We start from the raw sequence: 72,089 nt of genomic DNA, 5'->3' as shown, positions 1-72,089 counted from the left end.
GGGTGCATTTTGGGGCTGTTATCGTGGTGGGAGAGGACGGTGATATTAGCCAAGGGGAAGCCGATGACAATGCAGATAGCAGGGAGCCATAGCACTGATCTCCATTAAAGTAACTGTATCATACAAAATGATGGGAACTTACAATATTTCCAGGGGATGTGAAATTTGCTATTAGCACTTTCTCTATCTTTTCTTGATATTGTGCTTGAAAATGTGTGTTTTGTCTTTATCGTATGGTGCAACTTTGAGGCCTTCCGGAACCATGTGATAAATAAATGACCTAACAAGAATGTGTACGGCAGTATCATTGGGATGAAAAGTTGTCTCCCATGTCGCAAAAGTCAGCAAAAGGGGGAGATGTTTTGGAGGAATTCTCCTATTTTCCAACTTGTGGTGATGATGAAGAGACTATAGATCGGAGGGGTGATGTATGTAAAAAGGGGGAGCTAGAGATATAGGTCATTCCATGTAATGCTTTTAACCATTTAGATGAAATCCAAACTTCAGAAAGGGAAAAAACATTTGATTTTCATTGTACAATGGTTAGTGCTATTTTTGTTTCGTTTGTTTACACCATGCATGCAAGAAGTAGAGGAACGTTGCAGGCATCAGATGGTATGAATTAACTCTCCAATTTTATGCATGAGTTTGTATCGTACTATTATTTAAACAAAGTTGTGATAAGAAATCTTGGAATCTCTTCGTGAAAACACAAAGTTGTATCAATGGGACAATGATCGATCTCATTTGATTTATGCTGCAGTAATTTATGCAAGGGGCTGAGCATACTTTTGGTTTAGGCTGCACTAGCCAACTCCTGCCCACCCAAGGCCAAGGCTGGCCAGTCTCTGACTGTGGCACATAACCAAAAGATGGCCAGGGCCATAGACCACCTCCAGGCGGTCCCTATGGGGGACGAAGTCTCAACCCATCCTCAGTAATAAGAGCCATAGTCTAATGGCCAAGCCCAAACCAAATATTTCCACTACTCATAGGAGATCAGTTAGAATCCTGTCATGATTGGGAATGGACACGTAAATTTTCCCCACAATAAAATAGAGACAGATTAATCTCCCTATTGTATTGTATAAAACTCTTCTTGTTTTAGACAAAGCACATTCGTTCTACAAGATAACGTACTACAAATCTACAGATTTGGATATTAGGGAAAGTTTATTAATGTTCAACAAAGAATAGAAAATAATAACATTTTCTAAGTTATTTTCTAGTGGATACACTCGTATTTCATGCATGTTATTAAATCAATGATATTTTGGACAGTATGATATACTAAAAACTGTTGAAAATAATAATCTGACTTCAAAGTTAGATTGTAAGAATTTTAAAATTTTGAGAAGTGTAAGAAATTGTTATATATTCATATTTATTGTGTTATTTAGGAATCATAATTTAATTATGAATTAAATTTATCATAGTACAATTACAACTAATTTATTATAAACGTAGGCTTGTTATTATGTCAATTAATTGTTTATTCATAAAAATTAGTGAAATTATTGTCAATACCCAAAATTTGTGCTTCTAACACTGGTGCATAATAAAAAAATTCATGAAAAGTGTAAAATTTATAGATCAGGGCTAGGATACCAAGGAAATTTGTAAAATCTCAAGAAAGTTGCATTTTTTTTGTAGGGGAGGCCATGATGGCAAATAATTCAATCCAATCACAAATTCTAGAATTCATTGGTAAGAATTTTGACAATTGGTGCATGCAGTTGGGTGCATTGTTTAGATCTCAAGGTTAATGGGATCTAGTGAATAGCTGATGAGTACAATGAAGTGACTAATATTCAAATAGATTTCAAGGCACAATTAAAGGAATAAAAAAAATTATTGAAAGATTCTAGAAAAAAAAAAAAAAAAAGATAACAAAGCACTTTGTGCAATATTTCAAACAGTAATTAGTAAATCCACCTTTGAAAAATTTAGAGAAGTAGAAATATCAAAGGCATGAAATACTCTACAAAAATCATACGAAGTTGATGATCATTTCAAGCAAAAGAAGTTCAAGATACTAAGAAACGAATTTGAGTTTCTATGCATGAATGACTTTAAATCAATCTTAGATTATTTTAATTATGTATAAACCTTTCTGAATCAGTTACAAGTTAATAATGAGAAGCTTGATGATGAGAAAAAAAAATAGTAAGGAAAATCATGTGATAAACCTTTTCTAAATACAAAATTTGAATGTGTTGTTACAATTATTGAAGAAGAAAATTTTAGACCAAGGGTCGGTCCAATTTAGTTTTGGTTATTATAGAATAAGGTTTGGATCCTTGCATTGGTTATTTTAAAATTTGTAAAAGTTATTGATTTCTTTAGGTTTTGATGGATTGGTGGGTTTATTATGTTCACATGAAAAAAATGATAAATAAAAAAGTTAAAACTACTAATTTAAAGTAGGCTTTGCAAAATAGAGCATTTATAAGAAGTAGTGGTAGCAAAAATAAGTTGCAAAGGTCATGGTTGTAGCCAAGGTTGAGAAAGAGATAAGAACTCCATCAATAGAGATTGAGATGGAGATAAAACTTCTTCTAGAAGAAGGAGAAACACTCCTAAAACTTAAACTCTAAAAAATAAACAAAGCAAAAAAAAAAAAAAAAAAGAACAGAAGTCTCATATATAATGTCTTGGATGTAAGAGGTGTGGACATTATGAGTCTAAATGTCAAATGAAATGTCATAATCACCAAGTAGAGTAGGAAAATACCTTTAAAGTGGATCAAATTTTGTTATTAATTTTCCTATAATCCTACCAAGGATAAAATAATTATTTTCATAATTGGGTGAAAATTTTAGAAGAGACTTTAATTTGGGACTAAATCTAAAGTTTTGATTATAAGAGAAGATAAAACTAAAATTCATACTAAAGATGATAGTAATGTTACTATAGGAGACTTAATGGCCAAACATTAAAAGGAAAAAAATTGTCAATATATAAACAAGAGTCAATGTCCTAACAATCTCCTCCTTTGTCAATTTTGTGATATAACATCGTTACATAAACCCACCTGAACTCAGAGTTTACATAACACACATTAACGCTCAATTGAAAATCAACTAAGAGAATGCTTTGCATCATCTTGTAATACTTATATTCCAACCCTATAACTTGCACACATACAAAAAATTATACCAAAGGTAAAGCAATGTGTAGGATAAGATATGATCAACATAGCAAAATAGGATAGTTAGAGATTTTGCTTTACACATTGTGAAAGCATATAAGAGGAACATATCCCTATAGTGACACCAAGGTACATAACTAAGCTCGAGAGGAATATATATTTATGTAATTCAACTAAATATAATAAAAACTTGATAAGACACAATAGATCAACAACAATGCCTTGAGGTCTATCTCCAACCAGAAAATAGGCAGTGAAAATCATGTGAAGAAGCTTCTATGATTCAAAATAGTTATAGAGATGGACAATTCAAACAGAAATATCTTGCAGGAAACATATGTATTAGGTATCTCTCCTAAACTTCTAAGTTATACTTTCTTTAGTTGATTTAATTTTCTCTAATGTCTTAGTTTTAATTTCCTCTAATATTTCAATTAATTTGCCCTAAGAATTAAATGAATAAAAGAATGAATTAAATAAATAATTCAAAAATTATTAACTTTCCTTATTTGTGTAAGAGTTTTTTTATATTTTCTCTATTATCTTAATGTCTATGCTCCTCCCTATTTAGGTGAATCAAATGTTAATATGTTTAATGATCTCCCCTTTTTTGTCATAAAAATGGAAAAGTATATGAATTATAAACATTGAAAAGCACACAAGAGATAAAGAGAAATAAGATCATATATATATATATATAACAAAATGTAATTTTGGATACAAAGATATGCAATACAGAATGCATTCAAATCAAATATACAAAATAAATATATAAGATGAACAACTAGGCATTAGGTGGAAGTGGAGAGGCAGAGCTCGAGGCACCCTAAGAGTGGATCCAGGAAATAATGTAATCAAGTTATCCCCGGATCTCACGAAGCTAAAGATCCCATGAGTCTATTCTCTTATGGAGACGAGCCAGGGAATTCTGTTTCTTGGGCAGTCGGGTTAGCAAAAGAAGATGCCTCGTAAGTAGCTTGAGAAGAACTTGCACGACCTCGACTAAAACGAGCCCTCGCAACAGGCTTGGAATACTTTGCCTTGGGAACTATGCCTTACTCCATAGCTTGGAGCTCATCCTCCTCAGTTCTTACCTCTTGATTAGCCTGCTAGGCTGCATCCTATGGACATGGTGTGTTGGAGGAGTCACTAGTGCATACACATGGCTATAGTGCTTAGCTTAGGAGCTCCCATCTGAAAGGGCATGGGTAGGTTGGACCCCTAGAGTCGAGTTAATCTCAAAGCCTACTTCCTCCAAGATACGAGAGATTGGGAAGGTGAAAGGAAGAGTGTCTCCTCGGAAAGATGGATCATGAAGAGGAGTCATTGTATCCAAAATCAAGTAGCCAATGTCGAATTGTTGGCCGGAGAGTATGACATGAATGAATCGAGCAGATGATTGACTGATCTGGGTCCGATGAGCAGACGAGTAGAAGGAGTAGGTAAAAAAAAGTAGCAAGCAACCATGTTGGCTTGGAGAAGTCAACAATCAGAATATAAGATGGAATAAGGTGAGGAATCAATGAAAGCATTTGAAAGAAAGAGTTCCTATGTCGAAAAGACCCTAAAACATAATGCCTTGGATGGGCTTAGTTGACATAGGAGGAGTCACTTCTCTCTACCATCTACGACTAACCATAAATAAAGTGAAGTATGAAAGGACATTGAAAAGCAATAAAATTGATAACAATCCGAAGGAAAACTAAATTGCTAGGAATATTAAAAATGATGCCCAAAACAATACTATGCAAACAGAAATGAGAAATATAAAATGAACTAACCTCAAAAGGTAAAGAAGCAAAAATATAGAGCACTTGAAACAACTTGGAAAGAGTGAAATGAACAAATGGCACATTGGATGGCTTTAAATAGGCTATAGGAGTGCTCGATGCAAATTAGCACTCTAGTGTCGTGAACACTAGAAGTAGCGCTAGATATGACTTATAGAGCTCAAGCAGTTTAACCCCTCAAAGAGGCATTGGAAACAACTTATAGTGTTTGATTGTTAAGCATTAGATAGAGCACATGAGCATTGGTAACAATGCTCGAGCACTTGAAGCCACAAAACAGTTCAAAGCAAGCCAAGGAAACTAAGAAACCGAACAAAGTTAATTAGAAACTATGAAATAGTGAAGATAACACAAGAAATATAAAAGCAAACAACTTAGGTAGATCATCATGTTCAAGAACTCACAAGATTAGTTTAATCATTAATAAATCGAGTTACTTTAGATATTACACATCAATCCATCAAGAATGAGGTTTCAAGTTCAAAGGTCAAAGTTAATCATAATCTTCGTTTCAAAACTCAATGCATAACCATCAATGTATAAAAGGGTCAACATAGAAACATAAATATTGATGTTCAAGGAAATACGACTTACTATCTAGTTTTATATTTCGAGACTAATCACATAGAAAAGATCCAATCATCCTTTAGGTCAAATTAAAGTACACATCTAGTCATTTTGATTTAAGATTGCCAAATTTCTATTTAATACAACCTTGTTGATTTGCATATATCACAACTTGACTCCCTCTTAATTTAACACCATTTTTTCTTTTTATTTTGAAAGTGGAGGTATTATACACCATGATCAATATTGATTTTTCATTTTTTTTTTTCATTCATGGTTGCCTTTGTATCCATTTTGGGATTGTTTCTAAATGTTGCAAGTGAGCAGCAACTTACAATTAAGAACATGAATGTTGGAAAGAGTATGAGATTTAAGCTTTACACATGATTCAATATTTTGAACTAACTCACTTCGGGAAATAATTATAATGATCTTAGTCAAACAAAGCCTACAGATAATAAGATTTGAGCATGACAAAGGATTCTTCTGAAGTGAACAAGGTCTACTTTATGAGTTAAACTTAAGAAGTCTCTCTCTAGATCAAGCACAAAATGTAAGTAAGATTGCAATTCCACCATACAAAGACTTTTAATTATCAGGAATCAAGTACGTCAATAGTGATTAACAAATTTCAATGAATTAATCCACATCAAGTCTTATAGATCTAGTATATTTCTCTAGTTCACAAACTCAAGATATTATAGATCATGCTAATATATCAAGTAATTAAACAAAAATCATATGCCCTAGCTAAACTAAAAGAAATCTAAAAGAAACAAACAGAAAATAGACAATAAGCTCAAAACCTTTGAAGCCTATAACTTTTGAAGATCAGTCAATTAGTCATATGCCCAGGAATTTCCTAAGGAACTTAAACTGAAGAGAATCCAAGGGTTTGGTAAGAATATCTAACAATTGATGTTCAATGGGGACAAACTCTAGAGAGACAACATTTTCTTCAACTAGATCCCTAATGAAATGATGAAAAATTCCAATATGTTTAGTATGGGAATGAAGAACAAGATTCTTTGAGATATTTATAGCACTAGAGTTGTCACAATGTATGTTCATGGTCTCTTGCTCAATTTCATAGTCTTTAAGCATTTGCTTCATCCATAAGAGTTGTGTACAAAAACTTTCAGCAAGAATATATTTAGCTTTGGTAGTAGATAAAGATATAGAATTTTGTTTCTTACTAAGCCAAGCCAAAAGAAAATCACCAATAAAAAAAACAAGCACCATATGTGTTTTTTCTATCCTCGTCATTTTTTACCAAGTCATCATCGAAATAACTAGCAATCACAAGAGAAGAATCATTGGGATACCATAAACCATAATCAAGAGTCCCATTTAGATAACGAATAATTCTTTTAATAGTTATGAAGTGTAACTCTTTGGGATTTGTTTGGTACCTAGCACAAGTTGCAACACTAAAGGATATGTTAAGATGACCTTTTATGAGGTAAAGAAGCTTCCTATCATACTTCTATAGAGGCTTTTACTCAACATCTATTCCAGATGCATCCTTGCTAAGCTTAGCGGTAGTGTTCATAGGTGTCTTAGAGTGCTTGGTGGATTCTAGATTGAATTTCTTAACTAACTCCCTAGCATACTTGGATTGAGAAAAAAATATCCTATGTTTTAGTTGTCTAATTTGCAATCATAGGAAGAAGGTTACTTCACCTACCATACTCATTTCGAATTCAGTTTTCATTTCCTCATAAATATTAAGGGCAAGATCACTAAAGGTGGCTCCAAAAACTATATCATCTACATAAATTTGTGCCACTAACAACTCATCGTTGGACCTATGTATAAACAAGGTTTTGTCAACTTCCCCACCGTCAAAAATTTTCTCCAAAAGATAAGTTGTGAGCCTCTTATACCAAGCTCTAAGAGCTTGCTTTAATCCATAAGGGGCTTTCTTTAACCTATAGGCATGACTAGGGAATTTTGGATCCTCGAAACCCTTAGGTTGCTCAACATAAACTTCTTCATTCAAAATCTCATTCAAAAAAACACTCTTGACATCCTTTTGGTAAAGCTTTATCCTCAAGGAGCATGCTATTACCAAAAGCATCCTAATTGATTCTAATTTGTTTATAGGTGCAAATGTCTCTTCATAACCAATCTCTTCTATTTATGAGTATCCTGACTATAGAAGTCCTTTTAGATAGTGACTTGCTCTCCATTGAAATCAAGGGTTGTTGTTCTTCCAAACGAGAAGTCATTGTACATATAAAAAGGTTTGGCTTATGTCATATAAGGCTTCTTTAAGGTATAAAAAAGTTCGTTATCATTTTTGGACTTAAAATGTTTTTTAAAACAATTTTTCAAAAGTAAGGGATGCTCAAGCAATCAATCTCGCTCAAGCGGTTAGCCTTCTCAACATGGAACACTCAAGCAGAGCACTCAAGCGATTCAAGTCTACTCAAGCGGTCATGACAGTCCTATTGAGTTTAGAAACATATTTTGAATGAATTTCACTCAAACTCAAATTTGGAAACTTAAGATACCTAAATCCTTATGAATTTTGCCCATAAATACCTTTCTTATAACCCTTTGAAGGTTGGAGATTCAAGCTTAGAGATTGTGAAGTTTTTGAGAGATTGAAAATATGAGAGACCTCTCATTCTTTAAAGAGGGGTTCCTTTAGAGAAACCCTAATTTCCATACCATTCTCATTCTCTTATTCAAGGATTTGGATCTTTGAATTTTTAGTTGAAAACCTAAATCCCTTCGGAGAAACCAAAGGATCTACTAAGGGGCAACAAGGAGTTGTTGTGTCACGAACGTGGATCAAGTTGTAGGTACTGAAGAGTAAGTCTTTAGGGTAAAGTGGCCAAGTAAATCTATGTAACTTGATTTTGAATAGTGGATTAAGATTGGTGGGTCTTAGACCTCGTGGTTTTTTATTTCCACAAGTTTGTGGGGTTTTCCACGTAAAAAATATTGTACCTCATTGTCTATTTCTTTATATTTGTTATTATGTTTAAAGTGTCTAGATTAGGTTAATTTGATTAATCCTAATATATTTTAGGGTTTTCCTAAAAATTGCATAGCTATTTATTCCTACTTATTTTCTAGTTGCTGACTTTGAATAGCTGGGTTTGACTGGTTAATTGGTTATTGAGTTAGTTGATTTGTTATCTTGGTGGTTGTGGTGGTTATACCCATAACAAATTATTGATTAATTTGTTAAAATTATTGTTAAGTTTGTTAAGTTAGTTATTTTGGTGGTTATTATTATTATCCCTAACATATCTCAACATATATTGTTAATCTTTGGATATCAATTAACCATAAAACTCACTTTTTTATTTGAGACGAAATCTTGAGATAAAGTTTAGACATATTTTATAAATAATTTATTTAAATTTTTTTAAATCACCAACTCACCCTCCCTCTGGGTGTTCCCTATTGGACTTTCAATTATCATTCAAGTGGTATTTAAGCAATACCCATTTTTCACTTGGGCAACCAACCTTGCTTTGTTTCTCACAATGACCTCATTTTCATATTGTTTGTTCTTAAAGATCCATTTTGTTACTATGACATGTTTATCTTTAGGCCTAAGGACTAAATACCACACATCATTCCTAATGAAATGATTTAACTCTTCCTAGAGTGTGATAGTCCAAGACCCCTCACCTAAAGCTTCCTCCACATTCTTTGGCTCTAATTAGGAGGTATAGCATACAAGACCCATCTCATTTATTCTTGATTGTCTATTAGAAACCTACACGTTCATTTACATTACTTATAACATTTGAGATTAGGTGGTTATTGGGTATTCTGGATCTATGCTTATTCCTCGTTTCGTCAAAAGTGCCATTTAAAGGCACAATTTCATCCTTATTGGAATCAACGCCTCTTTTAGGGATATCGTTGGGGTTATCTTTCATGATCTCCACATCTTTAGGGTTATCCCCAATTGATTCTTAGGTTAAAATTTGTCTCTCAATTATATCCTAGTCATACCCAGTATCATTTATAACCACATTAGAGGAATCTCGAATAATATGTGAATTTTGATTATAAACCCTATAGGCTTTACTAGAAGTAGAATAGCCTAGGAAGATACCTACATTAGATTGAGCATCAAACTTCCCTAAGTTCTTGCCATCCCTAAGTATATAACACTCACTACCAAAAGTTCTAAAATATTTAAGATTAGGTTTTCTCCCAGTCCATAATCCATAAGATGTCTTCTTTGTTCCTAGCCTGAGAAAAATCTTATTGGCAGTATACCATGTTGTATTAATTATTTTTGCCCAAAATTGCATAGGGGTATTATGCATATGAATCATCACCCATGCCATTTCTTGTAAGACTCTATTTTTTCTTTCAGCCACTCCATTATGTTAAGGAGTTCTAAGGGCTAAAAACTCATGTTTAATTTATTTAAACTTGCAAAAAAGGTCAACATCCACACTATCAAACTCTCTCCCCCTATCACTCCTAATCCTTACAATTGGATGGCCTATTTCCACTTGTATTTGTTAGCATCTTAGATCTAAGCAATAGAAGCAATAGCAATTATTTTATAAAAAAAAATGATTTTTTTTAGGGTTAAAGTACTAACCTTTAGGTTTGGATGTTCCCAAACCTTAAATTCCAAGTGTTGAAGACAACCTTCAAGTTGTTGGAAGTCTCGTCAACCCACAATCTTCCGCCCAATGACTCAATCTTATTCTTCGTAGACTTCCGATAAGAAGAAAATGAGGGTGTAAACTATGACTCTCTTTCTCTCTGGATGGTGGAAGACAAAAGTTATGGTAACCCTAACCCCTATGGGGTATATAAGGGTTCCTAATTAGGCTTAAATGACTTGAGCCCACATGGGCTTGAGTCACTTAATCTAGCCTAAAATGGGTCCTAATTGATTAATTAACGTAATAGGACCTACAAATTAATCAATTAGCCCAATCCTGAGACCTTGTTCACTTGCCCTTATGCAATCTTACATAATTACCAAAACGCCCTTATGCAAAAAAGTGAACCTAGAGCTAATCTGACCCTCATAATCCATGCCAACAAAGTATATGTGCTTAGAGCAGGGATCAGTGGGACCCATAGGAGTACTGGCTCCCTCATAATTCAATTCTAAAGTTGATTCAACATCCCACTACAAAGAATCAACTAAACTCCAGTATCCTATGTAAATAACAAAGAGACACTACGTGCTCAGGTCCGTGACCTACTATCCATTGTGTTCAGTCTCCCCATGAATTGGTGTCTATAGTTTAACAAGGTGAAAGCTATCAAACTTTCAAGACTACCTCTACTATCCTTAAGTTACAGATTCTCCTATTGTGTATTCAATTGACATGTCTTAGCTCCAAAGAGCCTATGTCAAGTTCCACTTAAGGAACTACTATGGTCATAGTTTCCATGAACACACTTCCTTAGGATCACTCAAGAGGACACACTGTCTCAATCCCATGAGATATCACAGTGTCTTTATTTAGAATACCTATTTCTATCGGCTTTCATCAACTGTGACCCAATCCATAGGGAATATATGATCAACTTACGATCTCACCCATAGGTCAAAGCCATTGCTAACTTTAGCACAAACTCAATATTCTCTCAAGGTTGCTAGATAACACAATGAAGCAGCTTGGTGAGGTAACGACTACTTGATAGCCTTAAGTCATGACTCACCGTAAGTCCTATCTAATGTGTAACCATACACACTAGTGCACACACCATGGGAAACCCATCTCGATAGCCAAGACCAACCATCCCTCCAATTAGGAGGTGGTGCACTACAACCTTTAATGGGTTGCCTAGACCCATGAACCAGTTATGAACAAGTCATCTATTTGCATTAAACCCATGACTTAGATATGTTGTGCAATACAATACAAAATATGCAAACAAGAATACTCACAAAGTATAATACATGAAATAAAGATAGATAAAAGTGAAATTGGAACATCATTAAATAAATAACGAATTCCAAATTTATTACATCATGTTCAGCTTTTAAGGAGTATATCCTAACATTCTCCCACTAGTCCTCAAAGCATCATGCCTATAAGGCATGCCAAATACTCATCTTAAACCTATGCTATCCCTGCCACCAACACAGACTCTCCTTGTCAATGTCTTGGTGAAGGGATCCACCAGGTTCTCCATAAATAGTATCTTGTCAACCATCACGTCACTCTTTAAGCTATCTCAACAATTTGGAGCAAAAACACATAATCCCTCATTCTTAAAAGATATTTGAGTATATGCTTGACACAACACAATTTTCCTATTTTTGTTATCCTTAAGGACTTTAAACCCATGAATATATTGTGCCCCTTCTAGATTTCTATCTAGAACCAAGTAGACAACCAGATCTTGACTGATGACGATATCCCTACATCATTCTCAATGAGTAGATTGTCATCTACCTACAAGATCCTAGAACACCACCATGCTTCCCTACAGTTTCTTGTACACACAAGGCCCTTTGCTATGAAAAGATCTAGTTACATCATATAGATGTTAATATCAAGATAATTATTTAAGAACACTATCTTGACATCCTATTGCAATATCTCATTAATGAGATACTCCGCAATGGATAGGAGTACTCTAATGGATTTGAGTATGGCTACTAGTGGAAAGGTTTCCTATAGTTGGAATAATGATTCAAACTATAACCTTTGGCTACAACCTAGCCACATAAATCTCAACTTTTCCATCTACTCTTTTGTTCCTCTTATAGACCAACTTACTCCCATGGGTTTTATCCCTTCAAATGCTTCTATAGGAACCTAGACTACATTAGAATCATAAGGATTCTAACTTTGCCTCCATAACCTTTTTCAAAAAAGGTGCATCCAAATCACTCATTGCTTCATCGTAATCTATGGGATCGATCTCATGTTCCTTTAGAATGCCCTCGAAAGACTCTCTTAAATACATGAATCGGTTTAGTTGTTCAATAACACACCCACTACGATGAGGCATCAGTGTACTAGAAATGGGAATGGTTGGTATTGGATCCATAGTATTCTCCAATCTATACTATTGTTTGCCTAATTACATATCATATAGTCTTCATCAAAAATATGGTATTTGTAGCAACAAATACCTTCTGATTATCTGACTATAAAGTAATAATCCTAAAATCCTCTTAAATATCCTATAAATTGATACACCTCTTTAGAAAAGGAGGTATTATACAGTCTCTAAGATATATCCCTAAAGAATATGGGAAGTAATAAGAAACCAATCACCAATCTCACTATGTCTATCAAAGTTCAATATCTTCTTTCTATTACTCCATTTTACAATGGAGTCCTTGGTGCACACAATTGTGATATCATCTCATGCTCCATATGTAAAGGATCAAACCTACTAGACACACCACCTCAATCTAATCGAAGTGCCTTGAAATGTTTACCCAATAGATTATCTAATTCCGCCTTAAATTCAATGAATTTATCTAAGGCATCAGATTTTCTATCTACATATCCAAACCTAGAGCATTTATCAGTAAAATGATCAAATACCCATGTTTTCTATGCATAAACACAAAGAGTTTCATACATGTCATTATGTACCAACTCTAAACATTCCTTGGTTCCAAGTCCTTTTAGAAATAAAAGGGCCTTTTGGTCATCTTACTAGCTATGCAAGATTCACAAACTGGAAGATCCTCTAGAATATAAGTGTCCAAATTTGATCAGTCTTTGGATTCTATTTAGATTAACATGACCTAAGCATTAGAAGCCAAATGTTTGGTTAATGCTAGGTTCTTTCTTTTAGTGAGATCTGACTACTCTCATTACTTGGCAAAGTGATAATAGAGTCTCACATAAAAGAGGTAATACCTCCCACTAACTTACACAACTAACCTTGCAACTAAAGCTAAGGTAAGTGCAATCCCATCATGTGACGTTCTCACTTGTTGATAATGGGCTTGAAATCTATCCACCATAATTGGTGAAATCCACCACTATGAGTTTAACAAGGAGAACATGTTGTATACTTGCCTATCCTTAGGCACTCCAAGAATTCCTTTTCTACTGTCCTAAATGGTCACAAAGAAATTATTGTCCATGAGTTTGTTTTCTCATTCCTTTTCTTGAAATTTCCTTATTTGGTGTTGTTCTTCTTCTTCTTAGTAGAAAAGCCTAAAGAACCTTGACTTCCATATGAACACCCTTCCACTCTTTGAGATCTCTAAGATAACATGAATCCTAGTGTTCATAATAGTCTTATAAAATGTTTATAAAATGATTTTTCAAAAAGTAGGGAATACTCAAGCGATCAGCCCACTCAAGCGGCATGGAACGCTCAAGTAGAGCACTCAAGCGGTCCAAGTCCGCTGAAGCAGTCATGTCGAGTTTAAAAACGTAATTTGGATTAATTTCACTCAAACTCTAATTTGGAAACTTAAGATACCAAAACTCTTTTGGCGTGTGCCTACATATACCTCACTAATAACTCCTCGAGGGTTAGAGATTTGGTCTAAGAGATCATAGAGATCTAAGAGCTTAGAGACCTCTTATTCTATAGAGGAACTCCTTGAGAGAAAGCCTTATTGTCACACCATTCCCCATCTCTCATTCAAGGATTGGGATCTTTGAATTGTTGATTGGAAACCTAAATCCCATCGAAAGAATTGAAGGATCTACTAGGGAGCAACAAGGAGTTGTTGCATCGCAAACGTGAATCAAGTTGTAGGTACTAGATAGTAAATCTTTAGGATAAAGCGATCAAGTAATTAACTTGATTTTAAATAGTGGGTTTAGATTAATTAGTCTTAGACCTCGTGGTTTTTTATCTCCACAAGTTTGTGAGGGTTTTCCACGTAAAAAATCTTGTGCCTCATTATATTTGATATAATGTTTGAAGTGCCTACATTAGGTTAATTTGATTAATCCTAATATATTGCAAGGCTTTCCTAAAAAGTGCATATCTATTTATTCGTACTTATTTTCTAGTTGATGGCTTTGAATATCTTGGTTAGATTGGTTAATTAGTTATTGAGTTAGTTGATTTGTTATCTTGGTGGTTGTAGTGGTTATACCTATAACCAATTATTGATTAATTTGTTGAGATTATTGTTGAGTTTATTAGGTTGGTTATTCTAGTGGTTATTATTATTATCCATAACATATCTCAACATATATTGTTAATCTTTGGATATCAATTAACCATAAAAAATTAGTTTTTACTTCGGATGAAATCTTGAGATAAAGTTTAGACATATTTTATAATTTTAAAATTTTAAAATCACTCATTCCCCCCTTCCCCTTTCCCTTTTGGGTGTTCCCTATTGGACTTTCAATTATTATTCAAGTGGTATTTGAGCAATATCCATTTTTCACTATAGCAAAACTATCTCTATCTTGAGGTAAGTTTTATGGCAAAAAGTCTCTCTTTATGACAAATACCGTTTCGTGGTAATTTAATATCTTTAGCGGCGAACTAAGTTGGTGGCAAAAAATGTTATAATAATAATAATAATTTATTTTTCATATATTTGGAAATGTTTTGACCATGGTTTTCCATTTTTAGAAACATGATGACATCCCCACACCTATCCTTCTCAGGGAGGACATTTTGGTCCCCTTAATTCAAACCCATGATCTTTCATCATTTACCACTTTTTGAAAAGACTTTCATCATCTCCTTTATAAAGTAATTGAGGTTCAAGAAGGTATTTGTAGACCCTCCATTTTGTCCTCTTAGCATATGTTCTATTAAGGGCTCACTCAATATTTAATAGTAGTTCCATTGTAGTTGATTACTACTATGCAATTTGCCCTCTCTGAGCCACCTTGAAGACTTTGGTTGAGGATTTTGTTTGGCCCCTCATTGTGACTTTGACCGCCTTCAGGTTTATATTGGGCTTTGCTTAGTCCCACTTTAGGTTAAACTCTGCTTAGTTCACCCTAGGTCACTTATACACCTTTAGACTCATTCCTTTCTTGCATGATTTGCATAGTCACATGACTTGCATGGCCTTCACAATTTGTGTAGTTTGCATGTGTTTGGTATTTATTTATTTATTTACACATTTATTTATCTTTTCTTTTCTTTTCTTTTTTTAGAAAAATTGCAATTTTATTTTATTTATTTTGTTTTATTTTATTCTTTTTATATATTGCAAGATCTCTACCTTTTTTACTTTGTTTTATTTTTTGTTTTTTGTTTTTATTGTTTTACAAAAGAATTGGGGTTGTTGATCAACTCTCAAGGCACGTGCACTCAAAGAAGGCAAGCAAAATATTTTTGGAAGGAAAAGGGGATCAATGTGGTTGCATACATATGGAAGGAGGAGATTCTACATAGAGTAACCTTTCCAAAATGCAAAGGACACAAAAAAAAAAGAAGGAAAAATGAAGAAAGGAGAAGGGATGATTTTTTTTCAGCAGATTGGGTCATTCTGGTTGTTTCTAGACATTCAATATTTTGCTGGTTGGTGTGGACAGTAAAGGCCACAAGTTGTACGGTTGAGATGGGTTCTTTGCTTGTTTGCCATGTTTTGGTTTTCATTCTTTTTAATGCCACTGATTCCATCTGAAAATAATTTGTATATGTGTCCATCTTTGAATTTTATGCTAGAAACCATGCCCTGTTTATATTTAGACCTATTTTGAATTGTTCCTATGTTCTTAGCCTAACACTTGAAATGAGGCTATCATGTTTGTGGATTGACATCTTCTGTTCTTTCCTTCTCTGCGTTTTACTTTGTTTTTATCTGTTCTCTATTCCTTTTCCCATGCGATGTTCAAATCCTTGTCTGTGTATTCGGGTGTATGTTGGGAGAATGACGGAAGTGTTGATATGAGCGATAAGGCGTGCAGCAATCACAGTGTTTTTCCGTGTACTTCTGGTGGTTCTATTTCTATGTCTATGGATCCTACAGCAGCTTGCCTAGTTCTGGAAGGTTTTGTGTTAGTGGATAAAAGCTCAGATACCGGGTAGTCGATGCTGAGATATTGCAGCGAGTTGATAAGGAAGATCGAGTTTCTTCAAAAGTTGTTCTCCCTGTTTCAGTCAGATTTATTAATTGGACTGGGAACCATCTCTGGTTAAAGATTCTGGATCTGCCATGATGTCCAGATGGATGGTGATAGTCAGCCTTGCAATTTGTGTAGCAGGATTTGCCCTCTTGCATTTACTGTTCATGCTCAATCTAATGATGTCCACGATGAGAAGGGAGCGGTTTTGTCACTGAATAACCCCAATAACCCGTCATCACTTGCCTTTGTTTAAACATTTCTGCAGTTTATTTACTCCATGTTATACCTTCTTCCTCTGGTTCTGGAGATGTTATCAAGGGCTTAGGATTGATTCTCACCTTCTCTTATGCATCCTATCTTTTTTCTTGTGAAAATTTCACTCGAACTACAGTAGTGCAGCAGTTACCCTATTTAAAGACTTGAGGGGCGCGGAACTTTTAGCAAAGAATATGCATCTAGAAGGATACAGGATTATGGGCTTTGTTGAAGGCCCTTGTGACTGCTGTGTTAGGGAATGGATTCTAAAGACAGAAGAAAATGATGGTCATCGCTTTCTGGTCGATGCAACAGATTCAGCTGCAGTTGACATCAGTAATGAGCAGTTCGTCCAACTTTCATCTTTCATGTATCTGTTTCGGATTACAGAATATCAAAAATTCCGAAACTTGATGGTCATCTGTGGAGAAATCAGAGACTGAAACTGTACTCAAGCTACTGCCATGGCCTAATTTTGCCTAGAGGGGCTTTACTCAGCATTTTCTTCGCTCTATTGGTGCACGCCTTCTGCTCCTCTCTTAGAGATCGTTTGGAGAAAGCTTTGACTGAATTTAGCATTGATTCGGGCTCCTTTCCTCCAGATCCTAGAATTTGGAAACGATGAATGTCAATGTTGTTTCATTTGCAAATGCTACTCTTGTGCCTTCTATTGGTGACGAAGTTGAAAAAGTAAGTGATAGTGGGTTTCTTGATGCTACACCATCCCTTGCTGTTTCTTTGATAGGTGATGATTCCTTGATGCAAATTCACAATAGTGGTATCCGACATATAAGGGAAGGCAGGCGTATTAATGAGTGGAGAACTCCTGGAAAGAGGACAATGGTTAAAGTTGGTTCCAATAGGCTCCAAGTGGCTTTTGCACCGAGTGGAGGGGGGCTTATATATTTTGAGGTGGATAGGACTGGTCAGTTGATGGAGGTTGAGAAGCATGAAATGTCTGGAGATGAGGCTTGTTTGGGACATTGCCCTGGTTCCTGAAGGAAGACAGAGATCTCGTTTTCTCGCAGTTGGATCATGTGACAACACTATTCGTAGCTTGTCTTTGGATCCTGATGACTGTATGCAGATTTTGGGCGTGCAAAGTGTTTCTTCTCCCCCAGAATCTCTTTTCTTTCTTGAGGTTCAGGCATTAGTAGGTGGTGAGGATGGTGCTGATCACCCTGCTAGATTTTTTTCTTAATGGTGGTTCACGGAAAGGTGTTTTGTTTAGAACGGTGGTAGATACGGTGGCAGGTCAGCTCTCTGATGCTTGTTCCCGATTCTTAGGACTGAGAGACCTAAAGCTATTCTCTGTTATTGTGAGAGGCCGACGTGCAATGCTATGCTTCTCAAGCAGCCCTTGGCTTGGTTATATTCACCGAGGGCATTTTCTGTTGACACTACTTTCTTGTGAGACACTTCAATTTGCTGCCTCATTTTCATCTGATCAGTGTGCTGGAGGTGTGGTTGGTGCTGGAGATCCGCTAAGGGTCTTCATTATTGAAAGACTGGGTGAACTATTTAATGAAACTGTGATTCCTTTAAGGTATACACCGAGAAAGTTTGTTCTTCAACCCAAGCAAAAAATTATTGGTAGTTATTGAGAGTAACCAAGGAGCATTTGCAACGGAAGAGCATGAAGCCGCTAAGAAGGAATGCTTTGAGGCTGCTGGAATGGGTGAGAATGGGAACGGTAATGTGGATCAGATGGAGAATGGTGGCGAGGATGAAGATAAGGATGATCCCCTCTCTGATGAGCAGTATGATTATCCAAAGGCAGAGTCTGACAAGTAGGTCTCTTGCATCAGAATTCTTGATCCTAGGACAGCATGCACAACTTGTCTGCTGGAGCTTCAAGATAATGAGGCTGCGTTTAGCATATGCACTGTGAATTTGCATGATAAAGAGTATGGAACTCTTTTAGCTGTTGATACACCAAAGACGCTGCAGTTTTGGCGCTAAAGATCTTTTGATGCGGGTTATATTCATAATTATGTTCCGCTTGCTTTAAGCCAGCTCCAGGGAAGATTACTTGCCAGAATAAGGTCTATGCTCAGATTATATGATTTGGGGAAAGGAAGATTGCCCAGGAAATGTATAGACGGGATGGAAATCAACTGTATATATTTGCTAACGACAGTGTTCCAAGATGGCTGATAGCATCTTACCACATAGATTTTGACACCATGGCAGGAGCGGACAAGTCTGGTAATATCCAAGCTTGATTTAGAGAATGAAGCAGAAGAGTTAAAGAACTCTAACGTAAACCTGCAGTTAGAAAATTCTGAATTGGTAGAAAGGTTAGAAACCATTCAAGTCTTTGCAAGTTTTGTTCTAGAATGTCCAGAGGTAGAAGAAGTGAGGAAACTGAATCACAGTTTGAGACACTAAAATGAAGATTTGTCAAAGAAATTGGGCAACTCCAAGCAAATCAATGCTCACTGATGTGGGGAGCCAGTCTATCTTCAGCAGCTTAATGTTCACCTATGCCATGAGCTGAGAAATTAACAGGCTGGTGGCTCAACTGCATGTAAAAAGAACTATTGCATTCGCTCAGCAGCGGCCCTCACTATTGGACTTTCTTCAGCACACCGAATTTTGGAAAGCCAGAGGACTCCTACAAGCTAATTCCTTGGATGTGCAAGCGACTTATGAAGTCAATTCCAGGGAGTTGCTGTTTGTTGACGCCTATCACTTGAGTGGGCCATATAAAGACATTTTGTTGCCTGCATCTGCCTTAGATGCAGATGATGAAATATATCCTCTAGCTTATGGGATGGTTAATACTGATAATGAAGAAAACTGGTTGTGGTTCCTAGAGCATCTGAAGTCTTTTCTGATGGATCATCATGTGGTTCTAATTTCAGATAGGAACCCAAGCTTTCTTTCAGTAGCTAACAAAGTATTTGGCAGTGGTTACAATGCTCTCTGTCTCAGCCGTTTGAAGGAGAGCCTAGACTACTTCATAAGTAGTAATCCGATCTTAAAGATGGGACATTTAAAATCTGCTCTTGATGCCAAGGTCAGATATCAGAAAGAATATGTTCAGAACACGTGAGCATGAAGAACACGTGAAATCTGGACCCAGTCCAAGACAAGCTGAACCACAGACGGAACTAGAGAAAATGTAGGCTGATATTGAAGAGTTAGAGGCAAATTTGATAGAAAAAGAAACTGAATTATTGGGTGTTTCAGAGGAAATGGGAGATGGACTAATTCCAGTTTGGGTTTTTGGTGAATTGCACTTGGCACCCCTGAGAATGTCAATTCAAATACTGATCTAAAAACGACTTAAGTATACTCCACATCAATCTCCGATTCGGCAGCCCCAAAGAAGGTTTCTGAAAAGACCCATTCAACAGAAATTGTTTCAGTCTTTAATAAATCAGAGGTGGCAGGTCCATTTATCTGAAGGAATGTGGTAGTTCAGCAACGAGAGCAGATGGAGAACCTGTAGATTGTTTGAATGCTCCTGTGACTGTTCATAGATATACTTCAGATTTTTTTCAAGAACTCCTTCAACACTGTCGAGCTCGCCAAGAAGTAGGAAGAATTGGAGCAAATCCAAATTCGTGCACAGAATGAATGTCTACAGTTCGCTCAAGCTGAGATGTTTCCCCAGAACTCACAGAATCCGCACCTTCAATTGCAGAAAGAAAGACAAAAGCTCTACCTTCGGATCTGGGATTAGGCTTCAGATCAAACTGGTCAAAAATCTGAGAATAAAGATGCAGGAGCTGTTTTGATATCTACACAGAATACTCTTTTACCTGAAAGCTCGGCAAGCTAGAAGAAGCTGAAGCTAGAGGATAAGTTATTGTTGCTGAATAAATTTACCTACATGGGAAAGGCCTTGGCATGAGGAGCTTTCGATAAGCTGTATACATGCATTGGTTTCTCACCCCAAGCTGCAGTTGGCACCTCTCATCACAGCACTTGAATTTAGATGAGATTCTCTTACTTGACTCTTCCTCTGTTTATGCCTTTTTAATTTGTTCGAGTTGTCTTAATTGAGGTGGCTCTCTGAATTTGATTGAATACGAGATTCATGAGGATGCTATAGGGGCAACCAGAAAATGGACAGAAAACTGCATATACACAGCTTTTGATCAAGTTGCTGAAATTGTGTGATTAAAGAAACTTACGAACATCAGGTCAGGGAATGGACAAATAACCACGGGTTTGGAGAATGTTGACCTCCAGATTGTATATGTGCTCGAGTTCCTCAGCTGCTTCAAATCATTTCCAGATCCTGCATTTCTTCTCATTTTCCTCATGTTGGGAAATTTAGCATTTTCTGCATTGAAGCTGAATCACCCAGTTTCTGTTTTGATTTTAAGATTTTATAAATCTTAATTCTGTCGACAGCCATAGTGAGTTTGTGGAAATGGTAGCATACATCAAGAACAGTTGGCGACAGGCTTGTCTCCCACGGTTAATCTTTCACCATCTATTGCAGCGACAGCACATATCCTCAAAGCGTTTGCTTGAGAAAAGCTACTGGATTCCAGAATCCCTCCAGATTGTTATCTCTTCCAGCCGACTTCAGCCAGAACCAAATGCAATCTGGTTATCTTTTCCAGAGTCACCGTGAGGAAACTGGCTTCAGAGCTGCTGAAACTTTTCATCCCCCACCGCAAATTCGTCAAGGATCAAAATAGATGTCAAGCCGATTAAACTCTAAAGTTTGGTTGATCAATCCCAAGACGGTTATGCTACCATACTTGGAAGACTGAATGCAGAAAGTTATCCCCACTGTACAAAAGAGCATAATCAGCTCTTATCATAGAAGTTGAAACTGAAGAAAGTAGAAATCCATAGTCGATAAGGAAGCCATTGAAGACTGCAGTCTGATCGGAAATCAACTCCCTTCGAAGCCGACCTGCCCTGCATTGTCTCTACCCGCATGGCAACCCATACAAGTCTCAGGAGAAGAGTGAACCTGCCCAGAACCTAACAACTGCGAATTAAAGACTAGGAAATTACCTGTCAATCATTGAAAGTTAATGACCAGAACAACAGAGATGGTGTTAATGACTATTGCAATTAGGAATTAAGATGTCTGGAAGAGGGTCAATCTTCAAACGCTGAAATTGCTGACCTGCTGTGGAGTCTCTACAAAAGATGCCTGATTTACGGTTAGTGGGAAGTTGGACAAGTTATAGCCTGGTGGAACGCTGCGAGTGGTTGCTCTATTCGAAGTTGTGAAAGCTTTGAGAAGACTGAAGAAAATGCTTTAAACGATACCTAAAAGAGACATTGTTTCATGGCCACCTTGGTGCACACCTCTTCCTCTTTTTGTTTCTTTGATTGAGAATTTACAGTTTTGAGTAATTTTTCAAATCCATTCTCAATTGAATAATTCCAATTTTAAAAATCCATCTTTAGACTTCTTCTAGGCAATAAAAATCCTCATTTTTCATAAACTTTTGCTACCATTTTCCTTTTGGTATGCATTTTCATTGTTTTCAAATAATTTTCCGGTTTCTCGTTTTTTTTAATAAGCATAAACAAACTTCATGATTCCAATTAAGGGAACTCATTGAACCAATTCATGCAAAAGTAATGCGGACCTTGGTGGGGGGTCCAACATTCTTGACATCTTCTTTGATATTGATTCAAATGAGGTGTTTGTTTTATATTTGATTGATATTGAACTTCATTGTGATACATAAGATTGTTTTACAATTATTATTGAGCTAACCTCGTTTTCCATAGAAGCGTTGATGCTTGCTAACCAGATGCGCTCTCCACCACCTTAATTTCAAAATCTCATTAATATGCGTCATTGCCTTTGTTTAGTGTCATACTTGACTATCTTGATATTTGTTTGATTGTTTCTTAGTATTTTGATTACTACTCAAAAAGTGCTATTTGATAGCTTGTAATTAATCCTTTTCAACACTTTTGAGTAGTAGTTATTGCCTTTTAACCCAATTAACATGTTAAGGTCCCTTGCAATCAATTCTAATCAAATTACGTTAAGTTTTGGTGTTTTGATAGCTTTTTGATCACCAAAGCAATATTAGATTGAGGAGAGTTATTTGGAATCCTTGGCAAAGCAATGGAAAGAGCAGAAGCATGAAGAACCAAAGCTTTGAAGTCCTTTGCCATAAGCAAATCCGGAATGCAAGGAGGGGAAGCAAAGAGAAATCTGCCATGAAGCATTCTTGATGACAGTCATGTCAGCCACTTTTGGAGCACTTCCCGAAGTCCATTTTATACATGCTATATACCATTTCAAAGCTCAGGAAGGCAACAATCCAATGCTTCAAACGGTGTGCGATTCAGAGTTGAAATGAAGGAGTTACAGCCATTGGAAGATGATCACTCCAAGCTAAAGGAAGAATTTTGCACAGCGTTGCGAAATCACCCTTTTGTTGCGAAATGATTTCGCAGCCTTTTTGCACAGTGCTGTGGAATTCCCCCTGAAGTTTCACGACAAGTTGGAAGCCGATCACCGCAAGCTGAAAGACCACTTCGCAGCGGTGCGAAATCAGCCGTTTGCTGCGAAGTGATTTCGCAGCCCTTTTTGTGCATCTGCGAAATCTCGCAGACCTCGTTTTCACCTGCGAAATGGTCCTTAGTGCTTCCCGATATTTGTAACCGACACTGTGAGATATTTTTCATTAGATTTTTGTTGTTTAAATCCCCAAACTCTCCTTGTAAGCCACCAATTATAGGATTCCTTAACTTTTAAGTTAGGAAAAAAGCTAAATATCCATGTAATAACTATTAATGTAATATTCATATAAATAGAGCCCAGAGAGCCTGTTCTCAGGGTGATGAACCTTTTGTAAAAGTTTGAAAGAAAGTAAAATATAGAGCTTGAGCTCTACCTTACCTTCTCACTTTGATTGTATTTTTCATTTACTAAGTTATGCACTCTCTGAGGAAGTTTCCCCAGAGAATGAGTAACTAAACCTTTAGTTCCTTGGAGTTAAGGTTGCCGGGAAAGGTTCTAAGTGCAAGAATTAGTAGCTTTGTGGTTTCAGTTATGAATGAAGAGAAAGTGTGTTCTGTGAATGGTTTCTATGTTTTTAGTTAACTTAAAACGCCTTGGAGTCACCTGGGCCAACACTTGGTAAGGCAAGTGATCTCCATCCAAGGAGATGCACTAGTTTACCCCTTGCGAGCCTTTGGGAGGTGACTTAAAGGTAGGATTTTCTAGAATTGCCAACACTTGGTAAGCTTTTGGACTCTAAGGAGGCATCCATTAGTTATCTCTTGCGAGCTTGAGAAAGGAAGTCCAAGGTTAAAGATCACCTTGAATGGTAAAGGTTAAGTGAGAGGCTCGAACCATTGCAAGTTGCATCAGTGAGAGAGAATTAGAGCTAAAATCCAATTAAGAGATGCATTTGTACAGCACCGGTTAGAGAATTGACTTTATGTTAATTCTCTAATGCGAGGAAATGAACCAACTGACCGGAGCTATGTTTTTGCATGAGGAACCTCCCCTGTGAACCTAAATCTCCAAGGAATGTTTTTCTTCATAAGTAATTTCCAGTACTTGCTGTGCCGTTAGTCTAAATCTAAACCTTTTTCAACCAAAGTTTATGTTTTATTTCTTAAACTAACCTTACAATGAAACAGCACCAATTCACTTTGAATTGGTATCATTTTCAGTTTGAAAACCCTTCCCAGTGAACGATCCTAGAGCCACTATGCTATAGTAGCTTTTTCTTTGCTACCCTAGTTCATGGTGTAATAGGTTATAAATTTTGTTGATTACTCCCTCCATCAAGGAGCACCAGCTGGACATGAATCAGCTGATACACCAATTGGGCATGAATCATATTTGTTTGATTATCTTTGGTAAGAATACATGTTGTGATGAGGGCACGATGAACAAATGGAATGCGGATCCTATTCAAGTTCCAGTTGATTCGGTTACAAGGGCTCGAGCTAAAAAGTTCAAGGAAACTCTCAATGGACTGATTCACAATATTTCGGTTGAGGTGAATTTGTGAAGGCCCAAGAAAGATGCTCTACATGTTCCACAAGGTTGGATTTCCATGATTCAAGCTTTGGAATAATCTAGAAGAATCCATCAAAGAGAACATGTCACAAATTGCATGGATTGAATGGAGTTTTCTAAATTGGTGATTACCCAATTTTTGACTCATCAAGGAGATTGGTTGGTGCAATCTAAAGCAATCTTTTAAGATTGCTAAATTACCTTTCTTATTTATTATTATATTTTAATTTTTGAATTTTATGGGAAAGTAATAAATTAGAAATTCCCTTGTTTCCTTTTTTACTTTGGGGTAGGCATGATTTTAGATTTTCAAAATCCAACTCAGGATATTTTAGTTTCCCTTTTCTAGCTAACTATGAATCTTAGGCAGAATATTTAGTGATTTTCTAATTTCCAAATTCGTTGACCTCTTTGTATTTAAATAGCCATCAACTTATTGAAAAATAATACAGATTTCATTTATAATTTAGTGAGAGAAAATTCTCTTTGGTTTTTTTAGAACTCTTTGAACTTATCGGAAAGATTTCTGTGGCATTCTCCTTCGACTTATCAATCAATCCTTCCATAATTGATTGTAACATATTCATTATACCAAGGTTTTTGCTTCCATATAAGCAATGGGTCGCGGTTTCATACAAATCTATTTCTAGACGATCTTAGAGCCATTCTTGATCCAAAGTTTCTCAATTTAGTGGTGTGGATCATATCAGTTGGTATTAAAGCTTGGAACTAGTTGTAGGTTTGCCTATTTTTTTATTTTTTAAAAAATAAATAAATCGAAAAAAAAGGATATTGCAATTCAAGTCTTGTAATTCTTATTTTTTAATTTTACATCTTTGTGTTCCTTTTCGATTCTACAAATCCGAATTTCTTGCTCCAAACAAACTCTAAATGTGTAGGCTTAAAATAATTGATTCTTTAGTGCGGATTTTGAAATCCTTAAATCCGTGACACAGCCTTGCTTTGCTAAGCCCTTAAATCTGAATTTCTCTTGGTGAATTCTTGGTGAATTGTTGCTGGAAATCTTGATATTTGTTTGATTAGTTTGATAAGAACATATGGAGGATTACTACGAGTGGAAAAAGGCAAGAGTAGTGAGCACATAAGAGGGTAAAAGCCAATCTAATTTTGTGTGAAAACACGAGTAAAAGTTGAGTGAATCATTCTTTGAGTGAAACACATGAGGGAGTGTGTGAGGTTCTTTTTTTTCTAACTTTGTTTTGTAGCAAACGTGTCATACTTGGACAAAAATACTTTCGGAAAGTGAGAGTTGAAGATGACGAGTATTATGGAGGCAGTTTTGATCGGGATTCAAGTGTTGGCAATAGGAGATATGGTGGCCGATTTAGATAGGCTAGGAATCGGGAAGATAATAACTTGGGTAGTATTAAGATGAAGATTTCGTCGTTTCAAGGAAAAAATGATCTCGAAGCTTACCTTGAGTGAGAGAAGAAAATAGAATTAATATTTTATTGTCATAATTATTCCGAGCTTAAAAGAGTAAAACTTGCAGCCATTGAATTTTTCGATTATGCGATTATTCGGTGGGATCAACTAGTCTTAAATAGGATGAGAAATAGAAAACGTCTAATAGAAATGTGGGAGGAGATGAAAACCATGATGAGGAGACGATTTTTTCCAAGCCATTATTACTGTGAGTTGTACCAAAAATTGCAAAGTCTTACACAAGGTAATCGAAGTGTGGAAGATTATTATAAGGAAATGGAAATCACTATGATCTGAGCGAATGTAGAAGAGGGCTGAGAGGCTACTATGGCTAGGTTCTTAATTGGTTTGAACCGGGAAATTGCTAATTTGGTGAAATTACTACATTATATGGAGTTTGAAGATATGGTGCACATGGCTATCAAAATTGAGAACCAACTCAAGAGGAGGGGCATCAATACACTGCAAAACCTTAAATCGGGATCATCATGGAGGCCAAATTTTATGAAGAAAGAGGATAAGCAAGCCACTACCAAACCCAAAATCAAGCAAAAACAAGGTAAATTTGATTCCTCCACCACTTGGAATCATGATATTAAGTGTTTTAAATGCCAAGGCATGGGTCACATAGCAAGCCAATGTCCAAACAAAAGAGTTATGATATTACGAGATAATGGTGAGATTGAGTTCGATGACGAAGATGACACGGAATCTATGCTACTATTGGAGGACATGGATGATGAGGAATACATTGTCCAAGGAGAATTATTGGTTGCAAGGAGAGCTCTAAGTATGGGGTCAAAGAAGATGACAAAGTGTAGCGAGAAAACATCTTTCATACTAGATGTCATGTGCAAAACAAGGTATGTAATATGATTATTAATGAAGGTAGTTATGCTAACGTTGCTAGCACTACAATGGAGGAGAAATTAGGGTTGTCAACAATTAAACATCCTCGGCCTTACAAGTTGCAATGGCTTAATGATAGTGGTAAGGTGAGGGTTACTAAACAGGTGTTAGTATCCGTCCGTATCGGGAAATATGAAGACAAAGTTTTGTGTGATATAGTTCTAATGCAAGTTAGACACTTGTTACTACACCGATCATGGCAATTTGATCAACATGTTAAGCATGATGGTTTCACCAACAAATACTTGTTTGTGCTTAATCAAATGACAATCACTCTAGTCTTTTTTGTCACCAAATAAGGTCTATGAAGATCAAGTGAGGTTACAAAAAGAGTGATCTAAAGAAAAAGAGTGAGAGAAAAAGAAAACAAGTGAAAATCATAAAGAAAATAAAAGAGAGGCTGAGAAAAATGAGAGAGAAAACAAGATGACAGATTCAGCCATTGAGAGAAAAGCGGAGAGAAAAACAAATTTCTCTGCAAAAGTGAGTGAAATAAAAAGAGCGATGTTTTTTAATCAACCAATGATTGTACTTTTGTACAAAGAGACGTATTTAAACACTAACAAATTTGACACATCTTTGCCTAGTTTAGTTGTTTCTCTTTTATAGGATTTTGATGATGTCTTTTCCAAGAAGGTTCCACATGGTTTACCTATTATTCGAGGAATTGAACATCAAATCAATTTCGTGCTCAGTGCTTCCATTCCAAACCAACCGACCTATCAAAGCAATCCCGAGGAGACAAAAGAACTAGAAAGGTAGGTTAGTGAATTGATGGAAAAGGGGTACATAAGGGAAATTATGAGTCTGTGCGTTGTGCCAGTGATTTTGGTTCCTAAGAAGGATGGGACGTGGAGAATGTGCATTGATTGCTGAGTAGTCAACAACATAATGGTAAAGTATCATCATTCTATTCCTCGCTTAGATGATATGTTAGATGACTTACATGGTACTTGTGTATTTTCTAAGATTGATCTAAAGAGTGGGTATCATCAAATAAGAATGAAAGAGAGTGAGGAATGGAAAACTTCTTTTAAAACAAAATATGGTTTATATGAGTGGTTAGTTATGCCATTTGGATTAACTAATGCGTCGAGTACTTTCATGCAATTAATGAACCATGTCTTGCATGCTTTCATAGGCAGATTTGTTGTTGTTTATTTTGATGATATTCTCCTTTATAGCAAAAACTTTATGAATGTACTTAGAAAAGAGAAGTTATTTGCTAACTTGAAGAAGTGCATTGATAAGCTTGTGTTTCTTGGTTTTGTTGTGAGTGCACAAGGAATACAAGTTTATGAAGAAAAGATCCATGCAATTCAAGACTGGTCGAGTCCCACGAGTGTAGGTCGTGCTCGTAGGTTTCATGGACTCACTAGTTTTTATAGGAGGTTCGTGAAAGACTTTAGCAGCATCACCGCACCACTTACCGAGGTCATCAAGAAGAACGTTGGATTCAAATGGGAAGACGAACAAGAGAAGGCATTCCAATTGATCAAGGAAAAATTAACTCATGCTCCTTTACTTATTTTGCCTAATTTTACTAAAATGTTTGAAATTGAATGTGATGCTTTAGGTACAAGTATAAGTGTAGTTCTTATGCAAGGAAGAAGACCAATTGCATATTTCAGTGAGAAGTTAAGTGGGACATCCTTAAACTACCCTACTTATGATAAAGAATTGTATGCGTTAGTTCAAGCATTGGAAACATGGCAACACTACCTTTGGCCTAAGGAGTTTGTGATTCACACCGATCATGAGTCCTTGAAGCATTTAAAAAGCCAACACAAATTGAACATGAGACATGCACAATGGATGGAATTCATTAGAACATTTTCATATGTCATCCAATACAAACAAGGTAAGGAAAACATCGTTTTCGATGCACTTTCTCGAAGGTACATATTAATTCTACTCTTGATGCAAAATTACTTGGTTTTAAGCACATTAAAGAATTGTATCCTTTAGACCACGATTTTTGTGAGGACTTTCGGGCTTGTGAGAAAAACGCAGTGGATAAGTTCTTTAGGCAAGAGGGTTTCTTGTTTCGAGAAAATAAATTGTGTGTGCCGAATTGCTCTTCGCATGAATTGTTAGTAAGGAAATCCCATGGTGGAGGGTTAATGGGAGACTTTGGAGTTGCTAAGACCTTAGCCATTTTGCAAGAACATTTCTATTGGCCACACATGAAAAGAGATGTTGAGAGAATTTGTGGTAGATGTGTCACATGTAGGCAAGCAAAATCCCGAGTGCAACCCCATGGTTTATACACGCCACTGCCTATTCCTAGTGAGCCTTGGATTAATATTTCAATGGACTTTGTGTTAGGTTTACCTAAGTCTAAATGTGGTAGGGATTCAATTTTTGTGGTTGTGGATAGATTTTCTATGATGACAAATTCCATTCCATGTCACAAAACTGATAATGTTTCACATGTTGCTGATTTATTCTTTAAAGAAATTATAAGATTACATGGTATGCCTAGGACAATAGTTTCGAATAGAGATGCTAAACTCTTGAGTTACTTTTGGAAGAATTTGTGGTGTAAGTTAGGAACTAAGTTGTTATTTTCTACAACTCGTCATCCATAAACTGATGGTCAAACCGAAGTAGTGAATATGACTTTGTCTACTTTGTTCAGGGCTATTATTAAAAGGAACATAAAAACCTGGGAAGAGTGTTTACCATACGTTGAGTTTGCTTATAATCGTACTATTCATTCTGCCATTAAGTTTTCACCATTTGAAATTGTTTATGGTTTTAATCCTTTAACTCCATTGGATTTAACGTCATTATCTTTATCTAAACGTGCTAACTTAGATGGAAAGAAAAATGTTGAATTTGTTAAGCAGATACATGAGAAAGCAAGACTCAACATTGAAAAGAAAACGGAGCACTATGAAAAACAAACTAATAAAGAGCGTTGACAATTGATTTTTGAACCCGGAGATTGGGTTTAGTTGCACATGCAGAAAGAAATATTTTCAACACAAAGACGATCCAAGTTGCTTCTGAGAGGAGATGGACCTTTTCAAGTCCTTGAGCGCATCAATGACAATGCATATATGTTGGATTTGTTGGGTGAGTACAATGTTAGTGCCACTTTCAATGTTACTAATTTAAGTCATTTTGATGTAGGTGATGATTTGAGGACAAATCCTTTTCAAGAGAAAGGAAATGATGAGGGCACGACTAACAAATGGAATGCAGATCCTATTCAAGTTCTAGTTGGTCCGATTACAAAGGCTTAAGCTAAAAAGTTCTGAGGTGAATTCGTGGAGGCCCAAGGAAGATGCTTTACAAGTTCCAAAAGGTTGGATTTCCATTATTCAAGCTTTGGAATAATCTAGAGGAATCCATCAAAGAGAACATGTCACAAATTGTGTGGATTGAATGGAGTTTTCTAAATTGGTGATTGCCCAATTTTTTACTCATCAAGGAGATTAGTTGGTGCAATCTAAGGCAATCTTTTAAGATTGCTAAATTACCTTTCTTATTTATTATTATATTTTATTTTATTTTTATTTTTCGAGGAAGTAATAAATTAGAAATTTCCTTGTTTCCTTTTTACTTTGGGGTAGGCATGATTTTAGGAAATAATGGATTCAATTTTCAAAATCCAACTCAAGATATTTTAGTTTCCCTTTTTCTAGCTATCTGCGAATCTTAGGCAAAATATTTGGGGATTTTCTAACTGCCAAATTCGTTGACCTCTTTATATTTAAATAGCCATCAACTTATTGAAAAATAATACAGATTTCACTCAGAATTTTGTGAGAGAAAATTCTTTTTGGTTCTTTTAGAACTCTTTAAACTTATCAAAAAGATTTATGTTGCATTCTCCTTTAACTTATCAATCAATCCTTCCATAATTGATTATGGTGTCTTCATTATACCAAGGTTATTGCTTCCATATAAGCAACGGGTCGCGGTTTCATACAAATATGTTTCTAAACAATCTTGGAGCCATTCTTGATCCAAAGTTTCTCAATTTCATGGTGTGGATCATATCATGTTGTACGTCATATTTGTGAACTAACTTTGATGTCTTGTGATAACGCTTGAGAAGCAGTTCAGGTACACACCCTAACTCTCCTTTATGATTGTGATTTGAATTTTTTATTTCGCATGCTAGTATTAACAGAATCTTGAAATCACCTAGTCTACCTAGGTACCTTCAATCAATTTATTAATTTTCACATTTCCATCAACTTAGCCAATAGAGACCTCTTTAGGGCTTAGAGGGGTGCTACCTCTTTGAGGTACCTTCCCAATAAATAACGTGATTCCCAGACCTAGATTCAGGTTTTTCAAAGATATGTTTTTCCAAAACTATGGAGTCACTTCTTTAGGGTTTTCTTTCTTATTTTATTTTCCCTTTTGAAATAAAATAAAATAAGTGGCAACTCCAACTTTCCAAAAAAAAAATTCACCATTAAAAAGCGAGTCTCGTCGACGAGTGGGAACGCACTTGGAAAATGTTGATCCATAGTATAACAAACATTTAAATAAGTTCAACATTATTCTTATATTTATGACAAGAGTAAAAACTTAAAGAAGAGAAAAAAATTAAAGATTTCAAAATAAACTTTACAAAACACTTACCTACATAATTCTTCTTTAAAAATATTCAAAGAAAGAAATTTTAAAAAATATTAAAAAATGAGACTTAAAAAATAAAAAGTTTTGAATAAATATATATATATATATATATATATATATATATATATATATATATATATATATATATATATATATATAATTCTTAATAAGGAATCTTTGGAATGTAATAGTTTTATAAATGAAAAGAAAAAAAAAATAAAAGTTAAAAAAAAATAGTCTATCTCAAGAAGGAGAAACAATTTTTTTTTTTTAGTTTTATTTTTTTATCTTATTTGATCTAGTAGAATATTTCAAAATAACATGCATGCTTCAAAATTTATGTATTTTTATTAAATTATATCATTTTCATTTATATCTTTAAAATTAGAATTATTAAACCCACATAAAAAAAGATCAAATAACTATTTTTTTTACCTTTGATCAACACTGAACTTTTTTTGTACCTTAAAAAAATATTATTTTTTATAAGCAATGATTATTTTATATAATATGTTTATAAATTATTAAACATAAAATATTAATTATTTAATATTTTTATTTAATTCTAGTTTTATTATAAAAAAGTAGTGCATACATAATTAAAATAAAATGGTATTTTTTATTACAAATAAGATAGTGCAAAATTTTATTTTTTTTTTCATATATATCATCTACATAAAATATGTGAGGAGGTTGGGAATACAGTATGTAATACATTCATAAGAGCAAGTTCCCAATCAACATGCTACAATTCAGCTCATCCTTTTGCTTTAAACTATTTAACATTTCTTTCGGCTCAATGTTGCCTTTTGACATTTCAACTAATATACTCATTTCTTCTTAACTTAAACAACCAACAAAAGAATGTCCTTCAAGATGTTATGTGTTAATGTGATTATGTCTTCCACATTTAACAACCAATATCTAATCATCATCAATTGTCAGTTTCACACCCTTAAGAGTAAATGGACACCCACATTTCTTTGTCCTTGTCAATCTTCTTTTCCTTTTCTTTTTTACTCATTTTCAATAGTAACCTTCAATGAGCCACTGTATACTACACTTTTTTCACAAGTAAAAGTAATTCTATGTTTTTGTCCACAAAGTACCCTTATATTGATTGTAATAAAAGTAGTCTCCTTTACAAATGATAATAGCCATACCAATTTCTCATACCCATTCAATTAATGTCTCCCCACTACGATGAATGATATTTATTGTGAGCACAGTTATGTAGTCTATCATTAGTAGAGCTTCTAGCATCATCATGTATTAATATTTTAATTAAATTAATTTTTAAAATAAAAGATGTTGTCCGATTATACAAAGTTGGATACTTTTATAGTTGTCTAACATTGCACAACTGAACATTCCTAGGATGTCTAGATGTACACTGTTGGACACTCTGAAGAGTGTTTGAAGGCATACGACTGGACACCTTTAAGAGTGCCAAGAAGTATATGATCAGACACCCTTAAAATTGTCCACAAGTATATGGTCAAACTGTTATGATAGAGCTCTTAAAAACATGACATGATGTAATAAATTTGGAATTCATTATTTATTTAATGATATTCCAGTTTCACTTTTATCAATCTTTATTCATATATTATACTTTATGAGAATTCTTGTCTGCATTTTTTGCATTGTACATGACTTGGATGCATTAAGACTTGCACAAAAGATCTAAGTCATGGGTTCTTTAATAATAGATGACTTGTTCACAACCAATTCATGGGTCTAGTCTTAGATATCAAGATGGGATTGCCATGGTGAGTGCACTAGTATGTATGGTTACGCATTGGACAGGACCTGCAGTGAGTCACGACTTAAGGTTATCAAGTAGTCATGACCCCACCAAGTTGTTTCATTGTGTTGTTTCTCAACCTTGAGAAAATAGAGTTTGTGCTAAAATTAGCAGTGGCTTTGACCTACGAGTGAGATCGTAAATTAATCATATATTCCCTATGGATTTGGTCACTATTGATGGAAGTCGGTAGCAATAGGTATTCTCAATAGAGGCACCATGATATCTCATGGAATTGAGACAGTGTGTCCCCTTTGGGTGATCCTAAGGAGGGGTTTTAATGGAAATTATAGTCATAATAATTCCTTAAGTGGAACTTGACATAAGCTCTTTAAGAGCTAAGACATGTTAATTGAATACATAATAGAAGGATCTGTAACTCAAGAATAATAGAGGTAGTCTTGAAAGGCTAGTAGTTTTCATTATGTTAGACTACATACACCAGTTCATGGGGAGATTGAATGCAATGGATAACAGGTCACAAACCCGAGCACGTAGTGTCTCGTTATTACTTATATAGATATTGGAGTTTAGTTGATTCTCTACATTGGGATGTTGAATCAACTTCAGAATTGGATTTTGAGGAAGCCAATACTCCTATGGGTCATAGTGGTCCCTATTCTTAGCTCATATACCTTGTTGGCACGGATTATGAGAGTCAAATTGGTTCTAGGTTCACTTATATGCATAAGGGCATTTTGGTAATTGTGCAAGGTTGCACAAGGTAAGTGAACAAGGTCTTTGGATTAGGTTAATTGATTAATTAGTAGGTTCTATTGGATTAATTAATCAATTAAAATCCATTTTAGGTTAGATTAAGTGACCCAAGCTCATATAGGCTCAAGTCACTTAAGCTTAGTTAAGAACCCTATAAATACCCCATAGGGGTTAGGGTTTCCATCACTTTTGGTCTTCCACCATCCAAAGAGAAAAAGAGTCATAGCCTTCACCCTCCTTTTCTTCTCACCAAAGGTGTGCTAAGAACAAGGTTGAGTCACCGGGCGAAAGATTGTGGGTTTATGAGACTTCCAACAACTTCAAAGTTGTTTTCAACACGTGGAATTTAAGGTTTGGGAACATCCAAACCTAAAGTTTAGTATTTAACCCTAAAAAATCAAATTTAAAAAAATTGGTATTGCTTTTGTTGCTTAGATCTAAGATGTTAACACAGACACCCAATGTCCGGAGGTATAAGATTGGATAACTACAAAATGTTCGATCTTGGAACTTTGAACAATAACCATGACACCTCCTTCTTCCAACCAAAAAGACGCAATAAAAAATGCAAAAAAAAAATGTATAAAAATCATACTTGTGGACTTGTAACATCATTGGATATGATTATTTGTTTATCCATTGGTGAGAAGCATAACTATCTTACTAAATTTGATGAGAATTATGAAGAGATTCAAAGAGAACAAATGAAGGAAAAATGATAAGGAAATATTTGTATTTTTCATGGTTTTAAAAACTGGATTGGACTAGCCAATCCAACTGCCAATCGATCACCATTTTGGTTCAGTTTGATGATTTGAACTGCCCAGGGGTTGGACTATTCCCCCGAACTGAATGATTCATAGTTTTATTATTTTTTGGCCATCAAAACGACGTCGTTTTGATGCATCTCGTTTTGATGCATCTGGCATCAAAACGATATCGTTTTGCTCTGTATGTAAGCCCCACCCTCTTCTTCTCAACAAGCCTAGTCGTTATCCTTGCTCCGTCCTCCACCCTGCACGCCTCCCATTGCACCACGTCAGAGCAGCATCCATATTGCCGAAGCCACCGCCTCTACAGGCTGATGAGGACCCCATTGGATTCCAAATCTCCCATTGAGAATCTTGCAATTTATTTATTTCTCTTTTTCTTTTTTCTTTTTTAATTCAAACTATTCCTATATTTATTCCTCACAAAAGGCCTTTGTTTTCTATTAAATATATACTAATATTTATACCATATTATTATTTGATTTGTGAAATGAACGGAAATTGAAATAAAATTATTTAAAAAATAAAAATATAATATTTAATATTAAAAAATGAAATCTCTCTCATATTTAGTATTATTTAAAAAAAATATCTTTATAACTTATTTTTAATAAATATTTTTATTCCTTTATTAACAATACTAATAATTAAAAATTAAAATTATAAATTTCCAAATTAAAGATTTAATATTTTTACTTCACAAAGTAACTAAAAAAACTCAACAAATATAATAGATATTATCAAAAAAATTTATAATTTTAATAATATATAAAATATATATTTATGATATCGCTAGTTTAATCATGGTTTGATCGTCAACCAATGAACCATTAATTTTTTTGATTTAAAATCGATTCGATTATGAAAACATTGGTATTTTGTGTTAAAAGGGTATTTTAAGGATTTCAATGAGGAGCATTTGTGTCTTAACAAAATTCATTGAAGGGCGGATGCCAAAAAAGTTTTGAAAGATGGATTTATAATTTCTCTTTTTATTATTATAATTTTTTTTCTGGTGGGATTTCTTTTAAAACAATCAATATGAGCACATTGGTGAATCCAATATGGGATTATGTAAATTCACAAAATCAGTCATTTTCTGCTTGTAAATTAATAACTTCTATCATCCGTTTCAGAGTCGCTTTCCTTTTCCATTAAAATATTGTCTTTAACCTCCAACGGCATCAGAGCGTGAAAAAGCCAACAAGAAAACAGAGGAGTTTTGAGAGTAGAGATTGTGGAATTGATCTGAAAATGGCAAATTCTAACTCTAGACCCTTCGATTCTAAAACCCTAATTTTTTCATTTTTATTACTATTAGCAGTATTACTATCATTTGCTCCAAGTCCTGTTCTCTCCAAATCTCGCCGCCCCATCTCTGTAAACCCTCTTCTCTTCTCTCGATTCTCACTACTTTTTCTCTTTTTGATTTCATTATTTTCATTTTTATTTTTATTTTTGTTAATTTTTTTGTTTTTTTTTCTGATGTTTGTCACAGGATTCTGAGATTAGACAAAAGAAGAACGAGTGTTATGCTGATATCGAGAGGTATTGTATCCTTCTCCGTTTGTTTCCCGATAAATATTGCAGATATTTCTGTTGTGTTAGCGTTAATTTTTGGTTTCTGTTTGGGACGTCCACGGAAAACAAAACCCTTTTCAGTCAATTGTGCGGCAATGCAATGGTTCGGGAGCAAGACCTATAACTCAAAATTTGCCTATCAGAAAAGACCTATAACTCAAAATTTAATTTAATTTTCTCTTTTTCTCTTTCCTATATTTACTGGGCAACCAAACAATATGACTTGCTTTGTTTCTTTTCTTTGGTTTATTTGGGAAGGAGAACCGTTTTAAATACTTTCAACTGAGCCTCAATTCAACTATTGGCGGCCAAAACCTAAGCCCTTAAACTTCCGAATTTCATTTCCTAAGTTATCTCGGCAACCAAGCAGGAAAAAAGTTCTCTTCTTTTCTTTGGTTTGTAAGATGGGAAGCCCCTTTGAGTACCATCAATTAAGCCTCAAATACAGCTATTTGCAGGCCAAATACCATGGACCTGAATTTAATTTTCTATTCTTTTTTCCCTTTCCTGAGTTTCCTCTGCAAACAACACAATTGTTTCATTTCTTTTCATTGGTTTCTGTCTAGAGAAACCCTTTCCAATACTATTAATTGAGCCTCAATGCAACTTTTGAGCATAAAAACGCAAGACTCTATGGTTAGTTTCCTTTTTCTTTTCCTTCCCAAGTCAGATTGTTTTGTTTCCTTTGCTTGGGTTTTTAAGAAGGGAATGTTTATCTGCTTTATTGGTATGGTATCAAGCAACCAGTGTTATGTTGACATTATGGGTATTTTTCCTTCTTTTGTTCTCTGAGAAAATATACAAATTGGAATTTTGAATCTTCGATTTTTCAGTATCTAGGCCTAATGACATCAAATTTTTGGGAAAGAGGGTGGCAGAAACCATAGTTTTGAATGCAGGACGTGGGGAAAGGGAAAAGAATTGTATTTTAATTGGCAAATTTTAATGTTTGGAACTAATGAAATTTGTAAATTGAAGGAATTGGGCAAGGAATTGGAGGGATTTGAATTCATTTAAACGAATTTATAAAAAATTCTCTTGTTTTCCCAAACATTGAGGCTGAAGTTGTCAATGGAAAAGTCTTTATGTTTAAATTCTTTTCACTGGAAAACAAGAAAAAGGAAATGAAACTTTCTATTAATGAAATTCCTTCTTCTCCAATCTTTCTATCCGACATTTTCTCATCACCCTCACCTTCGGAACCTAAGGACTCCTCTTTAATGGCATTCAAGGTAAGGCCCTTTGATTTCCTAGGTGATCCAAGAGTCATTTCAAAGGTTTGAAGTGAACCTACCACTTTCAAGGAATCCACATCCTTGGACTCTTCAATGGCGGTGACTTTTGCTCTAAATATCTCCAGAAGAGATCTTAGAATTTTTCTAACCACTTTGGAATTAGGGATGGGCCAACCTAGATTAAAGCTAGAATTCACAATGTCAACCAGTTTTGCATAAAACTCTCCAAAGTTCTCATAATCTTCTATTCTAATTGTCTCAAACCTAGAGGTCAACATTTGAAGTTTGGACACTTTCACAGCATTAGTGCCTTCATGAGTCACTTGGAGGATATCCCAAGCCTCCTTAGCCGAAGTACATGTGGCTATCCTACGGAATTCATCCATGCTAATGGCATTAAAGATGGAATACATGGCTTTAGCATTGTTCTCACTAGCTTCATTATCACCTCTATCCCATTCCAACTTAGGCTTGATAATATTAGTTGGTCTACCTTCTCTATCCAACACCTTAGGTGGAGACCAACCAAATTTAACGGCGTTCCAAACTTTTTCACTTTGCATTTTGAGAAAATATTTCATTCTCACTCTCCAATGAGAATAATTTTCGCCGGTTAAAAATGGTGGTCTCCCAATGGAAGCTCCTTCTTGATGAGGTTCAATGATTGAGATTCAAGGATCGAAAATTATTATTATTTTTTCTTTAAAAACCCTCTCTGATACCAATTGAAAAGGTGAATCTCAATAATGGATTACACCTAGAGGAGAGGGGGGGGGGGGGGGGGGGGGTGAATAGGTATTGTAGAACAATTTAAAAATCCTCCCAACAAAGATTACCTAACCTTAGACTTTCTCAATGTCAAAAAAACTTTTCTTCCAACAACTTTTCAACAAAGCATAACATCCACAAGCAAGAATGTATGCACCAATACTCTCCCAACAATTTATAAATGCAATACACATGTAAATGCTTCAACAATCCTCAAAAATGAATCAAAAGAACAATTATTTCTTCAACTTATATCAATTTACAACATGATATCATTAACCAAAATGAACAGAAAAATTATTAAGGATATTCCATGGATCATCACACTTATATTACCTCATATTTCTTCCATTCAACATATATGCCCAAGTAATCACTGATATCAAAACAGAAAATAAATCAAAGTGTAGAGTGAGAGAAAGAGACAATTAACACTGGATTTTAACATGGAAAACCTCTGAAGAGATCAAAAACCACGGGCCTACCAACGATAAAAAACATCCACTATGAAGAATAAAAGCTAAATACAAGGTTTTACTTAGCTTAAGCCAACCAATCCTTCCCGGACCACTTGACTAGTACCTTTCACTCTCAACTTCTCACCTTCTTCTGGAGCACACTTGAAGTCCACATCAAGCTCGATCTCGGCCTCTTCTTGAATCCACACAAAAAGAAAATGGGTTTGTACCCAAACTCAAATAGAATGAGAGATTGAGATATGAATGAAGGAATGAATCAACCCATTTATTGCTCAAGAAAATCCATTAAAAACTAGTTTGGAAAACATTAAGAGAATTGGATTTTCTTTGCAACCAAAAACCCCCAAATTAGGAAAAGAGATGAGAAAATGAAGAACACATGGAGTGGCTGCAACCATCTCCACGGTTGCTGTAGTCTCTACCCAGAAAATGAGAAAAGTTCGTTTTTAAAGTGTAAAAAGAAGCCCTTAATCTAATGGCTGAAATTTGATCTTAAAAACAAGTTAGTTGAATCGATCTGCCCTTGCACCTGGATCGATCTAGAAATAGGGGAATAAAAGTCTTACACCAAAAACTACTTCTCCCAGCTTTCTTAACTCATTTAAAGATGAAAAACAGGGTTGATTCACATTCAATCACCACACACTCGACTACATACCTTGGCCTCTTAGCAAAGTCTTAATCTTCAAAGTCAAGTAGTCCGAAGAAAAATTGGAAAGCCGAATTAGGGGACTGATGTAGGACAACCCTAGGATGGTTGCCTATACTCTAGGGTAGGTGGGCTAGGGTTTTATTTTTAGGGTGTAAGCAGAGGAACAATGAATAAATTTTATGGTAGAGAAAATTATAAGATAAGAAACAGAGAGAAAGAAGAAACAATGAAGAAAAGATGGAAAACCTTAAAGTCTCACTAAGGCCTTCTAGGAGTTTCACCTAGAAGAAAATCAATGGAGTCTCACCATTGAGGGTTGCAACCTTGCAATGAAAGAAAGTATAATATTATTCATCAAATTCATCCCTTTAATTTACATTGATTAGCCTATTTATAGACTTATCTAAGAAATCCAAAGTCTACTAGGATTCTAATAACCTATCATGACTCAAATTCTAATTATATTATAACTCAACTAGCTAATCCTAATTAGACTCCAACAAATACCAATCCCAATTCAATCCTAATTAATATTAATCATACTTAAAGTTTACTTAGGTCTTCACTTTCTTGCTTGAATAAACTTTAAAAGGCTTTCCCCCATCAATTCTCCCCGGCTTGAAAGAACTCGGCTCCGATGAGTTAGATGGTTGATACAATTCATAGAGATCGAGGTTAATCTTCTGAAAATCTGTTGTCGTAATCCATGTATTCTCAGAGTGTGGTTTGCCTAGCCATTTCACCAAAATTTTTTGGTATCCACCTTGTCGAGTAGACACAAGTTGATCATCAAGAACATACTCGATCTCAGGACGTGGGCTAAGAGTAGGTGGTAATTGAAGATCCAACTCTTCACTTACATCATTGTGATGGCCATGGTAGATATACAAATCTTCCACATTAAATATTGGACTAAAATGCAAGTTTGAAGGGAGCTCTAACAAATAAGCATTCTCACCCAACCGCTTTAGTACCCGAAATGGACCCGCTTTCTTAGCTAGAAGCTTTTGATATGTGCTCGGATGAAATCTTTCTGGTTGTAAACGAACCATCACTAGATCACCTTCTTGAAACTGAATATATCTTCGATGTGCATCTGTTGCCTCTTTATAGTTCTCATTGCTGATTTTGATTTTTTTCTCGTACCTTTTCATGTATATCTCGTATATAACGTGCAAATGCATCACCATCTTGGCTGGTGCGGACAGAAGTAGGTAATGGTATAAGATCAACAGGTTGCTTAGGTTTCAACCCATATGCTACTTCAAAAGGTGAGTACCCAGTAGTACGATTAGTGGAGCTATTGAAAGCAAATTCGGCTTGTAGTAAGACATTATCCCAATTTCTCAACTGATCTCTCACAATGCATCTCAAAAGATTACCGAGACTACGATTGATAACTTTTGTTTGTCCATCAGTTTGAGGATGAAAAGAACTTGAAAATTTTAATTGAGTACTAGCTTGGCCCACAAGGTTTTCCAAAAATAGCTCATAAACTTGACATCGCGATCAGAAACAATGGATTGTGGTAATCCATGCAATCGAACTACTTCTTTAAAGAATAAGGCAACAACATAAGAAGCATCCGAAGCCTTCTTACATGGGATAAAATGTGCCATTTTGGAAAATCTATCAACCACAACAAATATAGAATCAAAGCCCCATTGTGTCCTTGGTAATCCAAGTACAAAATCCATGCTCAAGTCTTCCCAAGGTTTGGAAGGAACTGGTAATGACGTATATAACCCCGTATTTTGCTTTGAACCTTTTCCTACTTGACATGCTCGACATTGTTTGATAACCTTCTAAACATCCTTCTTTAAACTAGGCCAAAAGAAGCGATCTTCCACCAAAGCAGTGGTCTTATCTCGTCCAAAATGTCCACCCATTCCGCCTCCATAAAGTTCCCATATAACATGATCACGTAGGGAAGTCCTTGGTAAGCATAAACGATTTTTATAAAACAAGTACCCTTCTAAAATCTGGAAATCAATACATGTTGCTTTTGAACCACTCAAAAGAGAGGAATAAACATCTCCAAAACAGCATCATTGTCATACCAATGCTTTAATTCTTCAAATCCAATTGTAGTGGTTGACATGTTTACTAAGAGAAGGGCCTTCCTACTAAGGGCATCAACTACTTTATTTTCAATTCCTGCACAATGCTTTAAATTAAAGGTAAATAGTTGAAGAAAACTACTCCATTTTGCATGTCACAAGGCTTCATGATCTGAATACAAAACAAATTCCTTGTAACTGAGATAATGTTGCCAATGCCTAATTGCTTGCACAACCGCATAGAATTCAAGATCATATGTGGAGTTTTTTTTCTTTGCCCCATTGAGCTTCTCACTAAAGAAAGCCATAGGATGTCCCTCTTGGCTAAGAACTGCTCCAACTCCCACATGGGAAGCATCACAGGCCACCTCAAATACTTTCTCAAAGTCTGGTAGACGTAGGATAGGAGGGTTCACCATCTTGGATTTGATTTCTTCAAATGCCTTGTTGGCCGCCTTGGTCCAAATAAATAAACCAGGTTTCATGCATTCAGTAATTGGGGCCATAAGAGAGCTGAAATTTCGAATAAATTGTCGATAGAATGTAGCCATTCCGTGGAAGCTTTGCACCTCATGGATATTTGTTGGTACTGGCCAATCAACAATAGCTTTGATCTTCTCCGGATCTGTTTCAACACCCTTAGAAGACACAACAAAGCCAAGAAATACAACACTAGGGCTCATGAAAGTACATTTTTTCAAATTAATGTAAAACTTTTCAGCCCTAAGAGTGCGCATTACTTGCTTCAAGCGTTCCTCATGATCTTCACAAGATCGACTATAGATAAGAATATCATCAAAATAGACAACAACAAACCGTCTAATAAAAGGTTTTAATACCTGCGTCATACTCCGCATGAAGGTACTTGGAGCATTGGTTAGTCCAAACGGCATGACTAACCACTCATACAATTCATCCTTAGTTTTGAAAGATGTCTTCCATTCATCCCTTAGTCTAATATGTATTTGATGATATCCACTTCTTAGATCAATCTTTGAGAAGATTACTGATCTAACCATCATATCTAGCATGTCATCAAGTCTTGGAATTGGAAATCAATACTTGATTGTGATTTTGTTGATTGCACGACTATCCACATACATCCGCCATGATCCATCCTTCTTTGGTGTTAGTAGGGCAGGAACTCCACAAGGACTTAGGCTTTCACGAATAAAGCCTTTAGTAAGTAATTCATCAACTTGCCTTTTCAATTCAGCATGCTCTGTTGGATTCATTCTGTAGGCTGGTAAATTTGGTAATGATGCACCGAGAATCAAATCAATGGCATGTTGTACGTCATGCATAGGAGGGAGTTGATTAGGTAACTCTGCAGGCCACAAGTCAGAAAAGTCATCAAGGATTTTACGTACGTTTGCTGGATATTCCTTATCTTGTTCTTTAAATTCTTCCACTTTTCGAGCCATTAAAGCAAAAATAACTTTAGTTTCCTTGCTCTCATTTTCAAATTGACACATAGTAAGTACCTTTTTTGGTTGTGCATTCTCATCTGACTTCTTAATTGGAGGGACTTCTTTCATTGGACGAAGGATCTTCTTACGTCCGTTGTGTATGAGAGCATATGTATTTTCATAGCCGTCATGTTGAACTCTTCTATCAAAGAGCCAAGGTCTTCCAAGTAAAATATGACTTACTTTAATGGGTAAGACCTCACACCATACAAACTCTTCAAAGTCCTTACCGAAAAGGAATGTTACTAAACAGTGAAAACTTACTGGGATAGAGGTGTCATTAACCCATGCTACTCTGCATGGATTTGGATGTCTCTTTGTTTTAAGGTTTAGCTTCTCAACAAGTTCTTGTGAAGCTATGTTCAAACTGCTACCTCCATCAATGATCATGGTGCATAATCTCCCTTGGTAAGAAATACGTGTTTGGAAAATGCTAGTACATTGCCAATCTTCTTCTCCTTTTACTTTTGGAACGGTTAATAAAGGTCGTACTACAAGACTATGTCCTTCCGTCATACCATCATAGTAGTCACATTCTTCACTAACTTCATCTTCATTGTAAGTCTCTTCTTCCTTTGGGTAACTTTCCAATTCAGATTCTGGTTCTTCAACACAAAAGTGTAAACCTTTGGTTGGGCATACAACAACACAATGACCATGCCCACCACACTTAAAGCATAAAGGAGTCACGTCTACTTTTCTATCTCCATTACTCATTGAATTTTTACCCTTATTACCATTCTTATGAGCCACATTCGAAGTTTTTTTATTATTGCCCCCATCATTCACATGATTAGAAGTTCTGAAGTTTGATGTGCTTAAAGGTTTGCTTGCTGTCCTGTTGGAGAAAGTGCTCCCAATTTGTGAACTTGGACGCTTGGAAACCCGAAATTTGAGGTCTTCTTCTATTTTGAGGGCTAGTTGATAAACGTCATCTATGGTATAAGTGTGTGCAACTATCATCTCAAGTTGAATCTCCATTCGAAGTCCAGCTTTGTAGCGGGCTGCAAGTTGAGCATCACTTTCCCGCACTTGATTTCAAATGCTCAATTCATGGAATTCTTCTGTATATTCTTCAACGGACTTGGTACCTTGTTTAAGGGAAAACAATTTTGTATACATAAGACGTTCATAATCAGTTGGGAGAAAGTGCTCCTTCATCTTCAACTTCATCTCGTCCCATGTGTCAATAGGCGGTTGGCTAGTTTTATGAACTTGATTCTCAATATTATGCCACCATAGACGTGCTGCTCCTTTCAACTTTGCCTTCACAAAACGAACTTTTCTATTTTCGGGCATTGCATACCAATCAAAGTAATCTTCCATTGACATAATCCAATCAAGAAAAGCTGTTGGATTTAGTTTTCCATAAAATTCAGCAACTTCAAGACGTACCTTTTTTGTCACATCATCATCTAGCTCAAAAAGTTTGGCCCTTCTTTGATTCCCCATCATAAAATTGTCTTGTTCTTCGCGTGATCGACTTGGCGATTGTCTAAATTGATGACTTGCGATCTTCTCTTCAATTGGTCGTTTTTCTTGACCCTTTCCTATTAACTTCATGATCTCATCAAGTTTGCTATTTAGTTGTATTATAGCATCTTGATGGGATTGTTGTGTGGCTGAAATTTCCTCTAAGCATATTGTAGCGGCATCTTGATTGCTAGAAGTTTTTTTGGAACTCATGCTTGCATAAGTTGCTCCGCTCCTTAATTGCATATGCCTTCAAGCCAAGAACTTTGGCTCTTATACCAAAATTGATGTAGGACAACCCTAGGATGGTTGCCTACACTCTAGGGTAGGTGGGCTAGGGTTTTATTTTTAGGGTGTAAGCAGATGAACAAGGAATAAATTTTATGGTAGAGAAAATTATAAGATAAGAAACAGAGAGAAAGAAGAAACAATGAAGAAAAGATGGAAAACCTTAGAGTCTCACTAAGGCCTTCTAGGAGTCTCACCTAAAAGAAAATCAATGGAGTCTCACCATTGAGGGTTGCAACCTTGCAATGAAAGAAAGTATAATATTATTCATCAAATTCATCCCTTTGATTTACATTGATTAGTCTATTTATAGGCTTCTCTAAGAAATTCAAAGTCTACTAGGACTCTAATAACTTATCATGACTCAAATTCTAATTATATTATAACTCAACTAGCTAATCCTAATTAGACTCCAACAAATACCAATCACAATTCAATCCTAATTAATATTAATCATACTTAAAGTTTACTTAGGTCTTCACTTTCTTCCTTGAATAAACTTTAAAAGGCTTTCCCCCATCAAGGACACTTAGGAATTTTGTCCGGAATTGCCAACCTAGCTAAACACTCACACTCTGCAAACAAACAACACAATTGTTTCGTTTGTTTTCATTGGTTTCTGTCAAGAGAAACCCTTTCCAATACTATTAATTGAGCCTCAATACAACTTTTGAGGATAAAAACCCAAGACTCTATGGTTAGTTTCCTTTTTCTTTTCCTTCCCAAGTCAGATTGTTTTGTTTCCTTTGCTTGGGTTTTTAAGATGGGAATGTTTGTCTGCTTTATTGGTATGGTATCAAGAAACCAGTGTTATGTTGACATTATGGGTATTTTTCCTTCTTTTGTTCTCTGAGAAAATATACAAATTGGAATTTTCAATTTTCAATTTTTCAGTATCTAGGGCCTAATGACATCAAATTTTTGGGAAAGAGGGTGGCAGAAACCATAGTTTCGAATGCAGGATGTGGGGAAAGGGAAAAGAATTGTATTTTAATTGGCAAATTTTAATGTTTGGAACTAATGAAATTTGTAAATTGAAGGAATTAGGCAAGGATTTGGAGGGATTTGAATTCATTTAAATGAATTTATAAAAAATTCTCTTGTTTTCCTAAACATTGAGGCAGAAGTTGTCAATGGAAAAGTCTTTATGTTTAAATTCTTCACTGGAAAACAAGAGAAAGGAAATGAAACTTTCTATTAATGAAATTCCTTCTTCTCCAAAAAAAATCTGCTCTGAACAAACTGTTAAGATGCAGAAGTTAATTTTCCTTTCCTTTCCTTTTCTCATTTCTAGAAAACGGAAGAAAGGGTTTTCTTCCGTTTCTTTTTCCTTGACTAATTGTTCTCTTCTTCTGCTATGTGATGGAAAAAAGTGGATTGTGGGGTTGGCAATGCAAGTCTTCAGTGATAGCGAAGGAGAACTGTGTTTTACAATGCCTTTCTCCACCTTGTTATGAGCTTGTCTACGAGAGTGATCCGGTGAGACTGGACTGGACTATAAATTGTTCAGGGGTTTAACATATCCTTTGTTTGTCTGTCCTAGAAAGTATATATATATTGGATGTGTTCTTGTTTCAGCTTGAAGAAGGGGAGAAAGATTTTACCAGGAGCCAAGAGTACAAGTATTGTATGCACAGGTAATTACTGGGATTCCATGCTTCTATTGTTTCTCCCATACACGTTTATTTTCATATTAATGATTTGTGTTTTTCCCTGATGCAACTTAATCTTAACAAGCTTTGATTGAATTTATGAACCATAGCTATTATTCTTGCAAATGTTTGCTATATCATATCTAATTATGATAAATGGGAGAAGAGAGTTTGGTAGTCAGGAGCAATATTGAATATATTGAGCCTATTTTAGTTTAAGTAGCAGTAGATTCAAGTGAATAATGAAAATTTATGACATTCTTTATTCATAGATGCAAATGCTTGAAGCTTGGTCTCCCCATAGAATAACTATGGCTCTGCAACTTGGGCAGGTTCAGCCCAAAAAATATTAACCCGCACCAAACCTGCTTATCAATATGTCCAACTTGCGCCAATCCCAACCTGATATTGGGTTGGAAATTCTTAACCCATGCTTAGCCCATGGGCAATCTGGTTTAGCACAGGTTATTATGAGTTCTTATGAGTTGTCAAACAAAACAATTATTTTAGAGCCTATAAAATATAGGTCATATTATGAAATAAGATATTAAAAGCTAAATATCTTTAAATCATAAGATAAATCATTAGTTAGTAAGTTAATATAAATAACTACTTAAACTCAAACATCAATTATCAAAAATATTTAAACAATTAAAGAAAAATAATAAACTAATTAATATAATATAATTAAAAGAAAGGTTAGAACTCTTTTTTATATAAAATAATATATATTATAATTATAAATAAATAAATAGTGTGTTGATTTGCATTTCAATGGTTTACCTGGACCTTCAAGCCAAGCGAACCCTAATATTTTTGGGTTGCCATTTTTCTATCCCAAGCCTAACTTTAACCAGTTCAAACCTTGTCCAAGCTAACCCGAACATCTGATTGCAGCCCTAAGAATAACAGTAGGATGGATGTAGTTGATAAATTCTTTCAGACTGATTCACAAAAGATGATTGCAGCCATGCATTGAATGCTGGGCAGTTAGAAATAACACTACATAAGACTTTTATATTGAAATGAAATATTTTGATGCATAAGATGCAAGAAAAAAAAAGGTGGGGTCTTTGAAACTTTTTGTCCAAGGCCTGTCCTGTAAAGGAAGGAGGTTGTGAGGTTTAAAAGTATGGATAAGTTAGGGGTTCTTGAAAAACAGAAAAATGGAGAAAGAAGATGAGAAAGGAGAGAAAGGGAAAACCATTTAAGGAGCCAATAGGATTTCCAAGATAAAAAACTTTTAGAAATGGATTCGGCTTTTACCCATTACAGCACTATATTTGTATGCTTAAACATGTTGAAACATGTTTATAGTCCATAAAAGACTTTCTGGCTGACTAAAGGACTTCCAAAACAAGACAAGCAACATGGTAGGTGGTAACTGACCAGTATATGAAAATAATAATAATTTTAACTTCTAACTAACTAGGACTCAAATTTTTTGTGGGAAAAAAGAAAAGAGAAAAAAAAAAAGGAGGAAGTTTTAAAACATCTGATGGACTGGATTTGCCACCCAAAACTAAACTCAAAGTAGAAACTCAATTAAATGCAAATAAAAACAATAAATAATAATAATTCTTTCTTACAGCAGCAGTGTAAGTGAACAGTTCTGCTACAATAATTTTTTTTTTTTTATAGGCAAATAAGAGAATGTATTAGAAAAGCCTAGTAAAGGCAAAAAGAGTACACATGAAGTATACAAGCAAGGCCCAAGGAGCTAGGCCAAAAATAAAAACTTTTCTTCTATCTAGACAAAAGCCATTCTATAAAGTCAAACATGGACAAAGAATGAAACTCTAAATATACCCTACCCCAATTCACAAAAGTGTACAAAAAAGAGAGTTTTAGAGTTTGGTCAGTACGTTCATTGCTGGAACTATAATATCGAATACCTAATTAATAATTATTAAAGTAAGGCTTCATTTGGATACACTTCCTATTTTCTATTTTTAAAAATGAGAACTTCCATATAAAAAGTGGAAACGTTTATACAAAAAGTATTGATTTATCTCATCTCCTTAAAAATTACTTTCACGAATTTAAAATTTTGAGATTATACAAATTTTTTAATACCTCAATTTTTTATTCAGCTTTTAAAAACCATTACATGTCCAATATAAGTCTCTAAAATTCTTGTGTTTTATATTAAAGTTACTGCCACTTTTTGTTTTTAAAAACAGAAACAGGAAGTGTATTCGAATGGACACTAAGTATTTCTCATATATATTGTATGTCGTTGTAGTATTTGTAAAATAAAAAATCTCTAGTAAACCCAATTTCCCTCTTCCTTTCATTATGCTTCACATCATTGAAGTGATAAATTGGACAAGTTAATAATGAATGATTCAGGCCCCACTCACTCACTCATTACAACAAAAAGTTAAGGAATCCTACCTCCCTTCTGGCCCATTTGTCGTGGAAGGAAAATTGTGTTTGTTTGGATGGGGTAAAATTACCAAGCCAACCAAAAAGGCAGACTGGGCATCAAATGCGCCAAAGTATTGACATTGCCTTGCAGCATATCAAACCTGGAGGCAATGTACTAGCAATCAATGCTGACTTTGTAACAAAGTTTTGCAATTGGAAATCATGGGTTTTTGGGTATTCCTTTTTTTGCCCCAACTAGCCCCACTTCTCCTGAGTCCCACTGGCAAGACAATGCTTTACTACGTGGGGATAAAAATCTGATAACAGGGTCTTAGTTTGAGGATCAGGACAGCCTTATAATTCTTTCCTTATGAGTAGAGCAGTTCTGTGGCTATGATTCATGAGAGCATTGCTTGAATTATTTTCTTGCTCAGACAAGGAGTTGCTCTAAAATCTTCATGTTAGAGAAGTACCCCTATTTGAAAATCCCGCCTTTCACTTTTATGAGATTCCAGGTTCTTAATTTTCATCTGGGACCACTAGGATAATAATGGTGGAAGCAAAAAGATTTGCTTTAGAAGACATCTAACCCCAGGTGGGCAGCTGCCATGGGCCCCTTCTTTTCCCCCACCTATCATGATAGCTGTGGATCCTTTTCAAGTCATCTTGATCTGTCCGTTCTGTTTAGTCTTGTTTTTTCACTTAATCATTATTAATCCCAAACATAATGAATCACCATGCATGGAATATCTGGTGGTGACTAGCTCAATTTGTTTCATTGCAGGTTATCATTGGGAGAGAGCCTCGATGGTGTGAAGGGTTCCTTCGACTATTAAAACTTGTAAGATGACAGCAATCTAGTGTGCTTGTTGTACCTTTTTCCCTTGGATCCCCTTTCTCCTCCCCCATAGAATAGATAGAAATCAAACCGAAAAACAATCTCCTTTGAGCGTTCAAATGGTGATTACTCCTTCATAAGCTGTGCTGTTGCCTGCCTCCTTTGCCTGTCTGCATGAAGAATTCGCAGGAGAAGTAATTGAAATGGTGTGCTGATGACCCTTCTTTCAAAATTAGTGATGTGTAAAGTGTTTAAACTAAACAATGCAATTAGCAGGGCAAATCAGATCCATATTCTGTCTGAACCTTGTGACCTCTGCATAATTCCCCTGTTTTTAACCAACTGATACAGTTTTAGTCTCTGTTTCATTCTCTTAGCTATCAAAGAAGGATCAGGGTTCAGAGTGTACTTGAATGTGGTGACAGAAAAATTCATTCAATCAAGTTGGTCTTGCACTTAACTTTGAGTTGAATTCATATTTGACACTCAAGATTTTAAAATTATGGATGTTTTTTGGGTTGTTACTCAGATTCTTCATTTATTGAATATAGTGTCTACCCTACTCCAATCATATCATTTCTTGTGACGATGACTATGCTTATTGCCATTATTTCCTCATGAAATTCAAGTCCAAGTTCTAAACTTGCTTTAAAATGTGTTTTATCTAAATAAATTTAAAGGACTTAATAACTTAATATCACTTACTTGACTTAATTTAAGATATTAAGTACATTAAATATGTTTGATACAATAACTTAAAATCATCAACTTAAGAGTTAAAAATGATTGAAAATAATCAAGGGCTCTTTGATTTGTTTAAAAAAAAACTGGTTTTAAGTTAAAGAATAAAAAAATAATTTTTTTGTTATTTTATAAGAATAAAGGTGTTTGGGAAGTTATTTTTAAAAATAAAAACAAAATATTTGTTTGAATGAGATGTTTTTAAAAAAAATAATTTTTTTTTATTTTGTAAAAACATTGTAGATTTATAAAATATTAGTTAAATTTACTTCAAGTCTTATTAAAAATAAAAATAAAAATAATTTTGTAATTACAAATAAATTAAAAAATAAATAGCTTTGTAAAATATAAATAGTAATATTATAATAAAATCATAAATTATATTTTTTATTAAAAAATATCATTTTTGTAAAATATCATAAATTATTAACACATTAATAAAGCATAATTGAATTTTTTTTTGTTTAAAATGAATAATAATAATTTTAAAATAATCATTGTTAATAATATTTATTTAAAATGAATAACAAATAAAGTATTTTTTTAATATATACATGTGTCAAAGTTTTCATGCAAACACATTTAATATTCAATTACAAATATAACATTTTAGAATGTTTTTATTTAATATACTATTAATTGAATAAGTTTTTTGAATTTCAAATTATTCTTAAAATTTAAAAGGTTTATTAAAGAATTTAAATTATTAATTATGTCTTATTTAATTTAAAATCTATTTACCTAGTAAAAAAATTATATATATATATATATATATATATATAGAAGAAGCAATAAAGTCATTAGTCATAATATATCCGTTTTGGTTTTTTTTTTTTATAGTGATTAAATCTATTTTTTGAATTTCAAATTATTTTTTGAAATCATTAAAGTCATTTATAAATTCAATACAAGGTGTCATTTGATTTCAAGTTCATTTTTTTAGTGAGAAAAATTTATAAAAATATAATTATGTGTAGAAAATAAATAATAAAACTATTGTAAATCAATTTTTATCTATAATTTTCTAATATTAATGGATTTGCTATTTGAGTTTCAAATTATTTTTAAAAATTACTAAACTCATTAATAAATCTAAAGCATTAAATCTTGCTCAATTTGAAATTTATTTGCATGTGTCTATATATGTGTGTGTAAAAAAAGAAACTATCAAAGTTATTTAAAATAAAATCGGTGATTTTCAAGTGTGTGTGTGTAAAAAAGAAACTAACAAAATATTTAAAGTAAAATTGGTGATTTTTTAATGTTATTTAGTTCTATGACTTTCTAGTATTAATTAAATCAGTTTTTGAGTTTCAAATTATTTTTAAAAATTAATAAATTTTATGTATCAAGGATAGTTTTATTTGGAATTTATTTACTTAATGAAAAACTTTAGAAAAATTAAAAGAAATTCATAAAAGTAAGTATAATTTAAAAGAATTTCAAATATGAAGATTTAAAAAAAAAAAAATCGAGAACCACAACCAAGTAGTCTTATGAATTTTTAAAAATAACTTTTTATTTTTAAAAATAAAAAACTATTTCTTAATCACATGTTCAAATAGGTTCTGATTGTTTCTAAATTTGATACAACAGTTACCTTAGTAGTCCATATTTCATTCTTTCTTTATTTTTATCTCATGATTTCATTATTTAACATCAATAAAGGTATTTTAAAACCTCTATACAATAACACCACCAAGAGAAATTATTGTCTTAATGGAGTTATTGATTTATTATTAGTAAATAAATAATTTATTAATTTATCAATAAATAAATATTTGTTAATTTAAAAAGAGTAGTATGTTTATGTTGTATAGTACATGTACAATATATGGCTTATTAAAAAACAATGGATGTAATAACAAGTTAATACATAGAGGTCTAAGAGACTCTAAGAAATAAGAGATGGTTATTAATTTTAGAAAATAGGACTCATGCGAGAAAGAGATGTTATGGGTACCACAGGGCAACTTGATCAAATAGCTAATAGTGATGGAATATCGAATAAATGGGCTAGTTGGGAGTGACATGCAGCTACCTTGGATAGTGTGTGGACGGATTGCCTAAAAATAAGGAGACGTGTGAAAGTGAACGAGTGTGGATACGACATGGAGCAAATCCCATTTGCTTGACACCAGTCATTGATAGTGATAAATATAAAAGCCCCTGCATAGGAAAAAGAGGGTAAAAAGTGTGAATCAAAGAAAGGAGATTGATTTATTTCACTCTAGTTTACTGACTTAAGCATCGAAGGGGTTTACCCGGAATTACCTAGGCGAACCTTGCTTGTAGGTACATAAGTTGGTCGACACCTTGAAGAGGAAAGAATTCCAGCTCCCAACAATTAGCGTCATCTATGGGAATGACAAAACTTTTTTTTTCTTTTCAAGCATAAACACCCTCAAAATTCAAGCCTTAAGAAATGGCTAAAAACCTCCCATATGGTCACCTGCCTTCTAGTACATCTGCTTTATGCAAAACTAACAACATGGATGCGCTTCATGCAAAGTTTGAGAGCCAATAGTTGGAACAAGAAAGGAAAATGGAATCAATTCTAGCTCAAACGAAATTACTAAGGCAAGAAAGCGCATTGTTGAAAACGCAATTGGAAAACCATCGAGTGCACATTCACATAAAAAATATAAAAATAAATCAAATCACACAAAAGATACATAAGGTTTTAACATGATTCGATTAATTATGTCTACCTTCACGAATAAGAGAGAATATTCTATTATATGATAAAGAATATTATAGAGAACAAAAATTAGATACAACTATTAGGTCCCTATGTATCTCCACGTACCCTAATCATGAACCCTTTTGCTCTACTTGGTGTTTCTCACTTTTCCTCACATCTACACCTTAGTGATCCCTTTACTCCACTAGGTGTCTCTCTTTCTTCCTCACATCTCTATCCCTTCTTTCTCTCTCATATATTTTTCCCCTCATAACCTAGAATATTTATAGGAATTTCAACTAGTTTTCCTTATTCTATAAGGAATCTAATTACAATCACATATAAAGTTAGGAAATGTTCTATATAATTTTATTTTTATTTTTTACAAAAAAACGTATATTCTAAATAGGGATTTGAGACACCTTCCCAACAATCTCCATCCTGAATCAAATTCCATTGAGGTAATCTTCCATCTCTCCATAATCTATCATTTCCTTGTGTGTTATTGTTCCTTTCATGCACCATGTTCTTGTCATACACCAAAATTTTCTTGTTTCTTGTATTATTGATGATAGAAAAATTGACTCCACTTTCAATTAAAAAAAATAAAATTGTAATGTTCTTTTCTGCTTTAATTTCTTTGTTTTTCCTAAAATCTTCAAATAAGATTCTCCAAGATATCTTTAATCACGGTTCTTCTAGTCACCTTCACCCAAGGCTCTCCCCAACATCTTCAAGCAAAGCTCTCCCAGACATTTTCAACCACAACTCTCCCAAACATCTACAACCAAAGCTCTGATACCACTTGCTGGGAAAAATCATAACACTCAAACATAACAAGGAAAAATAAAATAAAATAGAGAAAACAAACTATTTACATTGTCCAATGTAATCACCTACATTCACGGGAAAGGGAGATCAAATTTATTATTACCTTCAAGATTACACACTTTAAACTCTCTCAACCTTTCTCTACCCAAAACCCAATAGACTCTTTACCTATCTATTTTCACTTTTTTCTTACCTTTTTTTCTTTTCCTTTTTTTTTTTCTCCCTCTATCAATATAATATAAAACCACATAGTTATAAAGTCCTATGAGTTAACCCCTAAAACAATTATTTCCTAATTTAAACCAAATTTAAAAATGTAATTTACCTAAACACAAACTCTATAAATATTGGCTTTCCTAAAAGTAAAAAATAAGTAATTTGAGTCAAATCACAACAAACTCCACCTTGACTCAAATTATCTCAAGCTTATATAGTTAATGAGAATAAACATGTGTCAAATTTAAACTTTTATCATACTTTACTCGAGAAATCGTCTTTGTCTTCTTCATGACTTTATTTCTTTTGCAATTAGTCTCTTCCTTGTGCCAATGAGTACTCTTAACCAAAAATAGAGTCTTGATCATCTTGTTTTGCTTTTCTACTCTGAAAACTTCTTTAACACTAACGAAAGACTCTTCATAGCGTGACTCCACTTTCATAGCGTCAACTAAAATTCCAATCAAATGTATAAGTTTTTTTTACCTTTTTCGCTTTCATAATTACCAAAGCACTTTTTTTTTATCTTCATAATACCCTTCATTGTAGAAAAATCATAACCCAAATTGTCCAAAGACCCAAATAAATTAAAGTTTTCCTCAACTTAGGAACATAATTAGCATTATTCAATGTTCTCGCAACACCATCAAACATCCTCACCTTTATGGAACCAATCCTAATGAATTTAGAGTTTGAATCATTGCTCATTCAAATAGTACTGGCATCACATTCCTTATAAGTATCAAACCATTATATGGGCATTTATGAAAGGAACATCCAAAATCCAAAATCCAAATGTCAGCAAAATTTTCATAAATTATAACATAAAAAATATCACTTTCCTTATCAAACTCTTCACCAAGAATATTAGTAGAATTTGAAATCTCTTAGGATTCAATATTTTTCCTTATTTCTAAGTGTTTTGTCAATTCTTCACAATACCTTCTAATATGTCCCTTTTTATGGTAGTAATAACACATCATATCCTTCTATATGCATGATTAGGAATGATCATCTCTTCTATCATGATTCCTCCCTCATGATTTACTCCTACCATAATGTGGCTCATAATTCATCACAAGAGTTTGTCAAGTATGAGACAAACTACTTGGTTGGTTAATATTTTCAGTTTCTAAAAGAGTAGTTGACACCTCATCCACTGTCAACATTGTTTTTCCAACCAAAAGCATAGTCACCACTGTCTATGTTGTCTTTCCAACTAAAAGCGTGTGTGAAACCAAGGTTTGATTAATCTCGGTTTTGATGATAACAAAACAAGGTTTGGAGCTAATGATTATATTTCAAGTGTGATTAGACAAGAATATTTCCAAAGTAGCAATCACAAAGACAAAATCAAGTCAAAGGAAAATCAATAAGACGAAGAAGACCTCAAAGAGAAGTATTTTTCAAGACTTAAGCTTCATAGGATCTCTTTGTAAGGTTGTTGGTGCACTAGGTCTTTCATGCATTACGTTATTAATTTATGTACCAAAATCATCCAAAAGTAAATTTTGTTTTAAATCCTTTAAAATTGGATGATTTCATGTTTTCAACTACAACCTTGTGTCAAATATTTTCCAAACTTGTTTAAAAGATTTTAAAGTTGAAAAAGAAAGTTGTTGATCCAAAAACGGCTCAACCAGTTGAACCAAATGAGGAACCAATTGACTTGTTTAGCTCAACCAATCGAAGAGTGTAAAAACATTCTCTCTATTCCAGAATGCTTGTTCAACCAGTCAAGGTTGAACCTCAATCAATTGAGGTTTGATCGAGGATCGGTCAAGGGACAGTCAAGATCCAACGGTCACTTAGGAAGCATTAAATGCTAACGGTTAGTCAACCGGTTGACCCTAAATTGACCGGTCGAACCCCTAACGACTAGTTTGTCTTTTTTCCTTTATAAAAAGGCTCAAATGTTCATTGTTTCAAGAGCTTAAACTTTCTAAACATTTCTTGAATATGTTTAAGCCTTGGGAAAGTGTTTTTTACAGCGTCATTATTCTAAAACTTGCATAATTTTAGTGCACCATTCAATCCTAGTTTTCTTGTATCATTTGAGCCTAAAGTTTTGTACTAGGATTTTGTGAAATTATTTGTATATCATTGAGATGAAGAATCCAAGTGTGAGATATCACTTAGGGATTCTCAAGTGTGGGGTATTACTTGAGGGGTATCACTTGAGGGGTTGTTCAAGAGTGGGGTATCTCTTGAGAATTGTAAAGGATTCTCGAAGCCAAAAGTTCAAGAGGATGGATTGGAACCATAATCTAATTGTATTGCTTGAAAGCTTAGTTTGGAAGTCTTGAATTAGTGAAACCTCAAACTTGGGATTGAAACTAAAGGAGAGTAGACGTAGGCTGGATTATGTCGAACCACTATAAAAACCTTGTGTTTGCATTCTTTATTCCCTACTCTTTTACTTTATATACAATTGCTTTTATATTGTTTTATTAGATATTGCATATAATTGTATTTTGCATTCACATATTTTAAATTTTCAAAAAGAGATCATCACTCTATTCACCCCCCTCTAAGATGATTATCTTAGGTTGGATTAACTTAATTTTTCTAACAATGTGGTCACTACTATCTCACATGATTTTGGTAGAGATGCCAATAAAATAATGGTTTGATTCTTTTCATCAATCTTAACTTCTACACTTAATACTTTGGTGATACATTAATTAAATTTATGTATATGATCCTTAACATCCATTCTTGCATCCATCTTCAACTCAAATAGTTGTTTCTTCAAATATAGCCTATTTGTAAAGGATTGTGACATATAACTTTTTTCTAGCTTCTCTCATAAATCATAGGGAGACTTCTCATTCAAAATACTATACTTTATTTTTGGATCTAGACTTAAACGAATAATACCTACTGATTTTACTCCTAATTATTCTCATTCTTCATTTATCATCCTCTCAAGTTTCTTGTCGTGTAATGTTTTAAGTTCTTGTTGCACCAAAATATCTTTAACAGTACTCTGCTAAATACTAAAATTATTCTTCCCATCAAAAGGGTCAATATTATATTTTATCCTTGACATCATCTTCAAAGCAATTCTCCCACAATCTTCACACCACAACTCTAATACCACTTGTTGAGTATGTGGAAGCTCTGATACCACTTGTTGTACTAGTGGAAGTGTTAATGTAAACATATTAAAAAAATAACATAAAAATAAAGCAAATCACACAAAAGCTATATAAGGTTTTAATGTAGTTCGGACAATCATGTCTACCTCCACGAATGAAAGAGAACATTTCATTATATGATAGAAAAGATTACGAAAATAAAAAATTAGATATAACTATTGGTCCATTTATATCTCCACCCTGAACCATGAGTCTTCACTACAAGAAATTGGATTTTAGGTGACGGTTAGCAACCATCACCAAATCTTATCAATCCGTTACCTAAACCTATTGTCACTGTCTAATGAAACTGTGACTGAGCGTCACAGTAGGAGGCACAGGTAAAGGTATTGGTCACAGTTTCCTAAGTGATCGTGACCATATGATTTCTTTTTTTTTTTTTGTGACGATTATACAAAAAATGTGACCAAAAGTTAGGAATATTTTGTTGTTTTCTAACTAATTTAGTCACAGTTAAGTAATCAACTATGACTATATGTTAACCTATAGTCATGGTCAAGTAATAAACCATGACTACATGTACATTTATAGTCATAGGTTAAGTTAGCAACCGTGACTATATGTAAGCTTATGGTCATGGTCAAGTAAGTTACAATGACTAAATGTCAACTTATGGATTAAATGTAAACTTATGATTATGGCTACATGAGTGACCGGGACTACATGTAATCTTAGGGTCACGGTCAAATTCTTAATCATGACTAAATGTAGGTCTATAGTCACGGTTAATTAAGTGATTGTGACTAAATGTAATCTTATGGTCACAATCAATTCCCTAGCTGTGACTAAACATAGGTCTATAGTCATTGTTATTTAAGTGATTGTGACTAAATGTAATCTTATGGTCACGGTCAATTTGTTAATCGTGAGTAAATGTACATCTATGGTCACGGTTAAATAAGTGATTGTGACTAAATGTTAGGTCTATGGTCGCGGTTAATTAAGTGATTGTGATGAAATATACACTTATGGTCACAACTGTTAATGACCATGACTAAAATTAATCATATGATGTCCTCCAAATCACTAAATTTTGGTCATGGTTCATTACAAATTGTGACTAAAAGTAAACTTATGGGCACAAGTTTTTAATGGCCATGACTAAAAATTTTTATATTTAGACATTGGTATTTTATAAATTCAGATTTTCCAAACCTTTTATAAACATGAACAAACTCATTTTAGACCTGTATATGCAATTAAGAAATTAAACAATTTGAAAATTCAAAATCTCAATATAGTACAATATATTACAATCAATTATCCCAAGCTAGTTAAGAACTTATATATCAATAAAGGTCATTAAATAACAAAAACATAATATAACAAAAAAAACCAAAAAGGAGATTCAAATTTAGTTTCGCATTATAACATAATATAACAAATCAACCAACCAAACATCACATAATAGTCATAGAAAGCAAAAAAAAAAAAAGTTAGGAGAATCTATCATATAAATAAATAGCATACTCTTCAAAAAAGTTAAGAGAATCTATCATATAAAGATGTAGCATAATCTTCAAATTTCTACTGCCTTTGTTGAACTTGTTGCATCATTTGCATTATTTGTTCTTGAATTTGTGCTTGCAATTTTTTTCGCATTTCCATCATTTTTTCTTCAAACTCTTCTTTCACTTCTTCTCGTGTTTTCCTTTGAACTTCTATCAACCTCTCTTCAAATGTTTCTTTCACATGTGAGAGTTCCTCTATCACATTTGAGAGTTCTTCAGTTCCAGTTGTGAACTTTTGTAGCATCTCTTAGGCATTTTCAAGTTGTGTTGAAAGAATAGTTCTTGATCGCCTTCTACTAGTAGAACCAAAGACTGAGGTGGGGGTAGGACCAAATCCATACCCTTGAACATGGCCATGCCTCTCTGGACCCATGACTTGAGTATATATCTCATCTACAGATGTAGATGCTACAAATGTAGATGTTCCAAATGATGCAGAAGAAGATGTCCCATCAAGTTGGGATAGTAATTTCTGAAATTGATCCTGAAATTATAAAAAAGAAAAATAAGTATTAGTCTTTTAAAATAATTTTAGTATGTGGCTATGATTGAAATACAAGTATATAAAATTTATTTACTTCATTACCATAATCTCCTTAGAATGATCATCAACAAGCGTCTCATCTTTTTTTGTGTGTATCAAAGTAAACATCTTAATTCTATTAGGCTCACTTCGATCCTTTTTTTTTTTGTGTATGTTCTTACAAGTAAAACAATTAAGTTATTTATGATGAATTATTTATGTACGAACAAATCATATTAATAATAAATTTCCAACCTGTTCATATCAAATTTGAGCATAACTTTTTGATCCCGATGTATGCTTTATCACTTGCTCTGCCCTATTTGCCTTGTTTTTTTTTTCTGAGACATCCTAGATCAATTAAAAAATAGCATGTCACCTATATAGGTAATAGAAGCATAATAAAAGTTATATAAATGAAGTATTAGGTTAGATATAACTAATAAATATCATTTTTATGTGAATATGAGTATCATAAGATACACTATCAAGAAAAGATCATTATATTTACCTTGGTCTCAGGTGTACCCCAAAAGTGGATGAGCCACCTCCAATCGTCATCCGATAAGTGTGGAGGTCGATGGCACAATCTCTTCTCATCTGTATTATAAGGGTTATAATACTTGACCTTCATTTTATTTCTGTAGCTTCTAAACAAATTTCCACAACATTGGAGTATGTGGCTCTTACATGTTTCTTCTAGTTCATACTTTTCCTATATTGCATTAAAATGTCATGTATAAATAAGAGGTATCATTTTTAAATAATAGCATTACAATTTAGATTGAATAGTAACTAGCATATACCAATACTAAGGCCCAAATCTTTTCCTTTACATTTTCACTAACATGATTCCAATCTTGAACTTGGATGGGTACATTGTGTTGAGATCGCACCAATGTCCCCATATAGCTTGACAATTTTTCCCTTTTTCCATCATAAACAATTTGCCCTCTGATATTGAATTGTGTAGTTTTTTTTTCCTCGGTTTCATGCTAAGTAAATCTAAGTTGCATGTTGGGACATGCGTCCTTTTTTTGCTAGAGGAGGAACCTATTAAGAGTAATAATGAAATTAAAAGAAACATAATTTATTTATCTTATATAAAATTAAACATTAAAAACCTATCATTCAAGAAATTAAACATATGTAAACACATTTATCATATGTAAAGTTAAACATGACCTTCTTAATCTTACCAACAATAGAAAGATCTGAAGAATCAGAAGGACCAGAACTATTAGGAGTAGTAGTTGCAGCGGGCTATATGTCTATGAGTTGTTGTAGATTGTCTAATTCATCTTCTAAAGACACCGTTTTTTACTCTTCCTCTTTGATGTGACATTTCCTACATAATAAAGTAAATTAGAAAATGTAATATAAAATAAGTTACATAAATTATATGAAATAAATTACAATTTGTATTTCAAATAATATATATTTATGTGCTTACCAATATTATTAGCTACACATAATCTATATCATCATCATGAATAAATTCATTATCTTTTTCAACAATGTTTCCTTGTTGTGATAGTAGAACATCCCCTTCGACAGTTTCTCCTGCAATATCATTTCTATCCTAATTGATTAAATCATTCTCGACCAACTCATGCACGTCATGTTGACTATGAAGTGTTATAGGTTGTTGATATGGCTCTCAATCATTAGTAGATACTTTTTTATTCATATCATAAACCCCTTGAGTTTGTATCTCTATAACGGTGTGCCAATTTTCCTCATTTGAATTTTGAACATAGAAGACTTGTTTTGCTTGAGATGCAAGCATGAATGGTTCATTTGTGCATATGGTACGTTCAAAATTCAAACACGTGAACCCATATTCATCATTTTTTATCCCCTTTCCAATATTGATTACATCCCACCAGCCACACTTAAATAAAATAACTCTATTTCCATTAAGGTAATGTAACTCAATTACATCAGTTAGCACACCATAGTAAAAAACATGTCCAGAAATTGGGTTTATATCTCTTGCACTTGCAAAGCTTGATACCTCTACGGTCACAACAACTTCACTATTTTGAGTTTTTTTTTCCTTTTTCTCGTTCTCTTGTGTGAAATATGAACCCATTAATGATGTATCATCTATAACATGTAACTGATGTACTTGATCCATGAGATAATGATAATATGTGTTCAAAAATTGGACCTTCATGTTGCATTTATATAATCTATATATTCAAATATAAAATGTTAATACATACATGTTTATTAGATAATAGAACAATTTATGTAATGAATGTACTTACACGTTCTTCAAACCAACTAATGAATTCTCTTGTGTGAATTAAATCTACATCTTGTGTACGAATATGAGACTTAGTCCTTATAGATTGCTTATGCTCTCTGATAAAATAATAATAATAATTACAATGCTCACAAAGACCAAAATTAAATTTTTGCATGAGAATTAGTATAAAGTTTCATTCAAATGTCTTAATAAATGAAGTCACTTCCTCATAATTAGTCAACACATATAAATGTGTTTGGGACTATTCTTCTGTGCTAAGAAGACGAGATGTTGACTTTCCTATTATACGTCTCATGCATTTGAAAATGGTTAATCCTCCATTTGTTATGTTATTTTCAATGACATAATTTCTTTCTTCACGGTCATGCTTTGTTTCAACATCATGCAAATATCTTGAACAAAAGGTTGCACATTTTTCTTCTATGTACCCCTCAGCAATAGAACCTTCTAAACGACTCTTATTACATATATAAGACTTTAATGTGTGTAAATACCTGTCATTCCACAACATGACAGATTTGTTTTATGAACTATATTAAACCTAATATATATAAGATTAATTGAATGAGAACATACCACTCGATAGGATACATCTATCAATATTGCACTGGTCCAGTGACCTTTGCCTCACTTGCAAGATGAATAGGTAAATGCACCATAATATCAAAGAATGATGGGGGAAATATTCTTTCTAATTTGAAAAGTGTGACTATTATGTCATTCTCAAGGTACTCTAATTGATTCGTCTTTAACACTTTAGAACACAAGTGTTTGAAGAAACTACATAATTCAACTATAACAGCACAAACATTCTTATGTAGAACTTCTTGAATTGCAAGTGGAAGGAGTTGTTGCATGAGAACATGATAATCATGAGACTTCAATCCAAATATTTTTCTTTCATTCACTTATACACACCGAGAGATGTTAAAAGTATAATCGTCTGGAACCTTCATTTCTTTTAAAAATTTACAAAATTCCTTTTTCTCATTTGAAGTTAGTGAATAACATGCAGCAAGCAATATAACCCTATTCCCTTCTTGTATGGGGTGAAGTTGATCTCTAATACCCATATCTAGCAAGTCAAGACGACTATTAATGTTATCTTTCGATTTACCATCGATACTCAACAAGGTGTCAACTATATTGTCACATATATTTTTTTCAATATGCATTACATCCAAATTGCAATGCAAAATGAGGGTTTTCCAATATGGTAATTGGACAAAAATACTTTTTTTTTTTTTTTTTCGTAGTTGTGCTCAAGTTCAGCATGTTCTCTTTTTCTTTTTGTTGACATCTTATTTTTTGATGTCTTCCCTAAAGTAATATGTTCCATTCCATCTAATTGATGTAGAACATCTTCCCGGACAACTGTTTAGGTGTTGCTCTATGCTCCTCATTTCTATCAAAGGACTTTTTATCACGTCGAAATCTATGATTAATCAGCAAAAATCGATGATGACCCATGTAACACCATTTCCATCTGTTTTGTAATCGATATGAAGAACAATCCTTATTACAAATAGGACAAGCAAATTTCCCTTTAGTGCTCCAACCTGAAAGATTTGCATATGCAAGAAAATCATTTATGGTCCATAATATAGCTACATGCATACAAAAATTTTGTTTTGTTGAAGCATCCTATGTTTCAACGCCAATCTCCCATAAGTCATTCAACTCATCTATCAATGATTATAAGTATATGTCAATGTCATTCCCAAGTGTAGTTGGACCAGGAATAAGTAGTGACAACATGACGAAAGTTTGTTTCATACACATCCAAGGTGGTAAGTTATATGGAATAAGAACTACAGGTCACATGCTGTATGAAATTGACATATTCCTAAAAGATTGAACCCGTTACTTGCTAAATCGAGCCTAACATTTCAAGGTTCTAGTGAAAATGAAGGGTGTATGCTATGAAGTTTTTCCAAGCCAAAGAGTCCAGTGGATGCCTCATCATCTCACCTTCCATGCGACCATCAACATGCCATTTCATGTGAGAAGTTATTTTAAATGACATATATAACCTTTGAAGCCTTGGTTTTAAGGGAAAATAACACAAGACCTTAGTAGGAATTTTCTTTTTTTTTTTTATGACTTAGTGAATTCATCTTTAGAATGATCATCACTTGATTTCCATCTAAAGACACCACAAACAACACACTCATTTTCATTGGCATGCTCTTTTGAATACAACATGCAATTTGAGAGGCATGCATCAATCTTAATATAATGAAGGCCAAGGTCACGAAGTAATTTTTTTGCTTCATAATAGTTGCTTGGCAATGTCTCATCCTCAAGAAGTGTCTCCTTCAACAATTCAAACAACATTGTAAAGGACTTATTGCTCCATCCATTAAGACACTTCATATGAAATAATCTTATGATAAAAGACAACTTTGTGAATTTTTTACACCCTGGATATAGTTCGTGCTCTGCTTCCCTTAACAAATTATAAAATTTGTTTGCATTATCATTTGGTTTTTCAAGCTCCTCTTGCACATGTAGACTTCTTTCAGATTCCTCATTTGGCATTGACATTCCAAATGCATCATTTAATATTTCTTGTATCTCATCATGCATATTCGACTCATGAGTGCTAGTATTTGTAGGTTTGCAAAACTCATATTCCTCATGCATCAACCATCGCACATAATTTCTAGCTATCTTATTGTCCAAAAAATGGTCATACATGATTTCTCATTTCTACATAAGACAATTATTACAACAAATGCAAGGACATGGGAGCATTTTTTTTCCCGGTGCATTGCTAAAGGCAAAGTCTAAGAACTTCAAAACTCCTTTATGATATTCACTACTTACTCTTGACTTCTGCACCCAACTCTTATCTATTAGCATTTTTCTCGTACTTCCATAAATTAAACCCTTCGATCACATAACAATGAATCTTCATATCAACTTATAATGAATGTGATATGCTTTTTATCATCTCATATTCCTATATTTGGTAGTGGTTCCTATCCCATTTAGAAATATATAATCCCTACGAATCAATCACTAACATGTTTAGTTTCATTTTGATAAAATTTTGGCAGCATTTCCCCATAGTTCTCCAAATACACAAATTGGCTAAGGTATAAACATACTATTAGTTAGCTTAACTAAGTTGCTAACAATATGTCACCTTGTCCAAATATGCACCCAGTGAACAAGGGGAATTATTGTCAAAACTTATCAATATGCTAAAGCATAAGCATGTAATTTCATAGATATCATGTATTTCTAAACTGTCTAAACGGACAATTCAAGCATCATTCGTAGACAATTCTACCAATCATATACAAAACATATAGGTTGAAAACTTGAATATGACCATAATAAATAATCATATCCACACTTCTACAACTTATATGTTTTCAGTATATGATAAAAGAGACATTTTTCAAGCAAGGATACTTGAACGAGATTTCTAGGGTTTCCTAAATGAAAATGGGTAAATGATAAAATTAATGACAAATAATATTGAAAAAGAAATATATAAAAACACACAATGAGATTAACATATTTGAATATTTATAGAAATGAATTACTAACATTGCTATTGCATAAAATCAACGAGGGTTGGTTCATAGATAACATTAATAAAATATAAAATCATAGATAAGGCTTTACAATAGATACAACATATGCATATCTTAGATCATGAAGTAACGAAAAGATAAGGTATGAATAAGATGAAACAAAATACAATAAACATGTTTAAAAATTCAAAATTGGCTAACAGGTATGCACTCATAGAAATTAGTCTAAATAAAATACCAAATGAGAAATTCTAATCCTAAGGGTGAACAAAATTAAAATTTAGACTTAAAATCCTAACTCTTTATTACACCCCAAGTAGTTTCGGGAATCAAAATTATATTTTGGTATTATTCTCTTTTCTTTTTTTCAATAATTTTTATTTAAAATTGAATTGTGAAAAATGTACAAAGTTATAAGTATTTTTCAAATTTTCAATATGCACAAACTTGTAAGTATTGGAAATTTCATAATTTTATAATTTGGGTACAAAACAAAAATTTTCTAAATCTTAAAATATTAGAAGATGTTTTGAAACTAGTCTTAAAAAAAAATCCTATTATTTTTCAAGAATAGGTTTGATATTGTTTTTTTTTTTTAAATAAAAAATAGTTTTTGTTGAGAAGTTGTTTTGGAAGTAGGATATTATATGAGAACATATTTAATTAAAAATATTATATGAGTTTACTATCTTTAAACTTTAAAAACTAATTACTTTATTTTAAATAAAAAGAAAAAAGACACAACTTATAAATTAACTCATAAAAAGAAAGATGTAAATTTGATAATAGATTTTACTTGAATCACTTTTAAAATTTTTATTTTTTATTTTTTACTTTTGACAATAATTAAAAATGTAAATATTTCACTAAATTCAACCATCATATGCTAATAAAAAAAATTAAAAATTAATCTCGAATGCATTATTTAAATAAGCTTATTCTTTAAAAAAAATATTAATGCTAACATAAAATATAAACTTTGAAAGACTTATCTTAAAAAATTAAGGTAGCAAATCATTTTTACTACATCAAATTTAAAAAATTTTAAAACTAATTTTTAGAACATAAAATAAATTCATAGTTTTATAAAAGAATTCTTACATTTAATATATAATTTATTATTGTTTGTTTATAATAAAAATAGAAAATATATGCAAATTATGATTCCAACAATGTGAATGTGTGGTGTGGACTCCTTTGATTCCAAATCACATTCCAATTTAAAAAACAAAACAAAAATAACAAATCAATTTATGTATTATTTATCCCATAAAATTAATACTTAATTATGGAAAATAATACTTATTTTTCCCCATATATCATTATAAAAATTCTTTGGCAGCCTGATGTTCACTTCAAACTGAAATTATTTATCCTCAATTATGGAAAATGAAAAATTAAAGGAAAAGGATATTGAGTCAAATGTGCATGTTTCATATTATTTTGTATTTCTAAAGGAGTTACTGAAAAGTTGTAGGAAAATGATAGAATGGGTTTTCAAAGATCGTAGATTTTCACCCATTTTTCTATTTTTTTTCTAGGCAACCAAATAGTGGAAGATATAAGGTTAAATGAGAATAAAATCGAAATGGTGAGGGAGGTTATTGTCAAAACATTTCCATTTGAGATAAACTCATAATCATTTCCACAAACACTCACAACATATATTATTTTCAATTTTTCCAAAAGCACCAACTAAGAAATAAACCCAATAACAATGAAATCTCAAACCTAATAAAAACATTTCCAAAATACCAACTAACAAAACCTAAAACAAAAAAAATTCTCAAAACTCACCAAAACCTAAAGAGAAATTATTTTTAAGGGAGTTTCTTAGAAGTGGTTTCAGATAATAGCTTCCATGGGGCTTCTTCGGGCATGACTTCCATAAGCTTTTCCAGCAATGGTAGTTGTGGGTAGGTTTTGTGGGGAAGAAATGGTGCCCTGTTTTTGTACGGTCGTGGGTTTTGGGAAGGGAGAAAGAGTGGGTTTTGTTTTGTCTGGTTGGGTACAAATATTAATGAGTTACAGAAAGTAATCAAGTGTAAAATATTTTGAAAGTATTAATAGTATAAAGGCTTTATAAATGCAATGAGAATTTGTTTTACATTTATGCAATGTATTTTAAATATTTATGGTTAAAATGTTTACTAAAATGTAACTAGAACTAGTAATTTTGAAAGTTCAAAAGTTTTATATTGGAAGTTATTTTCAAAGTGTTATTTTAAAATTTTTATTAAGTTTTATCAAGTTTTTCAAGTTTTAAAATTATCAAGTTTAAAATTTCAAAATTTTATATTAGAAATTTATCAAGTTTTAGATTTTGAAATTTTTATAAATTTTTTTTTTTTCAAGTTTTAAAATTTTAAATTTTATAATTATATATGAGAAATTTATCAAGTTCTATATTTTAAAATTGTTATTTTCAAAGTGTTATTTTAAAAAATTTATCAAGCTTATCAAGTTTTATAATTATATATGAGAAATTTATCAAGTTTTATATTTTAAAATTGTTATTTTCAAAGTGTTATTTTAAAAATTTTATCAAGCTTATCAAGTTTTAAAATTTCATATTAGAAATTTATCAAGTTCTATATTTTAAGATTTTAATAGTTAACTAAAACATTATTTTTGTTACATGTTTTTGGACCCCGCATTTTGCTTGATGCGTTCCCACTCGATGGCGTGACTCGCTTTTTTATTTGTTTAGTAAAATTTTGATTTTTAGAAAAGATTTGGAGTTGTCACTTATTTTTTATGTTTTTTTTTAAAAGGAAAACAAAATAAGAAAGAAAATCCTAAGTGTGACTCCTTGTTTGAAAAAAACGGTCTGTGAAAAACCAAATCAGGGCTCGGGGGTCAGGTTACTTATCGAGAAGGTACAATAAAGACCGTAGCATCCCTCTAAGTCTCTAAAAAAAACGGATCTCTACTGATGAGATGAAACAAGCATGGCAATTGATAAGTGAATCAAGAGATACCAAAATGATTACATGCAAGTGGGCCAAAACAAGGCATGGAAAATGGTCAGAGTGAGAGTAGGTGCATACCTAGGCAACAAGTGAGTAATGTGCTACCATGAAATAGGGTTAGTGCGCAAGAATCAGCATAAAATGTGTCATATGCATCACCAAACAGAATATGAAATCAACAATGGCATACATGACACTTCACTCAAGTTCATTTTTATTTTAAACAAAACTTCTTTGATGTTGGGCCCCCACAAAAACCCGATTTATTTTAGCGTGAATTAATTCCATAAATTCCATTATTTGGAATTTCATAATTAAATTCATGCTTATTTTTAAAACATTTTAAAAGACCAAGAAAGATTTGAAAATTGCTTGCCGAATAAAAAAAATGGAAGCAGCTTTTATTAAAAAAAAAATGGGGGGGGGGGGGGGGGGGGAGAGAGAGAGAGAGAGAGAGAGAGAGAGAGAGAGAGAGAGAGATAGAGAGAATATTTAAAACCAAGGAAAGAAAATAACTGTAAAAATAAAAATAACAAATAACAAATAAAAATGAAAATAATAATAATAATGATAAATAAACAAAATGAAAGATGCGTGGCCTAGTTGAAAATGGCAAGAGTTGATTTGTTAAAACTGGATTTATTTAAAAGCAAGAAAGAAAAATAAGTGAAGAATTAAAATCATGTAAAAACGAGATTTTTTTTAAAGTCAGTTTTTGAAAGCTTGCATGAGAAAAAAGGAGTGGGACACGTGGGTTTTAGGAATGGCCCACCAAAGGTGGCCATGCAGAGAATGTTTTCTCCTGCAGTTTCTCTTTCTTTTTCTCTCATCTCTAGTCTACAACCTCTGTCATGGCAGTCAACCATATCATTATTTCCGAATCGTAAATATGAATTGAGATATCCCACTGGAAAAAGTTTACTGTGACTTGCTTAGATTTCACGATTGAGATAGTATAATGATGGGATGTTCCTGTTCACCGAGATTGCAAACACACTGTAATCAGATAATTTCAAGCCTAGAGGTTCCTCAAGCCTTTGGCACCTCTTGGTGATTGGGTTACACACATATAGCTCACTTCTACTATCACTGTCCATGAAGCATACCAATCCAAATGATGAAGTTATGAACCAATTGGATGTATTTATACAGGGGAGTTCAATGTTGTACCACTTCCAAAAAAATGGGATTATAGGCATAACCCACTGGTCCATCAGAGTAGTAAACATGAAATACCAAGATTTTTGCGATAAGACATGAGATTTATTCCAAAAAAACCGCTTTGAACTAACAATTTTGTGCCATCTTTTACATACTAAACCCTCTCTTAGAATGCTTGCAATGGGAAGATAAGCCAGGATCCGCTCCAACAAGTCATTAGGCAGATTCAAATCTACTGAAACTATTGCAAGTTCTTTATTGACTTCTTCTCTGACCTCTGAGAATGAACCAAAATCCCTAATATCCCTCATTTTGTCGTCAAGACAACAGCTGATCCATGATGTTTCTCTCTCCATGATCTAAGAAACACTAGAAAGCTTTTGAGACCTTTCTCCACTCCCCACTGTGCTTCACTAGATGGGTATTGGTAGATTTAGCAGAAAACCCACCATACAAGCCACAAATTCAGAGAGAGGGAGACGGTGAGTGGTTGTGAAATGGCTTGAAACGATACCTCACTTGGCAACAACGTCTTCGACTTTTGAATGGAGTAATCAATGGTGTCATTGAATGCAATGCCACTGATGGGTATGAGAAAATGGTTAGGTTAATGGATGTGAGAGCGGTGTGGCCATTGGGGGGTATGAAATGAGTGGGTTAGTGAGAAAAATGGGTATTTGAAAGATGGCCATGCATGCAGGGTTCCCATGCATGCATGGAGCTTCATGCACGGGGAGGAAATGAAGGAAATATACGAAGGAATGAATGGGAAATTGAGCGAGAGGGACGTGGGAGGAAAATGAGTTTAATGGGTATAGGTGATAATGTAGAGAGAGAAAGCGGGTATGAAGAATTCAATGGGTGTGAAGCGATGAGTTTGATGGAGGATAGGATGGATGAGAGATGAAGGATGAAGTGGGTTAGAGACTATTAATATGAATGGAAGGTTAGGAAGGATGAGGTGGTGAGCCTGGGTGTGGGTATGGTTACGGGCATGGTGATAGGCAAAATGGAATATGAGGAATGGAGGGGAATGGTGAAGGCATTTGCCAAGGTTTGTGTGGCCATGCATGGCTATGCAATGGTGGGAGGAATGGGTTTAATGGGTATTGGAAAATAGGTATGAAGGGTGTTTGGTAGGGAAAGATGAGTATGGTGGGCATTGCATAGGTATGAAAGATGATAGATATGAGTGATTTTGGATATGGTGGGCATGAAGAGTGTAGACATCATGGGTGAAGTGGGTAGTGTGAGAAGTGAACGGTGATGGGTATAGTGATGGAAGCATGATTCTGGTGTGTGCATGAGCCGGAAATGGGTATGGTGGGCATGAAGATGACCATGCGCATGGGAGGGGTGTGAAGTATAGCCACGGGTAATAAGAGAAAAATGGGTATGAAGGATATTATTGGTAGAGTGAGTTGTTGGCTTTGGTTCTTTTAACACTCTATATCCACTAACATCACAAGCATGGCTCGCTCAAATAGTTTAAAGGGTGACCTGCTCATGAGCTTTGAATATCCCCGCTTCCAGCTTCTTCAATACCACAGGTGAGACATCTTGATATTACACAGTCATATCTGGTCTTTCATGAAGGTGTATAGATGAGCATAACCTTGGTCGAGACTCGCCAATCCCATAGTCAAAGAACCTGATTGCAAGGCCCATGCTTTGAAGTGTATGTAGCATACAGGCAAAAGATTGAACATCAAGATGCATGGTGGCACAAACCAATGGAAGGAACTCATGAAAACAATTGATTAAAATTGGCATGGGGTTCTTTAACTTCTTGATGATGAGATCAAACCCTACAGGGTCTTTAGACAAACTAGGCTCAAAAGCATGCAAACTCCTTTACCTAGCAAGGTTCCCTTCAAATGATGAGATAGCTTTTCTTCTATTACATGGCAACAGGCTTAAATAGTGTACCAACCCAGTTACTGCACACTCAAAATCCTCTTACCGTGACGAATAGGTCACTTTTGTGTTTAGATAATCACCAAACATTCACCTACCGAGAATATGTCCTTTGTAATTCCTTGCTCCCATAGGCAGAGATGAGAAAAAAATGATGCATTGCATAAACAGGTACCAAAAACAGGGGAAGATGGAAAAACATAACACAAAGAAAAACAAATAAAATAATAAATAAATAAAAACTTCAGAGGCTTCACTTCATGAGTTATCAGTGAGCCTTCTGATTAGGTGAGAAAAAAAACACATCAAATGCAACCATAGGTATAATCCTCAGGCATTTCACAATAAAGGCAAAGCAATCTAAGATTTTCAGAAAATGGGAATTCTGAATCATATTTCAACAAGCAATCAAGTGGTCTTTCTTATCCACCCCAAACAAATCTACAAACATTCAAACATCAATAGGAAACGTAGAGGAGTAATAAAAATCCGAATCAAACAATAAATTTGTTGCATCCATACCTGAGAATGTCCTTCTCCAATAAAGTCTTGTTCAACTTTAAACGCCCTCTATCCTCTTCCAAAGCCAACGAAAAACTAATGAACCCCCCTCTCCCCCTCTCTCACTCTCTGGTTATCCCTCCCCTCATCTCTAGTTATCTCCCCTCTGTCCTCCCTAAGCTCAGGCCCTTTTTCCTCGAGTCCCAAAAATGC

General features: G+C 33.9%; 2 protein-coding genes and 1 pseudogene across 2 annotated transcripts in view; all 3 read left to right on the top strand.

Annotated features, from left to right (window-relative positions):
• The window catches only part of LOC117932002, a 435-nt gene extending 343 nt beyond the window's left edge, over positions 1–92 (top strand). Inside the window, exon 1 of the mRNA XM_034853059.1 lies at positions 1–92. This exon is cut by the window's left edge and continues 343 nt beyond it. Within this exon, the coding sequence (XP_034708950.1) occupies positions 1–92 (92 nt within the window).
• Positions 93–17,363: 17,271 nt separating this feature from the next.
• LOC117932001 lies at positions 17,364–18,967 on the top strand (annotated as a pseudogene).
• Positions 18,968–36,060: 17,093 nt separating this feature from the next.
• On the top strand, positions 36,061–50,364 carry LOC117932470. The gene is made up of 5 exons (XM_034853731.1): positions 36,061–36,351; positions 36,470–36,519; positions 46,350–46,455; positions 46,555–46,613; positions 49,783–50,364. Exons 1-5 carry the CDS (start codon positions 36,226–36,228, stop codon positions 49,832–49,834), a joined length of 393 nt encoding a protein of 130 aa, XP_034709622.1. The 5' UTR covers positions 36,061–36,225; the 3' UTR covers positions 49,835–50,364.
• Positions 50,365–72,089: the final 21,725 nt, after the last annotated feature.

The sequence above is a fragment of the Vitis riparia genome, chromosome 15 (genome assembly GCF_004353265.1).
Source record: "Vitis riparia cultivar Riparia Gloire de Montpellier isolate 1030 chromosome 15, EGFV_Vit.rip_1.0, whole genome shotgun sequence".
NCBI lineage: Eukaryota > Viridiplantae > Streptophyta > Magnoliopsida > Vitales > Vitaceae > Vitis > Vitis riparia.
The sequence above is the reverse complement of the archived record's forward strand: the minus strand, read 5'-3'. Positions and strand labels throughout refer to the sequence as shown.

What these genes read in the sequence shown, in the direction of transcription:
- LOC117932470 (XM_034853731.1), top strand. Translation starts at nt 36,226, where the DNA reads ATGGCAAATTCTAACTCTAGACCCTTCGATTCTAAAACCCTAATTTTT. An exon ending in AATCTCGCCGCCCCATCTCT is followed by an intron (nt 36,352 to 36,469) that starts GTAAACCCTCTT and finishes TGTTTGTCACAG; the next exon opens with GATTCTGAGATTAGACAAAA. An exon ending in TTGTCTACGAGAGTGATCCG is followed by an intron (nt 46,456 to 46,554) that starts GTGAGACTGGAC and finishes TTCTTGTTTCAG; the next exon opens with CTTGAAGAAGGGGAGAAAGA.